The sequence below is a fragment of the Pseudophryne corroboree genome, chromosome 7 (genome assembly GCF_028390025.1).
Source record: "Pseudophryne corroboree isolate aPseCor3 chromosome 7, aPseCor3.hap2, whole genome shotgun sequence".
NCBI lineage: Eukaryota > Metazoa > Chordata > Amphibia > Anura > Myobatrachidae > Pseudophryne > Pseudophryne corroboree.
Window position 1 is genome coordinate 275,950,497 of NC_086450.1, and position 72,089 is coordinate 276,022,585.

Here is a 72,089-nt window from a genome sequence, read left to right on the forward strand (position 1 = left end):
TTACATATTAGTAGTTATAGGTGAGGTGTTATGGTTTAGCCCATAACGAGTGGTGTCATACATTTAAAGATAAACACAGGCTGACTTGTATTGTAGCCATAAAAATTCAAAGATGATCAAACTGCTGAAATTAATGCTATAACATAATAAACCGATCAATATGACAGAGAATAGATATAAGGGCCCAGAGCGGCTGCTAAAAGAACTTAACACTAAAATGTAAAAAAAAAATGTAAAAAAAGAGATATGAAAAATAGAAAAGGTCAAGTAAAAATAGGAGCGAGAGCAAGGGGCAGAGAATAAAGAAATCAAATTAATTTCATAATCTAGAGTCCCTTGCTAAAATAAAGTTAAATCTGACTTGGAGACCCAGTTGGCTGATAATCTATGTATGTATAAACAAGTTCCAGGGCATCATCTCATTTAAACCTCTGGGGTTGATGGTCCCCAATTTGTGGATCCACTTGGCTTCCTTCCTGATAAAAAATTAAAAGAAACAAACATCAGATTGTCAGGGATGACTATGACTTGAATCGAGTATACAGATGGCTTATGGGAGGTGAACCTGGGAATCATAGGCCCTATAACTCTCGAGCGAAAAACAGCTTGCAGAGGATACGAGAAGCTCAACATCATATGTCAGCCAATTCCAACAGTGACAATGATGTCTCCCAGCTGGAGAGTGAAGCAGCACCTAATACATCAAGTGTCCCTTTAGGGACCCCCCCCCAGACTACCCTGACAACAAGAGAAAACGGCAGGCGATGGTGACCACCCACAGGGGTGGACAATGCGCGAGGAGCCAAAGGACCCTCAGCAAGAAAGAATCGCTAATCTACAATTTGTCTGATAGGGTCTTTACTGAACATGAATTGTCTGTCTTGGAGAAAGGGTTGTCTTTCATGCCGACAACCATATTTGATGAATTCACATGGCAAGTGGATATACACCGTTTTGCACGGAAGCTTAGACTGCAGGAGTTTTTTCAATCACAACCCAAAGATGTGACACCCCGGGTCAAGAGTTCATGCATCAGAAATTTATTAACTCAAGACACCTATTCTCCTCTGATCCCCCCCATCCAACTCTTCTATTAAGTCATTTGTACGTCTAGTTGACAAGTCGGTATCAAAATATTCCCAAGCCAAATCCAAGATTAACTACAACCTCACTCGCAGGAACAAATAGCTCTTAAACAACTGGGGTCCTATAGGAATATTATAATCTGCCCCGCGGACAAGGGGGGTGGAATAGTCATAATGAATTTGACAGACTACACACAAGAAGCCTATCATCAGCTCACGGATGAATCTACACATGAGAAATTACATCAGGACCCTATGACAACCTATGAGAAAGAGGTGGATTCTCTCCTGAGAGAAGCATATTCTAATGGCTTGATTTCCTCTAAACTTCTTAAAGCCCTTACACAAGAACACCCAGAAGTCCCTATATTCTTCATGGTACCAAAAATCCATAAAAACCTGCAGAGTCCACCAGGACGCCTGATCATAGCAGCGAACAACTCCATCTACCAACCAATCTCAGTGTTCCTCGATAGTATTCTGCAGCCTCTGGTACTTAAACATAAGAACTTTATTAAAGACACCACCTGTTTCTTACAGCATCTTGCATCAATCAAGATAGTTCCGCCAATACCCTCCTGTGTGTGGTAGATGTGTGTAGTCTCTACACAAGCATACCCCACATGGAAGGATTAGCAGTTATGAGGGAGATGGATGCCTTAGATTGCAATCTGTTCCTTATACTACTCAAACTCACTCTCACAAGGAATTTTTTCCTATTCAACGGAAAGTTTTTCTGACAGAAGACTGGATGTGCGATGGGAAGCAACGTCTCCCCATCATTTGCTAATGCCTTCATGTTTAGGGAAGAGGAGACCATATTTTTCAAGGATCCTGAAATAGCAAAACACATACTACTATATACCCGTTTTATAGATGGCCTGTTCCTCTTGTGGTCGGGTCCTCAAGAACTTTTTGAACATCTTATGGCGACAGTCAATTCATAGAATTCTTCAATCAAATTCACCCATCAAACCAGCAAGACCACCATCAACTACCTGGATGTCCAAAGATTACTACTGGTTTGTACACTAAGCCCACTGACTAGAACACCTTTTTTGGGCAAACAGTCACCACCCAGGGGGCCTTAAAAAAGGTCTCCCCAGGTTACAAATGATCAGAGTCTCCCGAATAATTAGTGATCGTTCGACATTGGAGGCCGAGCTGGCTAAACTAGTCATTAAATTCCTCCAGAGAGGTTATGACCACAGAGTCCTGCTATTACAGAAACAAGAGGTCCTGATGATACCAAGAAGTAGCCTGATGTCCCCCAAAGTGCCAACTAAGAAGGATGTGATCCCATTCGTACTTCAACACAACACTGCGAGCACGGTTATCCCACAGGCCACAAGGTCCCTATGGCCATTAATATCTACAGATAGATCCCTTCCATCTTTTAGGAACAAACGGCCTATGTCTTGCTTTACCAGAGGATGCAACATCAAGGATATTGTGGTCCATATGGACATTACAGGCTTTAAAACCAAAGTGGATCATCCAATAGGGTTTTTTCCAGACCTCCAGGATGTTATAAATGTCCGAAATGCACAACATGCACACACATGTTGACAGGATCCAGCTTCAAGCACCCACAAGAAGAGAGACTGTTTAAGATCAATCATATCCTCACGTGTTACTCCACAAACATAGTGTACCTCATAGTGTGACCATGTAATCTAAACTATGTAGGGAAATCCATTAGAACAGTGAGGAAAAGGATGGCTCTTCACAGATCGGCCATCAAACAAGCCATCTCAGGTAAAGCCTTGGACCAACCGGTAGCCACTCGTTATGGGCTAAACCATAGCTCCTCACCTATAACTACTAATATGTAAGCACTTTGTTATGGCTACTTTTGAACCACAGTGGGCACCGCTTATTTGTTTTGCGGGTACCCATTTAGTTCTACTTAGGTCGATATTTTTTAGTATCCTATTATCACACACTTATTGAATATAAAACTTTTAATTTTTGGTTTTAATGGATCGTTTAGTCACTACGTAGGTTCGAGTTCACATATTGTTTCTAAAGATGCTCTATGCTTATGTATGATTATACTGCTGATGTCTATAACTTTTAACCTCCTCTTTTTGGGTTCAGGGATGCTGTAATGTTTCTTCACACTCTGTTTGTTTATCAGTACGTCAGCTCTGCATAGACGGGCGTCCGGTTGCTATGATACTGGACGGCTGCTCTCTGATGACGTAAGCAGAAGATGCTGGATCCCAGGACCGGAAGGCGACCGCCGCGTGCACTGATGGGACTTCTTCTCCAGATATAAAGGCAATATTTGTTTTGTTTCCACTGTTACTCACCTTGCCAAAGGGGCATATTAGCACTGAAACATTGGAAGTTTATGGGGTGATTTTTTAAATACACTTTTTCGACTTTTGAAGTCTCCGAGTGCTGCTGCATTTGTCCTGTTTACCTGTATGTATGTATGTATATATATATATATATATTGTAAATGCTAAATTGTTTCCTCACAAATATTTAAAATGCCCGCTCTAATATATATTGTAAATGCCTGCACATCTTATTACCATGTGCTATGAATGTGCACTATACATAGCAAAACACTGCATCCCATGAGAGAAAACAATACACCCACACATTATCTGAGTTCCAAAGCTCATTGATGTATATATTTGTTATTAAAAGGATATGGATTCAATATATTACAAAGTACAGTATACCTATAGTTACATGGTTACACTCACACAGTAAACAGTTAAAACATACAGTTACATACAGTTACATGCCAGCATACAATACCATTCCCTCAATGTATCTTATATCTCTCTCTCTCTGTAAAGTAATGCTGAGACTCCATCTTCATCTGAGACCAAAAAGGAACTGACTCCTGTGTGATCAGCAATTTTTAGTTTTGGGGGAGGGAACTCTCTCTCATTCATGATGAGTCACTAGTCTCTTTGTATGTGCTAATCAGGTTCAGCCTTGAAGACATCCAAAGGGGCTGGCCTGAGCTTCCTGTCCACTGTCCTAATAAGAGTGATTTTTAGCTTTCATACATGTAATCATAACTATTTGTTGCAATGTCCTATAATTCAATAACAAGTATCAAATTAATCTACACATTAATCTGGTTGCTTTAATAGTAAATATGACAGGTCTATATTGATTCGTTCAAATAATACACATACATGACATTACTTCATTATATATCATTTTAAATCATCATGATGTCTGGCGCTTGATATTATTATAATTATGTACTGTATGAAATAAGTGTCGAATCCATCTTTGTGGCATGTTTGTGTAAATTTGTGTTACCATATATTGCTGTGCTCGCTGCGCATATTTGCAAGTATAGCGACTCATATGTGTGTAGTTTGTATGTTCTTTTTATGTAATATTTTTTTTTACTTCAACAGTCCACCCTTTTGCAGCAAACAATAACTGCCATCAATTATTAACATAACAAAAAAAATATTTCATACCATAATCAGTGACCTAGACACAAGTATGTATGCATTTCACAAATCAGACACTTGACTATATTTGGGGAAGACAGGGAGGAGGACGAGACATCTTCTATATGCACTCTGCGGTCACGGGACCACTGGTTGGGTGTGGGACAACATTCAACCTATAGAGTATGCTGGGACAGTGCTTTGGCCTATAATGTCTGATTTGCGACGAACATTTCACACATACATGTACCTATGTCTTTGTACACTGATGTTTGGATTCGATTGAGGTTCTGCATGGTAGATGAAAAAGACACAAACAAATCATGACAGTGACATATAAAATTTTCATGATCTACATATTCCTATCATTTTCTGAACATTGTTTCAATTTCTGGAACGTATGCTAGGTCTGTTTAATCATTGAACAAGGGAACAAGTAGTGTCCTTCCTAAATAACATAAACCTTCGGAGTTCGGGGAGAGCCACTCATAAACCTATCTTCCACATATATTAATGAGCTCTTTATCTGCAATATGTGAATAGCCATTGTCTGATTGTTCCTGATTACCTCTGAACTCCAGAACTACTAGAACTTTGATTTTTCTCTGACTTTAACAAACTGATCGGCTAATCCTGGGATCCTATAAGGAAATCACTCCTTCCTCCAGAACCAGTTCCAGTCCCACACTCGACTCCTCATAAAAAAAAAACCTCGCAAAAATAGAATATCCTGAAAGAAAATGTTTGTCAGCGGGAAAGAGAGAAAAGAGAAATAGAACACAACTCTTGTTCATAACAAATCAATTACAATGGCTGGTCTTTCTGCAGTCCTTTAGTACGCTCAGGTAGTGTTCAACAGTGCCGCCTCTCAGTCTTCACGGAACAGAGTCTCTAGTGATACGAGGTTCTCTTTGCCTTGCTCTTTGAACACACAGTTCACTTGGAACACACAGTTCACTTGCTCTTCACCTTGCTCTTTGAACTTGGAACACACAGTTCACTTCGAACACACAGTTTCCAAACTACACAAACTCGATGAATGTGAGCAATAAACTACTTTGTCACGAGTTCTCTCCGGGTCAGCGACCTTCTTGCAGTGGGACGAGTGGACCCAAGTCTCTCTTTCGGCGACCTTTAGTGCGGTCAACAAAACTTGGTATGGTCCTTCCCACCTGTCTATTAGGCAACCTGAGCGTAAGAACAATCACACAGTCTCTTGGTTCACAATCAAGACAGTTAGTATTTGGCATACCAGCAATAAACAGTTTCAAGTTCTTTTGTCAAGTTCTCAAATGCTGGCTCATCTCAATAAGGTACTGTACTGTCACCTCATTGGTGTATTTCTGATCATTGTGCGGATCAATCATGACATGAGGTTGTCTTCCAAAAACAACCAAAAAAACACAAATACCAAAACCAAAAACAAAACAAAATTCGAAGAGGGTGATTCATTAAGTGAAGATCTGGGAGTGGTTCCGAAGCTACATAATACTAGTGGCAGTATCTATGATCACAATAGTACAATTTCAAGCTTTGCTCCTACTTCTAGGGGTACCATTATCTACACACAAATTTCTGCGCAATTTTCCTTTGCGGTAAACACAGCAGCATCCGTGGCGGCAGGAAATGCCTCTACCCAGTTTGAGAAAACATCAGTGCACACCAATACATAACAATAATTCCTAAAGGGTGTTAACTGTACGAAGTTGATTTATATTTCCTGAAAAGATCCGTCTGCAGGAGGGATATGGGATGGCTCTGTTGGTATTGCTTTACCAATATTCTTCCTCAAGCAAGCAAGACAGGTCACTGCTCTCTTACCTGCATGAGAATAGAATCCTGGCGCACACCAGTAGACTCTCATCAGCCTGCACCTACCCTCTTTGTCTAGATGAGTCAGACCGTGTGCCACCTTAGCTAGACTTGGAAGGTATGCTCTGGGGGCTACTGGCTTACCGTGTCCACCTACCCACAGTCCTGAGGACTCCTGGTCATACCCCTTTGTCCTCCAGACTGCCTTTTCCTGTAGGGAACACACATTTTTTTATCTTAATTTACTATCGTGTGTTTGCAATGTAGAGTACCATGAGCATAACTCAAAAAAATAAAAATAAAAAAGAAACATCTCTAGAGGAGAGAAGGAAGAAGAAAATGAAAAAGAAAATGTCAGGTTTGCCATTCACCAACAGGCATATCAGTGTCTATACAAAATTTCCCTTCACCAGTATTTCCATTCTCCACCCTTTGTGCATGACAAGGCACACTGCAGTAATACTGGTGTCATCGTGCTGTTGAGATATACTGGGTTTGGGCAGAACTCTGAAGGACCTAGGCATGTGGAGTTTGAACTGTAATTGGGTCCATGTATTGTACCACCCTGTGCGAACGCAAAAGATGAAGAGGAAACTGTAGAGAAACAGAATAGAGGTTGGTGACAGATGAGTTTGTAGAGGTGAAGAAAATTTTATAAACATTTGACAACCGGATTGGGCACTACGGGGAAGTGATTCTCTACCTGGTCTATACCCGTAAAAAAAAATTTCTGTGTGTCTTATCTCTACTGGGACTATCCCAGCCATCAATCCAGTGTCCTGTCCATTCTAAGTTCATAGGGAACCCGGTATCTGTGAGATAATTTCCTCTACCTGTGATGGACATGCATCTAGAAAAGCAGAATGCGACATTAGTCTTCAAGTTTTGTCAAAGGGTAATGTTGCATTTATTTTGTTCTGCCCATTAGCCGAATCTGTGTTTTCTATATGGCTTATGATTCCTTACTATATGTCCCTTGGTTCCGTCTATGTGTTTAATAATGTGGCTTGTGTTTTCTGTCTAGGGGATCTATATTGACTATGTGTCCTACTACTCCTACAATCTCTGGCAAAATGCCCTTCCTTCCTACAAGTGTAACATATTATTGACCATTAGGGATCTGGGGTTTGGACTGATGGGTCTTTCCTGTATATGCCAGTATACTTACCGTCCTCAACCTCTCCACCTGTTGTTCTCTGCGCCTAGCACTATTCTTGTGATGTTCAATAGCACACTATCTAAGATTAGCTACTGTGACCCCTTTCCAATTTTGCAAAGAAGTCTGCACCCTGACACTCAATGCCTTATTGAGCCCATCCATTTGCATAGAGACAGCCACCTCCCATTTGCCGAATTAGTGTTTACCATTGGTCTTATCCAGATGGAGAGTTTTCTATTACTGCAAGAGACAAAAAAAAAAAAGTTTAACAAGCTTCTAGGTCATGCAAAGTATTTCATTCAATCCTTCTCATCCCATATTAAGGGTCTGTACATGGTCCAACAAACATTTCCGAGCTAATCTTTACTAGGGGCATCACTAGGAATGAATACTTCTTATATGGTAACTGAAAGAAATACCCTGGGGTTACCTTGTCTCTGTCCGCTTTAGTACTGGCAAATACTATTGTGCGGACAGGTTTTTCTCCATTTCTGACGTTACTTTCTTGATTTTTTTGTTTTATGTTTGGGTTTTACTATATATGTACACGAATGATACCATACTTACCTGTTCCACTGGTCTCAGCCACTTCCCCCACAGGCTACTGCTCTTTTTTTACCGGTTGGATACTCCTCTGGGTGCATGAGAAATGGCTGAAAACAATCAGGTCACCTCCCCCTCCTAAATAAAACTTCAACATTCATTAGTACATATATAGGTTACAGTCATATTTTTCATATTTTTATTATTTTCTATAGTTTGTATGCTGGCCGTAACTGCTTCCACATCTACATAAGGCGGTGTACTTGCATTCTCTTTTTTATTCCCTACTTGTTTATTGTTGCTACAAGTTCAAACAGTTCTTATATTTCCATTCTTGTCTTATATGACTTTGGTTAGACATACCACCTGCAATACCTTAGGATCAAACTCACCAACCCCTCTTGCTGCCACAGGTTTAAACAATTTGTATGTCTGACCCTTTGTTTTCGGGATTTTATCAGACATATCCTTATCCTTAAGTTCTGTAATACCTCTGGTTCAAAGCTGCTCACCTTAGGGAATGGTACCCTATCTTTGTCAGTCATACATAACCATTCATTGCAAAAAGCCTCCGTGTGTGAACCATACTTTTCACACATAATAAACCTTGCTGACCTTCTCGGTCGCAATTCTGACCTTCTCGGTCCCGAGTCTGACCTTCTCGGTCCCAACTCTTCTTCAGCCTGAACCCTAGCTACCAAACGCCCACTGCTTGTGCAATTGGATCCCAATGCGGACTTTTTGCCAATAAACGCAATCCCCAATGCACACCATAGATAGACGGTGAAAGACACCTAGCGCTTTCACTCGCTCCTTCTCCGCTGAGTACCACGACTCACTCCAATAGTGAACACCACGTACCCAGTGAGGCCCTATCTAGTTTCTATTTACTGGAAGTGTTAGGAGTGACTTACCTTTTCCAGTAAATATCCGCCGCTGGAGATTTTCCTGAGAGAGACCAGCGAAAACTCCCTATACACTTTTTATACACAAATCACGCTTGCGTATGCTCTATACAGCGCTAATGATACCACGATTTTACGCAAAAGCTCATAAAAGGGGTATCAAGTTGCGCTATGTATCGCCCCCACAAACGCGCGGTCCAATCGCACAGCGTATTGGTACTTGTTACCTATCTGCCGTACAACCACGGATCAATGTACAAACTGTGACCCTCAGTTCGGAGCGTAACAAAAAACCTTTTTACTTCAATACTACACAATGCACAATTCCCTATTACGCTCCTCTGCAAATCTCCTCACGATTTGCGTATTTCAATCTATATTAACGTGAGTCAGCCACCTCACGCCACCAAGCCTCCACTTACTTGGTGTACCACGGGACCCGATTTCCGGGGTTCAAATCCACTCTCTCCTACGTTCGCACACTCAAATACACTTTGTTTTTTTTCTGTACTGAAAATTTCAATTCATTCAGATAGGCAGCTTTAGTAGACATTTAGATAGTAGACTATCTAAATGTCTACTAAAATCTGTGATTTTAGCAGTTTTTATGTTTTTTTTTTCCAAAAATCATCCAGATCCAAAACCAAAACCAGAAAGTGTGGTTTTGGCAAAAATAATCTAGATCCAAAACCAAAATCCAAAAAGTGTCTGCTGCATAGATATATATATATATATATATATATATTGTCGAAGTAAAAAAAAAATTTACATAAAAAGAACATACAAACTACACACATATGAGTCGCTATACTTGCAAATATACGCAGGGAGCACAGCAATATATGGTAACACACAAATTTACACAGACATGCCACAGAGATGGATTCGACACTTATTTCATACAGTACATAATTATAATAATATCAAGCGCCAGACATCATGATGATTTAAAATTATATATAATGAAGTAATGTCATGTATGTGTATTATTTGAACGAAACAAGATAGACCTGTCATATTTACTATTAAAGCAACCAGATTAATGTGTAGATTAATTTGATACTTGTTATTGAGTTATAGGACATTGCAACAAATAGCTATGATTAAATGTATGAAAGCTAAAAATCACTCTTATTAGGACAGTGGACAGGAAGCTCAGGCCAGCCCCTTTGGATGTCTTCAAGGCTGAACCTGATTAGCACATACAAAGAGACTAGTGACTCATCATGAATGAGAGAGAGTTCCCTCCCCCAAAACGAAAAATTGCTGATCACACAGGAGTCAGTTCCTTTTTGGTCTCAGATGAAGATGGAGTCTCAGCATTACTTTACAGAGAGAGATATAAGATACATTGAGGGAATGGTATTGTATGCTGGCATGTAACTGTATGTAACTGTATGTAACTGTATGTTTTAACTGCTTACTGTGTGAGTGTAACCATGTAACTATAGGTATACTGTACTTTGTAATATATTGAATCCATATCCTTTTAATAACAAATATATACATCAATGAGCTTTGGAACTCAGATAATGTGTGGGTGTGTTGTTTTCTCTTATGGGATGCAGTGTTTTGCTATGTATAGTGCACATTCATGGCACATGGTAATAAGATGTGCAGGCATTTACAATATATATTAGAGCGGGCATTTTAAATATTTGTGAGGAAACAATTTAGCATTTACAGATAAGGGCTCTTACGGGATATCAGGGTCTTAATGATGCACTGTACATTACAAACGCGGCTGTAATCGACTGGCTCCGATGGACGCATCGCGACGCTGATGAAAATAACATCCACATGTATTGTTGTGGTATCAGTAAGCCAATGACATGAAATTTCAAGGGACAATACGTTTCTCATAATATTTAAGATGCTAAAATGTATTTTTATTGTTGCAAAACAAAGTTCAAATAAGTCATATTGTGTTTGAGTCAGATTGGATTGTTTATCTGTTAAGTAGGGTTAAAAGTACATTTAAAAGTTGCTGCATAGCCTTGATATAGTTTTTTTTTAACTCAGGCCTAAAATATCTTCTGGTGCTTGTATAATGTGTTATTTATTTGTGACAAAGGAAGCCGCATGGTCTGTTCTCCATTTTGGACTAACCACATGGCCTGTCCACCATTTTGTGTAAATCTCATGGATGTGGAAGGGGGAGGAGCAGTGGCCATTTTGGGAAGGTCATTTTCTAAATAGCTGATTTTCACTCTGCTCAGAACAATCAGCTTTCCTTGGTCACATCAAACACCATTTATGAGTTACCAATGCATTTATTTAACCCATGCCATAGTCAATTACAAATAGTTTCAATTGGGCCTAGTGAGAGTAAATGGTAAGATAAATGCTTGGCTTGGGATAAGAAATTGCACAGATAGAAAAAGGAAAGAAAGGGTTTAGTTTTTTTTTTCTCTTTTTCCTTCCAAGACTTGTAGAATCTGCTTGCTATAGGATAGCCATTGAAATGCAAATGAATCTGTGTAACTGCTTTTTCTTAGCAGGGAAAAGCAAATAGCTTTGATATGCAAATAAGAGATGAGGTGTCTCATAGGAGACCAGTGAATGGTACATATATATAATATTATTATAATTATGTGTATATTTATATCAGTGTAGGTTCTGCAAGATAGCTATCCAATCTGAATCATATCATTTAAATTATTGATTATTACTAGAGTCATTATAGATCTGTGTGAAATAGGATACATTTGTTGCTATATAGGTAAATTTGAAATAACAGTATTTTAAGGAAGTAAGTGTAAAGACACAAACGCAGGTCTGCTTAAAAGTTTATACAGAACAAGTTGTGTCTAGTGGGCAATAGTAATTAGTATTGTTCACATTTATAGAGCTGTGTGAGTTGTTTTATTGCGGACGCAGGGTTTTTTACATGTGTCTCGGACAAAGTAAAGGACTGCGCACGCAGCGTAAGGGACACGCACGGTCGCATGTTTATGCAAAGTGCGTAAGAATGCGGGCGCTGAGTACAAATTATACAATAATGTCGTTTAGTTCAAAGGTGGGATAGTAGACATTTAATACAATAGCACATAACTATCAGATTTCAAAAGCAGGTTACTCTAAATTTAGTTTAAAAACTGTATTGCCTCTGGGGTAATTTTGATCCTACGATATTATTAACCTAAATAACATTCATTTCCAGTCTATTCTGAAAACCTCACACCTCACAATATTGTTTTTAGGCCAAAAGGTTGCACAGAGGTAGCTCGATGACTAAGCTAAGAGACACAAGTGGGCGGCACAAACATTTGGCCCATCTAGGAGTGGCACTGCAGTGGCAGACAGGATGGCAGTTTTAAAAACTAGACCCCAAAGAGCACATAATGCAAAGGGAAAATAAAGAGGTGCACAGAGGTTGCTGGATGACTATGCTAAGCGACACAAGTGGGCGGCACAAACACCTGGCCCATCTAGGAGTGGCACTGCAGTGTCAGACAGGATGGCACTTTTAAAAACTAGGCCCCAAAGAGCACATAATGTAAAGAAAAAAAGAGGTGCACGATGGAATTTCCTTGGGCACTCCCTCCAACCCTTATGCTGTATAAAAAGGACATGCACACTTTAACAAAACAATCATTTTAGCGACAGGGTTTGCCACACGACTGTGGCTGAAATGATTGGTTTGTTTGGGCCCCCACAAAAAATAGAAGCAATTAATCCCCCCCCACCAAAAAAGAAGCAATTAATCTCTCCTTGCACAAACTGGATCTACAGAGATGTCGTCCTCATCCTCATCCCTCTGATTCCTCATCCCTTTTAGTGTGTACATCCTCCTCCTCACAGAGTATTAATTCGTCCCCACTAGAATCCACCATCACAGGTCCCTGTGTACTTTCTTATAAATGTATTCCTGGAGGAATTTATAATTCATTTTGATGAACATCATCTTCTCTCACATTTTGTGGAAGTAACCTCCTATTCCGATCGCTGACAAGGTTACCAGCTGCACTAAACATTCTTTCGGAGTATACACTGGAGTGTGGGCAACTTATGTAAAATAAAGCCAGTTTGTGCAAGGTCCTCCAAAATTGCCTCTTTTTTCCTGCCTACTTGGATGCTGTCACCCATATAATCCTCCACCATTATTTCAATGATGACAGCATCATATACAGTGACAGTAGACATGTCAGTAATCGTTGGCATCTCCTTCAGTCTGGACCAGATGTCAACACTTGCTACTGACTGCCCTGCATCACCGCCAGTGGGTGGGCTTGGAAATGTTATCCTTTTCCTTGCAGCCCCAGTTGTGGGAGAAAATGAAGGAGGAGCTGTTAACGGGACACGTTCCGCTTGAGTTGACAATTTTCTCACCAACATGTCTTTTAACATCTGCAGACTTGTGTCTTCTGGAAAGAGAGATACAATGTAGGCTTTAAACCTAGGATTGAGCACGGTGGGCAAAATGTAGTGCTCTGATTTAAAAAGATTGAACACCCTTGAATCCTGGCAAAGCGAATGAAGGGCTCCATCCAAAAGTCCCACATACTGTACTTAGCGGAATTGCTCTCTCTTACCTCCTCCTTTAATTTCTCCAGCTGCTCTGTAAAAGCCTGATGAGGGGAATGACCTTACTCAAGCTGGCAGTGTCTGAACAGACTTCATGTGTGGCAAGTTTCAAGGGTTGGAGAACCTTGCACAATATGGAAATCATTCTCCACTGTGCTTGAGTCAGTTGCATTCCCCCTCCTTTGCCTATCTCATAGGTGGATGTATAGGCTTGAATGGCCTTTTGCTGCTCCTCCATCCTCTGAAGCATATAGAGTGTTGAATTCCACCTCGTTACCACCTCTTGCTTCAGGTGATGGCAGGGCAGGTTCAGGAGTGTTTGATGGTGCTCCAGGCTTCAGCACGCAGTGGCTGAATGTCGAAAGTGGCCTGCAATTTTCCGGGCCACTGGCACCATCTCCTGCATGCCCCTGTCATGTAAAAAAAAATCTGCACCACCAAATTAATTGTATGTGCAAAACATAGGACATGCTGGAATTTGCCCAGATGTAATACACGCACAATATTAGTGACATTGTCCGATATCACACATCCCAAGGAGAGTCTAAGGGTAAGCCATTCTGCGATGATGTCCCTGGTATGAGTAGTCGTTTGTGAGATTCTGCTACTGTTGTCGCTGCTGCTGTTGTTGCTGCAGGAGGCAATACATCTACCCACACAATCACAATCTGTCACAATCTGTAGTCCTTAGTTTGCCCTGCTCCACTTGTCCACATGCCAGTGGTTAAGTGGACAGTAGGTATAAGCGCATTTTTCAAGACACTGAGGACACTTTTCTTAATGTTCCTGTACAGTCCGGGAATCGCTTTTCTAGTGAAGTGGAATCTAGACAGGATTTGGTAACAGGGACACAGTATGTCTATCTACTGTCTAAATCCCACTGCACTAATAGCGGATCACGGATGCACGTCTAACACCAACATATTTGTTATGGCCTCAGTAATCCACTTTGCAACAGGGTGACTGCTGTCATATTTCATCTTCCTCGCAAAGGACTGTTGGACAGTCAATTGCTTAGTTGAAGTAGTACAAGTGGTCTTCCGACTTCCCCTCTGGGATGATGATTGACTCCCAGCAGCAGCAGCAGTAGTAGCAGTAGCAGTAGGCATACCACTCAAGGATCCTCTAGAGGAATCCCAGTTAGGAGAGGATTCGTCAGACTTGCCAGTGACATGGCCTGCAGGACTACTTCCGTTCCTGACTGAGGAGGAAATTGACGTTGAGGGAGTTGGTTGTGTGGGTTGCAGGAGCTTTGGTACAGGAAGAAGAAGGGATTTAGGTGTCAGTGGACTGCTTATGCTATTACGAAAAGTTTCTGGACCTGACAATGTCTTCTGATGAATGCGCTGCAGGTGAAGTATAAGGGAGGATATTCCCAGGTGGTTAACAGCCTTACCCCTACTTATTACAGATTGACAAAGGCAACACATGGCTTGACACCTGTTGTCCGGATTTGTGGAGAAATAATTCCAAACCAAAGAGGTGGATCTTTTGGTATTTTGCTCAGGGATGACAATGGGCTTTCACATCCCACGGACAACAACAACTGTCTCCACTGGTGTCTTATTCAAACAAACCACATCACCATCAGAATCCTCATCGTCAACTTCCTCCTCAGTGCCAGCTACACCAATAGCCTCCTCATTCTGGTGTATGTCTACAGTGACATCCTCAATCTCAATATCAGCAACTGGACTGGCGGTGCTCTTCCCAGCACTTGCAGAGTGCATGCAAATGGTGGTAGGAGCCTCCTCATTCTATACAGTCTTGGGAAGGTCAGGCCTAGACATCACAACCACGGACACACTTGGACTCTCCTTGGGGATTTGTGATATCTCTGAACACACAGTTGTTTTTTCCTGTGCTTTAACAAGCTTTTTTTTTCCGAGAGGGAGGATGGCTTCAATCCTCATGAGAAGCTGAGCCACCAGTCATGAACATAGGCCAAGGCCTTAGCCTTTCCTTGCCACTTCGTGTCGTGAATGGCATTTTGCCAATTTCACATTTCTCGTCAGATAATTTTTTTTATGATTGTTAATTTTTGCTTCTTGGATTTCACATGCTCTCTATGACCTTGGGCATTGGCCTTAGCAGACAACGTTGATGGAATTGCATCATCAATGTCATGACTGGTGGCAGAAGCAGCTTCAGCACTAGTACTAGGAACTGGAAGTGGTTCCTGATCTTCCACTATTTTTTCCTCCAAATTGTTCTCCATTTCACAGGACAGCACCCCTTATTATTACAGCACACAGAACAGTGCCCATTTATTTTCACAGCAACCCTATATTCTTACAGCATACAGTACCAGTGTACCTTTATTTTAACAACTGCACCCTTGAATTTTTACAGCAGATAGGGCCAGTGTAATGTTATTTTAACAGCTGCACCCCTATATTTTTACAGGATACAGGAGCAGTGTGCTATTAATTTTTAACAACAGCACCCCTGAATTTTTACAGCATACAGGGCCAGTGTAATATTATTTTAACAGCAACACCCCTATATTTTACAGCATTCAGGACAGCTACCCCCATGTACAGCTGCAGCACCCGTAACAGCACATGAAACACCAGTGACAGCCAGGACAGCCAGGACAGCACCCCTAACAGCACAGGTACACCACAGTGACTGCAGCAGAATTTATACCTAGGCAAGTGGGAAACAGAGGTTATCTACAATAATAACCCATTTGCAGAATCAATACATCTTTTTAGTAGATATATTGATATATTGGTAATATGTAAAGGGAGCAAAGCAGAATTTGACAGATTTATACAGTTTTTAAATGTGAATGAATATAATCTAAGATTTACCTGAAATTTTCCGGAAAATAAAATAGAGTTCCTGGATTTAGTACTTGATACGAGTGAATGGGCTCCAGATGATGGTATAAACACATATACTTATATCAAAAATGTTGACAGTAAAAACTATGTTCACTATAATAATTGCCATCATAGAAATTGGATGAATAATATATCATATTCACAATTTTTACGTCTGAGACGGAATTGTGTGAAGGAGGAGATGTATGAGAATCAAGTGGTGTTATACAAGAAAAGGTTTTTGGATAAAAATGACACTGCTAAACTAGTGGAGAAATGTAAAGAAAGAGCTGACAGATTGGACAGAAGTAGTTTACTGGTATATAAAGATAAACCTAATATAAGAGATAAGGTCTTTATTCCATTCACCATTAGTTTTAATTAGAGATGTGCACCGGAAATTTTTCGGGTTTTGTGTTTTGGTTTTGGATTCGGTTCCGCGGCCGTGTTTTGGATTCGGACGCGTTTTGGCAGAACCTCCCTGAAATTTTTTTGTCGGATTCGGGTGTTTTTTGGATTCGGGTGTTTTTTTTCAAAAACCCCTCAAAAACAGCTTAAATCATAGAATTTGGGGGTCATTTTGATCCTATAGTATTATTAACATCAATAACCACAATTTCCACTAATTTCCAGTCTATTCTGAACACCTCACACTACTATTTTTAGTCCTAAAATTTGCACCGAGGTCGCTGGATGACTAAGCAAAGCGACCCAAGAGGGCGGCACAAACACCTGTCCCATCTAGGAGTGGCAATGCAGTGTCAGACAGGATGGCACTTCAAAAAATTGGCCCCAAACAGCACATGATGCAAAGAAAAGAGAAAAAGAGGTGCACTGTGGTCACTGGATGGCTAAACTAAGCAACACAAACACCTTAATATCACAGGAATTATTCGTTCTAATTAATAGTATTATTGGTCCAAATCACTGGAAGAAAATGACAAAATCACTGGAATTATTCGTTCTAATCAATGGTATTATTGGTCCAAATCTCTGTAAGAAAATGGCAAAATCACTGGAATTATTCTTAAACATTTGTAGAAAGTCGCTGCTTTCTGATTACAGAAATGCTCAGATATTCCTGCGAATCCACAATCCCTTCCCAGAGGAAAAAGAAATTGAGAAACCGTTGTTTGAGCACGTTTGTTCTCTTTCCTTTACAAAGGAACAACCCACTTTCCAAGAAGACTGATGTTTTGGGGATTATGGAGACATAATGTTTTTGAATATAAATCCTAAAGCAGGTGGTGTATTAGAGCAAAAGAGTGCAGGAGACCAGCCATGCAGTTTTTGAAATATTATGACAAAATGTTACTGTATTTCATAAGCACTCATTCCTAACTCTACTAAGTACAGTTTGGTATACTGTATCTGGCTTCCATGAGGTAGTTGTCCATTATTTCTGCTTCCACTGACCTTTTTGAAAGCGGTAGAAGTTATCGATTCTTCCCCCCCCCCCCCTATTTTTAATTTTCTTCTGCATAGCCCAGTAAAATGTTGCAATGTTAACTACTGACTTATGCATTCTGGGGATCCACTTCTTTACCAAACCCAGCCAAATCTCATCCTAACCCTCTGTTCCACGTTCTCTATGTACCCCATCTGTGTCACCAAAGTCTGTCTACCCCTCCCCTTTAGATTGTAAGCTCTCACGAGCAGGGCCCTCTTTCCTCATGTGCTTATCCTTTGTCTTACTTTAATAATCTTCAACTGTACCACACCCAGCAGTCTTTTGCCACCTGATACTTATTCCAGTGTCATCTGCTGATGTAACTATGTGTATTTACCCTGTACTTGTCCTATACTGTCATCAACTGTAAGTTGCTGTTTTCCTGTTTGATTATTTATATACTCTGTAATTGGGCGCTGCAGAACCCTTGTGGCGCCATATAAATAAAGGATAATAATAATAATAATAATATAAGGTGTATAATCCCCAGGTGTATCTCACACATCACACAGTACAGTATATAGGGTGTATAATCCCCAGTTGTATCTCACACATCGCTCAGTACAGATTACAGGATGTATAATCACCAGGTGTATAACACAAGTCGCACAGTACAGTATACATACTGGTCACAACAATGCAGTAGATATTGAGCACTGATCAGGATACTAGAAGTGACACAGAGCTGCAAGATAGAGCAATGGCCTACTGTACTGTACTATATATGTATACTGCTGGTCACCAAATGCTGCACTGTCCTATTATATACTGCTCACAAAAATGCAGCACAGATATGGAATGGATACTTGCAGTGACACAGAGCTGCAAGATACAGCAATGGCCTACTGTACACAACTATATACTGTTGGGTCACCAAAATGCTGCACTGTAATACTATATATACTGCTCACAAAAATGCTGCAAAGATATGGAATGGATACTTGTAGTGACACAGAGCTGCAAGATACAGCAATGGCCTACTGTACACAACTATATACTGTTGGGTCACCAAAATGCTGCACTGTAATACTATATATACTGCTCACAAAAATGCTGCACAGATATGGAATGGATACTTGCAGTGACACAGAGCAGCAAGATACAGCAATGGCCTACTGTACACAACTATATACTTTTGGGTCACCAAAATGCTGCACTGTAATACTATATATACTGCTCACTAAAATGCTGCACAGATATGGAATGGATACTTGCAGTGACACAGAGATGCAAGATACAGCAATGGCCTACTGTACACAACTATATACTGTTGGGTCACCAAAATGCTGCACTGTAATACTATATATACTGCTCACAAAAATGCTGCACAGATATGGAATGGATACTTGCAGTGACACAGAGCTACAAGATACAGCAATGGCCTACTGTACTGTACTACTATAAGTATAATTATATACTGGTGGTCCCCAGTCCCCACAATAAAGCACACTGAGCACAGATATTTGCAGCACACTGAGCACAGATATGGAGCATTTTCAGGCAGAGAACGTAGATATTTGCAGCACACTGAGCACAGATATTTGCAGCACACTGAGCACAGATATTTGCAGCACACTGAGCACAGATTACGGAGCTTTTCAGGGAGAGAACGCAGCCACGTCCTCTCCTTTTAATCTCCAATGCACGAGGGAAAATGGCGGCGATGCGCGGCTCTTTATATAGAATACGAATCTTGCAAGAATCCGACAGCGGGATGATGACGTTCGGGCGCATTCGGCTTAACCGAGCAAGGCGGGAAGATCCGAGGCTGCCTCTGAACCGTGTAAAATGGGTGAAGTTCGGGGGGGTTCGGATCTCGGAGAACCGAACCCGCTCATCTCTAGTTTTAATACGAAGAATAAAGAAATTAAATCAATACTGTGTAAACATTGGGATGTATTATCCCTTGATCCAGTTCTGGATGGTTTCCTCCCTTCGGCACCACAAGTGGTGTTTAAGAGAGTGGAATCACTTAAAAGTACTATAGCCCCTAGTAATTTGAGTAATAAGAAAGTGGAATTCTGGTTATCAAGAACCAAGGGATGTTTTCTCTGCAATCATTGTAAAATGTGTCCCTTTTTAAGGAAAGAAAGAAAGAAAGAAAGAAAGAAAGAAAGAAAGAAAGAAAGAAAGAAAGAAAGAAAGAAAGAAAGTGTGGAATAAAAATAGATCAAAATCATGGGAAACTGAGAGTATGATCAATTGCCAAACTACATGCATGATTTATATATCAGAATGTGGATCCCGATATGTAGGGAAAACAAAGCGAACGCTACAGTAAAAATAAGGATTTTGGAGCATACAAGAAATATATTGAAAAAAATCAAATGAACTGTCTCTAGACATTTTACAAAATGTAATGGGGGTCATTTGAAACACTTTAGTTTTAAGGCGATTGAGCATGTGAGAAGTGATGACAGGGGTGGGAATATCCTGTAGAGGCTAAGCAAAAGAGAGACATTCTGGATACATGCACTAAAAACAATTAATCCAGAAGGCATGAATGAAACCTACTGTATGACATCACGCCATTTTTGCATTGTGGCACAATGATGCGAGGCATTGTTGTTGGGTCATTGACCCCTTTGCAGTGGATCTCGTGCTTACCTGGGGTACTGTAACTGTAAAAATAAAAATATTTTATTTTGTTGCGAAAAAATAAATATATATATATATATATATATATATATATATATATATATATATATATATATATAAAGAGAAGAAATGGAGGGTGCACAGGTGAGTATGATTATTTAAAAATATTTACTATTACATAGCCACTCACATACATTTCAGTATAAGGTAACCAGCTTATTGTAGAACTGTGTCAGGCATCCGGAACGCCAGACACTGCAACCACCGTTGCTACAGGATACCCGATGCCGTGGGAATGTCTCACAGCAGCATGGACTGGGAACAAGCCAAGAACGCCCCCCGAAATCTGGTCAGCACGTCACAGATCTTGTTGGCAACGTCCAACGCGTTTCATCATTGGACTTCATCAGGGGGTGTGGCTAACCTCCGTGTACATTGAATTTATACTAATGCGGCATCATCACACCAGTTATGCATTAACATAATTTACACAGGTAACAACACAATATATTGTAAACTTAAACAGCAATTCAGAAATCACAGTTAAAATATAGTCTAAAAACGCACGAAGATCGTGGTATGACAAAATCTTAAAAACATTCATACAAACAACTATAGAAGTAATCCATATGGTATCACTAGTTTATATCACAGGTAATAAACACATGAACAGTATATTAAATTAATCATAAGTAAATTCAGATTAACCCCTTATGAGGGTATTACAAGACTTTTTGAGTGAATGAGCAGCTTCATTCATTTATTTATTTATAAACCATTGTGCGTGCTGCACTCAACTGTGGCTGTTGTTATAATTGTTCCTGTTGGCCACAAGTGTTTAGCTTGTTTATTATATTATTATTTTGAATACTGTGATTTTTTAATATTGTGATTTTTCTGTTTTTAATTTTAATTGTGTGTGGGTTAATAGGCATAGGAGATTTGAGGCAAGTCACAAAATATTTAGTGAACAATTGGGTAATCACTCAGTTCAAACAAAGAAATCCGAAATAGACTGTGACTTAGATGGTATCTGTACACAGATGGAAAAACTATTATTAAGAGAGGTTAACATGAATTGGGAAATTATAACACTTGAGCAGTATTTAGAAGCTGATCGCAAACCGAGAGGGTTACATATCATTAAAGCACCAACCTTCGGTAATGAGAAAAAGTTTTTTGTAGACGCATGGTATCAAATTTTGGATGATTGTTCAAAAGATCTCATCAGATTAATTATACGAGAAAACGAATTAAAAGAAGTAGATGCTGAATTATTAGAAATCAATAAGAAAACGGAACCTATTAAAGATATGAGGGAATTTATAGAATTGAAAGCGGAGAAGGACACTCTTATTAAGAAAACAGAGAAAGCGGTAATTGACATTAAGATAAAGTTTCAACGGGACCTCAATGATTACAGAGATGGTAATGTCAGAAAGTGGAACGGTAAATATAATAATGAACCTAGGCAGAAAGTATATAACAGTAGAAATATGGGATGGCAGAGAAATAATTATAGAGATAACAGTTGGCAACAGGTCCCATATAGGAGACAAAAATATCAACAATACACTGAGAGATTTGAGGTTCCCAGGTCCAACAGGTATGCTGTCTTGGATACCCCAAACAGAAAAGACAGGTTTCAGAATGATTTTTGTAAGGAAGGGCCCAAATTGGAGGGACCGTTTGGATCCCATCTCAAAAGTAGAATCATACAGCCCGAGATCAGGATTAAAAAGAAAGATTCAAGAAGAAACAAGAGAGGAAAAAGAGGAAGAAAGAATAAACAAACAGAGGAGACAGAGTCAGCAACGGGTATTTTTAACTTATCTGATTATGCCCTTAAACTAGAGATGAGCGGGTTCGGTTTCTCTGAATCCGAACCCGCACGAACTTCATGTTTTTTTTCACGGGTCCGAGCGACTCGGATCTTCCCGCCTTGCTCGGTTAACCCGAGCGCGCCCGAACGTCATCATTACGCTGTCGGATTCTCGCGAGACTCGGATTCTATATAAGGAGCCGCGCGTCGCCGCCATTTTCACACGTGCATTGAGATTGATAGGGAGAGGACGTGGCTGGCGTCCTCTCCATTTAGATTAGGAGAGAGAGAGAGAGAGAGATTGACCTGAGGCTGATACTGTAGAAGAGAGTGCAGAGTTTAGTGACTGACCACAGTGACCACCAGCAGTGCAGTTGTTTTATTTAATATATCCGTTCTCTGCCTGAAAAAAACGGTACACACAGTGACTCAGTCACATACCATATCTGTGTGCACTGCTCAGCCCAGTGTGCTGCATGCCTGCATCATCTATGTATATATTATATATCTGACTGTGCTCAGCTCACACAGCTTATAATTGTGGGGGAGACTGGGGAGCACTGCAGTGCCAGTTATAGGTTATAGCAGGAGCCAGGAGTACAAGACAGTCACATACCATATCTGTGTGCACTGCTCAGCCCAGTGTGCTGCATCATCTATGTATATATATTATATATCTGACTGTGCTCAGCTCACACAGCTTATAATTGTGGGGGAGACTGGGGAGCACTGCAGTGCCAGTTATAGGTTATAGCAGGAGCCAGGAGTACATATTATATTAAAATTAAACAGTGCACACTTTTGCTGCAGGAGTGCCACTGCCAGTGTGACTGACCAGTGACCTGACCACACTGACCACCAGTATAGTTAGTAGTATACTATATTGTGATTGCCTGAAAAAGTTAAACACTCGTCGTGTGACTTCACTTGTGTGGTGTTTTTTTTTTTATTCTATAAAAAACTCATTCTGCTGACAGACAGTGTCCAGCAGGTCCGTCATTATATAATATATATACCTGTCCGGCTGCAGTAGTGATATATATATATTTTTTATATCATTATTTATCATCCAGTCGCAGCAGACACAGTACGGTAGTTCACGGCTGTAGCTACCTCTGTGTCGGCACTCGGCAGTCCATCCATAATTGTATACCACCTACCCGTGGTTTTTTTTTCTTTCTTCTTTATACATACATACTACTACATCTCTTTATCAACCAGTCTATATTAGCAGCAGACACAGTACAGTACGGTAGTTCACGGCTGTGGCTACCTCTGTGTCGGCACTCGGCAGTCCGTCCATAATTGTATACCACCTAACCGTGGTTTTTTTTTCTTTCTTCTTCATACATACATACTACGACATCTCTTTATCGACCAGTCTATATTAGCAGCAGACACAGTACAGTACGGTAGTTCACGGCTGTGGCTACTTCTGTGTCGGCACTCGGCAGTCCGTCCATAATTGTATACCACCTACCCGTGGTTTTTTTTTCTTTCTTCTTTATACATACATACTACTACATCTCTTTATCAACCAGTCTATATTAGCAGCAGACACAGTACAGTACGGTAGTTCACGGCTGTGGCTACCTCTGTGTCGGCACTCGGCAGTCCGTCCATAATTGTATACCACCTACCCGTGGTTTTTTTTTCTTTCTTCTTCATACATACATACTACGACATCTCTTTATCAACCAGTCTATATTAGCAGCAGACACAGTACAGTACGGTAGTTCACGGCTGTGGCTACCTCTGTGTCGGCACTCGGCAGTCCGTCCATAATTGTATACCACCTAACCGTGGTTTTTTTTTCTTTCTTCTTCATACATACATACTACGACATCTCTTTATCAACCAGTCTATATTAGCAGCAGACACAGTACGGTAGTTCACGGCTGTAGCTACCTCTGTGTCGGCACTCGGCAGTCCGTCCATAATTGTATACTAGTATCCATCCATCTCCATTGTTTACCTGAGGTGCCTTTTAGTTGTGCCTATTAAAATATGGAGAACAAAAATGTTGAGGTTCCAAAATTAGGGAAAGATCAAGATCCACTTCCACCTCGTGCTGAAGCTGCTGCCACTAGTCATGGCCGAGACGATGAAATGCCAGCAACGTCGTCTGCCAAGGCCGATGCCCAATGTCATAGTACAGAGCATGTCAAATCCAAAACACCAAATATCAGTAAAAAAAGGACTCCAAAACCTAAAATAAAATTGTCGGAGGAGAAGCGTAAACTTGCCAATATGCCATTTACCACACGGAGTGGCAAGGAACGGCTGAGGCCCTGGCCTATGTTCATGGCTAGTGGTTCAGCTTCACATGAGGATGGAGGCACTCAGCCTCTCGCTAGAAAAATGAAAAGACTCAAGCTGGCAAAAGCAGTAGCACCGCAAAGAACTGTGCGTTCTTCGAAATCCCAAATCCACAAGGAGAGTCCAATTGTGTCGGTTGCGATGCCTGACCTTCCCAACACTGGACGTGAAGAGCATGCGCCTTCCACCATTTGCACGCCCCCTGCAAGTGCTGGAAGGAGCACCCGCAGTCCAGTTCCTGATAGTCAGATTGAAGATGTCAGTGTTGAAGTACACCAGGATGAGGAGGATATGGGTGTTGCTGGCGCTGGGGAGGAAATTGACCAGGAGGATTCTGATGGTGAGGTGGTTTGTTTAAGTCAGGCACCCGGGGAGACACCTGTTGTCCGTGGGAGGAATATGGCCGTTGACATGCCTGGTGAAAATACCCAAAAAATCAGCTCTTCGGTGTGGAACTATTTCACCAGAAATGCGGACAACAGGTGTCAAGCCGTGTGTTCCCTTTGTCAAGCTGTAATAAGTAGGGGTAAGGACGTTATCCACCTCGGAACATCCTCCCTTATACGTCACCTGCAGCGCATTCATAATAAGTCAGTGACAAGTTCAAAAACTTTGGGTGACAGCGGAAGCAGTCCACTGACCAGTAAATCCCTTCCTCTTGTAACCAAGCTCACGCAAACCACCCCACCAACTCCCTCAGTGTCAATTTCCTCCTTCCCCAGGAATGCCAATAGTCCTGCAGGCAATGTCACTGGCAATTCTGACGAGTCCTCTCCTGCCTGGGATTCCTCCGATGCATCCTTGCGTGTAACGCCTACTGCTGCTGGCGCTGCTGTTGTTGCTGCTGGGAGTCGATGGTCATCCCAGAGGGGAAGTCGTAAGCCCACTTGTACTACTTCCAGTAAGCAATTGACTGTTCAACAGTCCTTTGCGAGGAAGATGAAATATCACAGCAGTCATCCTGCTGCAAAGCGGATAACTGAGGCCTTGACAACTATGTTGGTGTTAGACGTGCGTCCGGTATCCGCCGTTAGTTCACAGGGAACTAGACAATTTATTGAGGCAGTGTGCCCCCGTTACCAAATACCATCTAGGTTCCACTTCTCTAGGCAGGCGATACCGAGAATGTACACGGACGTCAGAAAAAGAGTCACTCACCAGTGTCCTAAAAAATGCAGTTGTACCCAATGTCCACTTAACCACGGACATGTGGACAAGTGGAGCAGGGCAGGGTCAGGACTATATGACTGTGACAGCCCACTGGGTAGATGTATGGACTCCCGCCGCAAGAACAGCAGCGGCGGCACCAGTAGCAGCATCTCGCAAACGCCAACTCTTTCCTAGGCAGGCTACGCTTTGTATCACCGGTTTCCAGAATACGCACACAGCTGAAAACCTCTTACGGCAACTGAGGAAGATCATCGCGGAATGGCTTACCCCAATTGGACTCTCCTGTGGATTTGTGGCATCGGACAACGCCAGCAATATTGTGTGTGCATTAAATATGGGCAAATTCCAGCACGTCCCATGTTTTGCACATACCTTGAATTTGGTGGTGCAGAATTATTTAAAAAACGACAGGGGCGTGCAAGAGATGCTGTCGGTGACCAGAAAAATTGCGGGACACTTTCGGCGTACAGGCACCACGTACAGAAGACTGGAGCACCACCAAAAACTACTGAACCTGCCCTGCCATCATCTGAAGCAAGAAGTGGTAACGAGGTGGAATTCAACCCTCTATATGCTTCAGAGGTTGGAGGAGCAGCAAAAGGCCATTCAAGCCTATACAATTGAGCACGATATAGGAGGTGGAATGCACCTGTCTCAAGCGCAGTGGAGAATGATTTCAACGTTGTGCAAGGTTCTGATGCCCTTTGAACTTGCCACACGTGAAGTCAGTTCAGACACTGCCAGCCTGAGTCAGGTCATTCCCCTCATCAGGCTTTTGCAGAAGAAGCTGGAGACATTGAAGGAGGAGCTAACACGGAGCGATTCCGCTAGGCATGTGGGACCTGTGGATGGAGCCCTTAATTCGCTTAACAAGGATTCACGGGTGGTCAATCTGTTGAAATCAGAGCACTACATTTTGGCCACCGTGCTCGATCCTAGATTTAAAGCCTACCTTGGATCTCTCTTTCCGGCAGACACAAGTCTGCTGGGGTTGAAAGACCTGCTGGTGAGAAAATTGTCAAGTCAAGCGGAACGCGACCTGTCAACATCTCCTCCTTCGCATTCTCCCGCAACTGGGGGTGCGAGGAAAAGGCTCAGAATTCCGAGCCCACCCGCTGGCGGTGATGCAGGGCAGTCTGGAGCGACTGCTGATGCTGACATCTGGTCCGGACTGAAGGACCTGACAACGATTACGGACATGTCGTCTACTGTCACTGCATATGATTCTCTCACCATTGAAAGAATGGTGGAGGATTATATGAGTGACCGCATCCAAGTAGGCACGTCACACAGTCCATACTTATACTGGCAGGAAAAAGAGGCAATTTGGATGCCATTGCACAAACTGGCTTTATTCTACCTAAGTTGCCCTCCCACAAGTGTGTACTCCGAAAGAGTGTTTAGTGCCGCCGCTCACCTTGTCAGCAATCGGCGTACGAGGTTACATCCAGAAAATGTGGAGAAGATGATGTTCATTAAAATGAATTATAATCAATTCCTCCGCGGAGACATTGACCAGCAGCAATTGCCTCCACAAAGTACACAGGGAGCTGAGATGGTGGATTCCAGTGGGGACGAATTGATAATCTGTGAGGAGGGGGATGTACACGGTGATATATCGGAGGGTGATGATGAGGTGGACATCTTGCCTCTGTAGAGCCAGTTTGTGCAAGGAGAGATTAATTGCTTCTTTTTTGGGGGGGGTCCAAACCAACCCGTCATATCAGTCACAGTCGTGTGGCAGACCCTGTCACTGAAATGATGGGTTGGTTAAAGTGTGCATGTCCTGTTTTGTTTATACAACATAAGGGTGGGTGGGAGGGCCCAAGGACAATTCCATCTTGCACCTCTTTTTTCTTTTATTTTTCTTTGCGTCATGTGCTGTTTGGGGAGGGTTTTTTGGAAGGGACATCCTGCGTGACACTGCAGTGCCACTCCTAAATGGGCCCGGTGTTTGTGTCGGCCACTAGGGTCGCTAATCTTACTCACACAGTCAGCTACCTCATTGCGCCTCTTTTTTTCTTTGCGTCATGTGCTGATTGGGGAGGGTTTTTTGGAAGGGACATCCTGCGTGACACTGCAGTGCCACTCCTAAATGGGCCCGGTGTTTGTGTCGGCCACTAGGGTCGCTAATCTTACTCACACAGTCAGCTACCTCATTGCGCCTCTTTTTTTCTTTGCGTCATGTGCTGATTGGGGAGGGTTTTTTGGAAGGGACATCCTGCGTGACACTGCAGTGCCACTCCTAAATGGGCCCGGTGTTTGTGTCGGCCACTAGGGTCGCTAATCTTACTCACACAGTCAGCTACCTCATTGCGCCTCTTTTTTTCTTTGCGTCATGTGCTGATTGGGGAGGGTTTTTTGGAAGGGACATCCTGCGTGACACTGCAGTGCCACTCCTAAATGGGCCCGGTGTTTGTGTCGGCCACTAGGGTCGCTAATCTTACTCACACAGTCAGCTACCTCATTGTGCCTCTTTTTTTCTTTGCGTCATGTGCTGATTGGGGAGGGTTTTTTGGAAGGGACATCCTGCGTGACACTGCAGTGCCACTCCTAAATGGGCCCGGTGTTTGTGTCGGCCACTTGGGTCGCTAATCTTACTCACACAGTCAGCTACCTCATTGCGCCTCTTTTTTTCTTTGCGTCATGTGCTGATTGGGGAGGGTTTTTTGGAAGGGACATCCTGCGTGACACTGCAGTGCCACTCCTAAATGGGCCCGGTGTTTGTGTCGGCCACTAGGGTCGCTAATCTTACTCACACAGTCAGCTACCTCATTGCGCCTCTTTTTTTCTTTGCGTCATGTGCTGATTGGGGAGGGTTTTTTGGAAGGGACATCCTGCGTGACACTGCAGTGCCACTCCTAAATGGGCCCGGTGTTTGTGTCGGCCACTAGGGTCACTTATCTTACTCACACAGTCAGCTACCTCATTGCGCCTCTTTTTTTCTTTGCGTCATGTGCTGATTGGGGAGGGTTTTTTGGAAGGGACATCCTGCGTGACACTGCAGTGCCACTCCTAGATGGGCCAGGTGTTTGTGTCGGCCACTAGTGTCGCTTAGCTTAGTCATCCAGTGACCTTGGTGCAAATTTTAGGACTAAAAATAATATTGTGAGGTGTGAGGTATTCAGAATAGACTGAAAATGAGTGGAAATTATGGTTTTTGAGGTTAATAATAATATGGGATCAAAATGACCCCCAAATTCTATGATTTAAGCTGTTTTTTAGTGTTTTTTTAAAAAAACACCCGAATCCAAAACACACCCGAATCCGACAAAAAAAATTCGGTGAGGTTTTGCCAAAACGCGGTCGAACCCAAAACACGGCCGCGGAACCGAACCCAAAACCAAAACACAAAACCCGAAAAATTTCAGGCGCTCATCTCTACCTTAAACCTGGTGAAATAAAATTATTAAGGAAGGGTTTATCTTTTGCCCCAAATAAAAAACCTAATAATTTTGAGTTGTTTGTGGATGCGAACAAATTTGTAAGAACATTAACTCTAAAAATACACTTTATAAAAAATGATAAAGGAGATAAGAAAAAGGTATATGATGATGATATTCAAAATTATAATGGTCTGAAAAAAGGATCTAATTTTTATCCTCTGGAATCACGAGGGAGCTATATAGAGACTTTCTCGAAACTCATTATAAAGGATTTAGATACACTGTGCCACAATGATAAAAAGTGTAAAGACAATTTAGGTATAGATGAGAGAAAAGCCATTACTGAACTAGAAAGTAATCATGATATCATAATAAAAATGGCAGATAAAGGAGGTGGTGTGGTGATTTTAAACAGGACTGATTACTTAGAGGAAGCATTTAGGCTACTCAATGATGACAAAAACTACACTAAACTGACCACTGATCCCAGTGGGAGAATAGTGGAGGAAATTCTATTGCTTCTTGAGGAAGGTTTTAAAAAGGTTGTTTAAGTAGGGAAGAAATTAGTTATATATATAATCCTCATCTCAGGTTGGCAATCTTTTACTACTTGCCTAAAGTTCACAAGCGGTTGGTCAAACCACTGGGATGGACGATAATTGCCGGTATAGATTCTGCCACATCTAAATGTCAGAATTTGTGGACATGTATATTAAGAACTATGTAATAGGTCTGAAATCATATATTAAAGATTTGACCCATGTATTGAGGAATCTTGATAAAATTGTCTGGAATCCAGAATTTAGTTGGTGTGCTATAGATATCGAGTTCTCATATACATGTATTCCTCATAAGGAAGGACTCAAAGCCATATATTTTTATTTAAGGAAAGATGAAACCCTAAGTGAAGACCTTAGATTGTTCTTACTGAAATGCATCCAATATGTTTTAAATAATAATTATTTGAAGTTTCAAGATGAGTTTTACAATCAGCTGTGTGGTTGTGCTATGGGGACTCCATATGCTCCGAGTTTTGCTAATTTATATCTCAGCAAATGGGAATAAGAAGTTATATTTGATAATAATCCCTTTTCAGACTCCATTTACACTTTCTATAGATATATAGATGACATATTGATGATTTGGAAGGGTAGCGAAGTAGAATTCAATAGCTTTCTGGAATATCTGAATTCCAATTCTTATCATTTAAAATTCACCTTGAGTTTCCAGAAGCAAAAAATTGAGTTCTTAGATTTGGTTATTGATACCATCGATTGGAGTCCGGGTAAAGGTATTAATACTTATACATATGTGGCTAAAGTCATCCTATTTACAGGAAGTACATATAAAAACCATACACAGGGCATATATATCTCCGGCGCAAAGACATCATTTTTCACCAGATACTTCCAGTTCATGTTTAAAATGTCATCATTCTCATGCAACTTTCTTTCACTGTTTCTGGGAATGTGGAAAAATCAAACAAATTTGGAATAAAACAATAAACTATATCAATCAATTACTACACATCACACTTTCTATAGATCCGTCAGCTTGTTTATTTGCTAACTTTTCAAATTGGTAGAATACACATCTACTTTCACCCTATTACCCACTTCTGACTACTATTGTCACAATTGCTAAGAAAATAATACTAATTCACTGGACATCCTCCTCATCTCCCTCTGTTACTGAACTCAAATCCAAACTACTTCAACTTCTATATTTTGACAGAAAAGACACCATTACCGACATTACTAAACACATAACAAAATTCATCCCTTTCATTGATTCATTAGACACTCAAACCCAAAGACCTGTACTGAATGTATTTGAAAACATTGAATGGCAACTACAACACACTAATGCCAAATATTAATTCCTCCTCCATGTGCCTGGTTTATACTCACTCATCTAACTCATATCAGTTATATTTCTAATAAGTCCAATAGCTGTTTGTTTAAATATCTTAGGATCAGCCTTCCCCCTCCCCCCTCCCACATCCTCCCCCTCTCAGTTGTATTAATATTGTATTGTCTGAATTACTGTTTCAACTTTGATTGGAAATATCAATGATAATTAGAATATATAGACTTATATAAATCTTTACTAATTACTTTGGGTAAACTAGGATATATACTACCCTATTATATTACTTCTATTACTGTTTATATATTTCTGATACATATTAGACTCTGACCAAGATTAGCGTGAACGTATCTTTTATTCTCTAACTTTTGATATGTTTTGTTAATCTATATACAACTAAACTGTTCTGAATCATTTGGAACCTTCTTCCAATGATAATGTGTTATGATGCTACTTAGCTTCATTCGTAGTAAGTCATTTCGCGATCTATTCACTATATGTTACATTTATATAGTCTATGCCCCATTCTCTGCTATCTTTATGCTTCAAATTTAACCTCAATTTTATATGTAACAGTCATTTTGTTGCTGAATATTGTATTGTTATAATATATGAAATAACAATTGTGTTTGAAAAAAATACACATTTGTGAAACGAGTAGATAGTAATAATTATGTTCATTTTAACAGCTGCCATCTCAAAAATGGGGTCACTAATATACCTTATTCTCAATTTTTGAGATTAAAACGTAATTGTGCAGACAACGATATGTATTAAAAACAGGTGGTATTATACAAGGATAGATTTTTAGAAAAAAAAGTATCCGGTAGAATTGGTTGATAGCTGTAAGAAAAAAGCAGATTGCCTTGATAGGAATGATCTACTGGTTTATAAAGAGAGGAACAAAACGCGAAAAGGGTCTTTCATTCCGTTTATTACAGGTTATAATACAAGAAGTAGCGAGATTAGGAATATCTTGAAAAAACATTGGGATATATTATCTTTAGACCCGATCCTTAAAGGTCATTTACCAAATAGTCCTCAAGTTGTTTTTAAAAAAAATATATCCCTTAAAAACTCTTTAGCTCCTAGTAACCTTAGTAAAGTAACAGATGATAAATGGTTAAGTAGAACCAAAGTTAATGGATGCTACCCATGCAATCCCTACAAAGTATCACTATATGGATAAGGACAAGAAAAAAATATGGAAGACAGATAAGTCCCAATCATGGGATATTAAAGGTATGATCAACTGTCAGATGTCCTCAGTTATTTATATGCTAGAATGTACATGCGTTGTACGTTATACAGGTAAAACCAAAAGACAACTCAAGATTCATATACTTGAGCATACCAGAAGTATTACAAATAAGTTAAAAGATCATAGCGTCCCAAGGCATTTCCTTAAATATAATGGTGGTTCTTTAAGTAAGTTTAGCTTTAAAGTATGAATGTGTGAAGTTGGATGAAAGAGGAGGAGACATTTCAAAACAGCTTAGCAAAAGGGAGATGTATTGGATACACACGTTAAACACCATTAGTCCTGATGGGCTAAATGAAAATTATAATATTACACCTTTTTTACATTAAGTTCATCTCGTCTAGCATAGGTTGTTTGATGCACTGTAGTTGGGCCATTGGCCATTGGCTCCTTTGTGTTAACCTGTACCTGTGTCAAGATGGGGAATTTGTGGAGTTTTATACAGTATTTCTTTTTGTTTTTAATTAATTACATTTTTTATGGTGCTGTGAATTAGAGACGCACGGATATGGGCCCTCATTCGGAGTTGATCTCTAGCTGCCGTTGTTCGCAGTGCAGCGTTCAGGCTAAAAATCAGCATTTCTGCGCATGTGTACGGGCCGCAGTGCGCACGCGCGACGTACTTTCACACAAAACTATGCAGTTTCACACAAGGTCTAGCGACACTTTTCAGTCGCACTGGTGATCGTTGAATGAGGAAGTCGGTGTTTCTGGGTGGTTACTGTCCATTTTCTGGAAGTGTGCTATAAAAAGTAGGCGTGTCAGGTAAAAACGCAGGCGTGCCTGGGGAAACGGGGGAGTGGTTGGCCGAATGCAGGGGGTGTTTGTGACGTCAAACCAGGAACCAAACAGTTTGAAGTGATCGCAAGGAAGGAGTAGGTCTGCAGCTACTCTGAAACTACTTGAAAAAATTTCAGCACTATTCTGCTAACCTTTCGTTCGCACTTCTGCTAAGCTAAGATACACTCCCAGGCGGCGGCGGCTTAGCGTTTGCACTGCTGCTAAAAGCAGCTAGCGAGCGATCAACTCGGAATGAGGGCCATAGTGTCTAGATGTTAATACCTTTTATGATAAGGCCAACTAAATATACTTTTTAATCATCTATTTTTATGATGACTAGAGATTCCGGTTGGTTTATAAATAAGATCTCTGTATGTGCTAATTGAAGATATTAGTGTGTAGCTGACTTTTAAGTGTCTCTTTTAATTATGATCAATTTAATATACTGCTCACGTGTTTATTACCTGTGATATAAACTAGTGATACCATATGGATTACTTCTATAGTTATTTGTATGAATGTTTTTAAGATTTTGTCATACCACGATCTCCGTGCTTTTTGAAACTATATTTTAACTGTGATTTATGAATTGCAGCATCGGGTGGTGGTTGCGGTGTCTGGTGTTCTGGAGCCCCTACACAGCTCTACAATAAGCTGGTTACCTTATACTGAAATGTATATATATATGATACAGAAAAAAAACCTTTATCACGCGCTTAAATGTTGAAGCAGCACCTTACAGTAGAACCCCTGTCAGCGGGAACAGTAGATGTGTGAAGAAAAAGAATGGAACCAGAGGGCGCTAAATGCAGATAATTATCCGAATACAGTCCACAAGAGAAAATTCTCCATGGTATATTCTTTGACGGACTCAATTCAATGCTTGACTTGAAATGTAGACAAGATTTTATTCTCAATTCAACCAAATGATACTACTTCTGTAAATATACCCTCTCACCAAGATTATGAACACCCAAAATAGACAAATGGCCAAAGGCCTAAGATTAGTAAAAAATCTTTTTTCATTTCTGTAAAAGCATTCAGTTTAAAAATACAATGCCAATACAATGCAAATGTCAGAACAATTTAGCATTAGCATACAGGTGCTTTTAGGAACCATACATACATTTGGATAGATGTAGTTTGTGCCACCAACCACCCCAGGAAGTGAGCTCAGTGGTGGGGACTCCCAATAGTAACAATGGTAACCTAGTCACCTTAAACCCTACGCGTTTCGTGCATAAATCGGACTTCCTCAGGGGGAAACACCCAATAAGTTATGATGGATGTATGTAAATATCTCTCTAAAGATAATTTGAATAAAGGTATGTTGAGAATATCTAAATCCTAAAGTTTCAGTTGCTTTCAATGGTCTGGGAGGTTTCAAAAAAATGATCCAATGATCCTACTAGTCTGAGCTTCTAAGCGCTCAGGATGAGTGTTTATAAAAGAAACTTTGACCAAAGCACTTCACCAGAGATCCAAATGGACACAAAATCCTCAGTGTCTGTAATGATCCTGTCTCTCCAGTGTCACAAGTGAGAAACTTACTCATTCTCACTTGTGACACTGTGACAACGCGTAGGGTTTAAGGTGACTAGGTTACCATTGTTACAATTGGGAGTCCCCACCACTGAGCTCACTTCCTGGGGTGGTTGGTGGCACAAACTACATCTATCCAAATGTATGTATGGTTCCTAAAAGCACATGTATGCTAATGCTAAATTGCTCTGACATTTGCATTGTATTCGCATTGTACTGTATTTTTAAACTGGATGCTTTTACAGAAATTAAAAAAGATTTTTTTACTAATCTTAGGCGTTTGGCTATTTGTCTATTTTGGGTGTTCATATTCTTGGTGAGAGGGTATATTTACAGAGTATCATTTGGCTGAATTGAGAATAAAATCTTGTCTACATTTCAAGTCAAACATTGAATTGAGTCCGTCAAAGAATATACCGTGGATAATTTTCTCTTTATGGACTGTATTTGGATAATGATCTGCATTTAGCGCCCTCTGGCTCCATTCTTTTTCTTCATATATATATATATATATATATATATATATACAGTATATATATATATATATATATATAAAGTTTTTATTGAATTTTGAATCAGGGTAAATTTGATTGAATATATGAAATATTGTTGTATTTTTAATAAAAAATGTACTTGTGAAATGTTAGACGCATGTGCATACACACGGTGTCTGCTTTTTATAGATAACTTTGGATTAAATAAAGAATAAAGCCTGAAGTCAGAGAGACTATTTCAATATGTAGATTTGAACTACACGAAAATGGTGCTGGTAGATGCAGACTTTGTGTCTGTACACTAGTGATGTCTGTGGTTTATGTATGTATGTATGTTTATATATTTTTTGTATATTATGTATCTGTTTACAATTTGTATGTTTGTGGAGACTATAATGTTTTAAAAATAATATATATGTGCTGTTCTAATATGTTGAGATTTCCTGAATGCGGGACCTGAGGAAATCTGTTTTACTATCCAGTGGAGGCAGTACCGCCTCTAGCATAAATCTGTGCTTACTGGGGTTAAGACCACACCCCCTGATGAAGTCTATGATGAATGCATTGGGCATGGCTCATGGACGGCTGACACGGTGACATCCATCTGCCAAAACCAAACAGTGAACTAAAAAAGTTTTCAGTTCACAGTCTGGTTTTTGTCTCACCTCTGTCCCTACATCCTATATTTCTACAAAAGTTGAGGATTTTACTATATTGTAACCTACTTCGTTACAAGAAGGTTATTGTGACTCCCAAAGAAACACTCATATAGAGCTGAACTCCTTTATATATGCAATTATAGATACCTAAAAAGTCTTGGACTCCCAACCTGTGCACAGGTAAGTAAAAAAGGGAACTTATTCTGGGACATTGTTAACTAAATGGGTACCTGACTGAACATCTGCGCAGTAGAAGTTAACTGTATTGTATGTTTTGTATTGAAATTGCTTATTGAAAGGATTATACGGGCTTGTTAAAGTTACTTGAACCTCAGGGAAGTAAAAAGAACCCTTGAGAGTTATAGTAATTGTGTAGAGGGAAATAATATACTGTACATATACTATAATATCGGTGGTGACACATTGACAACTGTTTTTATATTATTTTGGTGTGTGATAAATATATATAACTTGACAAATGTGATACATTGTTCTGATGTAAATATTGTTTTACTACATTGTTGCATTGAACTGTGTTAATAAATATCCTGAAGCTAAGATACTGGAACTGCATCCTGGTGTGAGTTGAAGCCCTTCTCCTTCCTCTGAAGAGTACGACCGAACTTGTTCCAAAGAATTTTCCCAACATCGGTACTTTAAATGTGTTATTTATATTATTTAATTACCCTTATCTTTGAATAACCATCCTTTAAAACTGTAAAATTATGTTGTACTGTGTAAATCTTGATGCATGTTAGGCTTCTTGCTGGTTGACAGATCCACTTTCCCTTTGGCACATAGCTGACTATGATGATTTCAAACTGTTTGATGTTATTACAATGGGGGTAATTCAGAGTTGTTCGCAGCAGCAAATTTGTTAGCAGTTGGGCAAAACCATGGGGGTAATTCTGAGTTGATCGCAGCAGCAAGTTTGTTAGCAATTGGGCAAAACTATGTGCACTGCAGAGGGGCAGATATAACATTTGCAGAGAGAGTTAGATTTGGGTGGGTTATTTTGTTTCTGTGCAGGGTAAATACTGGTTGCTTTATTTTTACACTGCAATTTAGATTTCAGTTTGAACACGCCACACCCAAATCTAACTCTCTCTGCACATATTATATCTGTCCCTCCTGCAGTGCACATGGTTTTGCCCAACTGCTGGGCGGGTTTGGGACGTCAAATCCGGAACTGAATAGTCTGAAGTGATCGCAAACGCTGAGTAGGTTTTGAGCTACTCTGAAACTACACAAACATTTTTTGTAGACGCTCCGCGATACAACCGTTCGCACTTCTGCTAAGCTAAAATACACTCCCTGTGGGTGGCAGCATAGCGTTTGCAAGGCTGCTAAAACTAGCTAGCGAGCAATCAACTCGAAATGGACCCCATGGTTTGCCCAACTACTAACAAATTTGCTGCTGCGATCAACTATGAATTACTCCCAATGTGTGTGTGTGTGAGTGTATATATATATAAATAAATATATATATATATATATATAAAAAAAAAAAAAATATATATATATATATATATAGCTTCTTGACACAGGGCCTGGTTTGGGAATAGAGTGAAAAAGAGCAAGTAACAGTGTTACTGAACAAACCATGTTGCACTGGAAGGGGTGCAATTTGGATTTCACTTTGGACACACCCGTCCCAAATCTAAATCTCACTGCACATTTTTAATCCAAACCTCCAGACTTTTGGAGTTTTATATGAATATTCACCTAAAAAAATATACATTTTTTGTGTACACAAACATACTATACGTATTTAGATATTTTTAAACTAACGTACTGTATGTATAATCAAAGTGTACACAACAATAGACAGGACTATGCATTAACATAATGGTTTACTGACATCCATATCTGCATTAAACCAGTAAATTCATTTTAGAAACACATTGAACAATTCTTGTAGTGCATCCTATCACGTGATATGTTAGCATTTCTTGTGCTGGATCCCATGATGTAATTTTTGCAGTAGATCCTGGGTAATGCAAGCGTTCCTTACTGAAGGCCGGATACAGGGCCTAATTCAGACCTGATCACTAGCAGGCAAATTTTTGCACTGCTGCGATCTGGTAGTCGCCGCCTACAGGGGGAGGGGGATACTCCTGCGTTTTTCCATACACTACTCTAAAATGAGAAAGGGGAAAGAGGAGAGTGACCATAAGACGGTCGTCCTCCAAAGAAGGCTTACTTTGTGGCGCACTCTTTTTTATCATGAAATTCGTAATTATTATAGAATTAAAACTTAACATTTATTGAAGATATTAAAATAATGTGGTCAAAATAAGATATAAACAGCACAAGTTGGTCAAAATAGACCTGTAGTGATTCAAAATCACTATATGCCTACACGTATGGCATATACGTGGTTAATGTTCACTATATAATACAAATAGATTCTGTAATAGAAATTTCTGAAACATAACCACGTGTCTACACATACGACAAATATACAGTCAATAATAATTTCATAATGCAAATAACCCATCCATAGGTTATTTCTAACACACCATAATGAAAAAATATAGAACAAAAGTGAAAATATTGGTTATATAATTATTCAGGTAACTATAAGCTCAGGGAGATCTCTCTCAATAAATAATTGGATCTCACACCAAAGACGTATACCCGGTTAGCGGTGACTGCCTACTCTGCTAATGCACATTCCCTTTCATTAATGGGAATTGTTGTCCCCTAAAAGGACAGGAATAGTATAACTTCAATCACTGAGTGCATGAGGGTCGCCAATTTCTTTCCTAATACATTGAAAGGATTAAACCACATATGGACATATGACGCCCATGTGCTCAAGAGACACACCTATATTCCTCTTGGTTTGTTCGTCAGCAGATTTAGTGTAACTAGATAAAGTGGTACCTCATATGTGTCAGCTCCCTGTTTAATGATAACCCATAGTTGTAATATATGGGGAAATTTTACCAACTGACCAGAGGGGTGAGGCAGCTTTAATGATATCTAGTTCTTAAAAAAGCATATGTACATCATGGTGCTACTTCTCACATAGCCTGTTGATGTAACATACAAAAGGGGGGAGCATGTGCTCACTGTTTCTTCAAATAAATCAAAACCTACGACAGTTACCAACACATCTGAAACATCAAAATCAGTGGATGTACATGAATTCATCACAATCCGTATCTAAATTTTTTAACACATATATCCCCATAATCGTATGCAATGGCAATCCATCAATAAGCACATATATCCTTTGGTAATTAACAATTAACAAGGTGAAATAAAAAAGGATAACATAGTTCATAAAATTCAATAATGTGACATGATAATATGCGCATACTATTCAAATTCATAAATGCATACACATGATAATAATCGTCCCATTAATTAAATACCTGTCAATGTGGCATGTTGTAATGAAAAGGAAAAAGCTTCCATTTTCAAAGCCTGTTTTCCTATATATCCCTCAATTGATCAGGCCAATAGATACAATAAATTCGGGACCCCACCACAGCAGATTCTTGAGACAGTGTGATATTGTATCTTATGTTAGACACAGTTGGAGAACTAACAACAATGTATCCTTATGTTGTATACCTAGTTTAGAGGCAACAGGCTGCTGATATACATAAATGTAATTAGGAGAAAGTAAGCACGTCCCGACATTAATGGGCTAGTTCTCCTTTCTGCTGTCATCCCATGTGCAGTTCTGCAGTGAATGAGATCGATGAGAGTTCGGGTCACGCCGATGCCGGGACAGAAGAAAGGAGCGCGAGTTGCTTCTGCTGTCCCCAAAAAGTACTCCCCCTCCTCTGTTGTGCCACCACAGTGCAGAGGCAGCAGGAGAACTATTGTGGATGAGAGAGCCACTCTGAAATATAAGAGGAGCGTGTGTGTGTCGCCATTCCTGTGTGCATAGCTTGATGTAGAGAACCGCTCACGTGACCAGACGCCGGGTCGGGTTGGAGATTCCACACCCCCGGAAACAATGTACGTCTGGTGTGCCGATGACATACGTTTCACATAGGCTTGTTCACATCGGTATCTAACAGATCTGTGAGTCAGAGCTGTATAATTAGCAATCCCAATACAGGTGTGGCTTCCAATTAAATACAATTATTAGACTCCTTAGAGCAATTAGAAGACCAAGGGTAATGAATGGATGCATAAAACATATTTAGTACATATACTAGGAAGCTTAGTCCCCATTTCATTAATACAATTTATTTTTATTTTTTATTAACATGTCCTTATTCAATTGGTGACCATAACCCAAAATAATTGTATTATTAATTAAACATTGTAGTTGGTCTGATATCGTACAATATTCCTACAAGGTATTAGATCCAAATTATGAATGATGCCTAAACGATACTATGTCCTCATAATAGGTAAGGAACACCTTAATAACTATAACGTAACATATATTATTAAAAACATTTTTTATATATAATTTATTAATTTCTTATAGAAGATACGGAAAAAGGGATTCAATTATCATATGATTCAGGAGGCCCGATTTAACAATCACAGCGCATGCGTTCTGCCCATAATTATTGCCTAAATTACATTAGTGTATTGCATGCGCTAAAAAAGTTTTTGTAGTATCAGGAAAAAATAATAATAGTAGAAATAATAATAAGATAGCGAGGGGAAAGATGATCCAGTTTATTCCCTTCGTAGCACTAATGCCAATAGAGGAAGCTTATTTCCATTGTATCCAATATAAATTACACATTCATAATCATTTGATGACCATGGCCCAAAAAGATATAATCATTTTTCATAGTTTCATTAATCAAACATTGTAGATGATCTGATATCACAAAATATCTCTGCAAACTGCTAAATCCAAATTATGAATTATTCCCTAATAATACTGTGTCCGCATAGCGAGGCCAGCAAGGAGCACAGAAATGGTTTATAACATGAAATGTATTTCATTATAAAAGATATATAGGGAGAGAGTCCGTTATCATATGATTCAAAAGGCCTGATTAGCCAATCACAGTGCTTGTATCCTGACCGTGATTATAATACATATTAAATTGTTATTCTCAATCATTGGTGCATTAGTCACATAATTAAAATCAAAACATATAAACCACATTAGTCTGTTAGTATTAAATAGATGGTGAGGGGAAGAATAATCTATTCCCTTCATAGCAGTGCTAGTGACAGTGATTGGTCAGAATCATTATCTGTCCTATTAATTACTAAATTATTAACCCTATAACTCAATTTTACAGGTCTGTTCAAGTTGTTGATATTGGGACAGAGTCATCTTGTCCTGACTCTGAAAAACCTATACAGACAGACGGGACGTAGTGACTGGCGTTCAGAAAGTTCTTTAAAGTGCTCTGGTAGTTGAACAGAAGACTGTCCAACTAAATAGATGCCAAATTTGTGAACACCAGTAATCATATGATATCTCTATTGTCAAATAAGTATCACTGTTAGTAGGTGAATGTCACATTTATTACATTTATATGCGTACACTCTTATTCGAGTGTGCAAAACATAGGTCTCTAGCTTACATGAATCCTATTTTTAGAGGAGCATGTTGGATCCCCCCAAAAGAGAACCGGGGTGCAGGATATGAATTTCTATACGTTGTGATAAACTATGTATGGAGGTGCAGTTATTCTATAAGGAGCATAGTAGGACCCTCCATTTGGGGTGCGGTATATGAATTTCTATACAATTTGATCGTCTACATATGAAGGTGCAGATACAAGTACACTGTGGTTAATATAGGTGGATATGCATTCCGCAAGGACTAATCTAAATACAGAGTTCCTGCGGGTACACCCATTCTTACAACCAAAGGTGCATCATGTTGGTAAAAAGACACTATAATTGATGTTCTCATTTAGGCCGCCCGGGGCCACCGTTTTCAATTTGAAGATCCATTCGCTTTCCAATTTTTGCAATTCTCTTTCTGAATCACCACCTCTAATGCCCATTTTTAGTTTATCAAGGCAAAAGAATTTCAGTTCACAGGGAGATTTGGAATGTCGGTAGTAAAAATGCCTGGCAACCGATGTGATTTGCCTGAATCTCGCCAAGTCAGATTCCACATTTTTTATATTTCCCATGTGCTCCATAATCCTCACCTTCACCATTCTTGTGGTCATATGCACATATAGCATCTTACAGGGGCATTGGATGCAATAAATAACATTTGATGACTGACAATTTGTGAATTCCTTCATCTCCACCTTATTGCCGTACCTGTCCTTAATCATAGGACTTGTATCCACATGATCACACACCTTACACTTCCTACAAGGATAGGTTCCCTTCATTGTTGGTCTCCGCCTCGGTATTCGACAGAAATGGCTTCTCACCAATTTGTCCCTGAGACTGGGTGATCTCTTCCAGCTCATTGACACAGAGGAGTCTAGATTGGAAGCAAGGTCTGGGTCGTTGAGAAGTATTGGCCAGTGTTTGTTAATAGCATTCTTGATTTCCCGCCATTCCTGGCAGAAGCTACCAACAAATCTTGGTTTTGGTTTGTCTCCTTCCTTCAGTTTTTTGGCTCTTCTGCTTTCTCGGAAGATTAAAGCTTGCCTGTCTGTGTGGAGGAGCCCCATGCTTGCTTTCTTAATGCAGCGCATGCTGTATCCCCTTTCCTTCAACCTAACAGTTAGTTCCTTGCTCTGGATCCTATAGGTCTCATCCTCTGTACAGTTTCTCCTAAGTCTCAGGAACTCTCCTCTCGGTATGTTTTGTATCGTGGCCGGAAAGCGAGAGCTGGTATTCAGGAGTAAACTATTGCTAGCTGTCTTTTTTCCTATAAAGCTCCGTTGCTAGCATGCCATTGGTATCTCTATAAATCCGTAAATCCAAGAAAGGGATCTCATTTTTGCTAATCTCGTGTGTCAATCTTAAATTCAGGGTGTTATTATTTAATTTCTTGATGAAGTTCTCCAGTTGTTTCTCTTCTCCTTCCCAGATAATAAATATGTAGTCTATATAACGCATCCACGAGATTATCTTCTTAGTGAACTCCTCATTTTCTTCACAAAAAACCACTTCCCGTTCCCACCATCCCAAATATAAATTAGAGTATGTTGGTGCGCAAGCCGCGCCCATCGCTGTTCCTCGTACTTGTGTGTAAAATATGTCAGCGAACGTGAAAATGTTCTTGTGGAGAACGAAGTGTAGTAGTTTTAATAGAAATTCATTGAAGTCACTAGGACCTTCCATCTCAAGGAAGTATTTAACTGCAAAGATACACTTCAGATGGTCAATGCTACTGTATTCAACATCGAGACTTGCTAGGAGATGGTTTTGTTCCAGCTTTACGTCATGTAGCTTCATAATGACATCTCCAGTGTCTCGTACATAGGATGGCAGACTTGTAACATGTTTGCGTACATGAGTATCAATAAATATACTCGCTCTTTCAGATACTCCTTCAATCCCAGAGACAATAGGTCTACCTGGGGGATTCTTAAGATTTTTGTGCACTTTGGGCAACAAATAGAAGGTCGGAGTCCTAGGATGTTCCACTCGAAGATATTCACCTTCCTGTTTAGTTATCACCCCCTCAGCCAATGCTCTTTCAATAATACGATTCAAGGCCAATCTACAGTTGTCCGTAGGATTGAAGAGAGTTTTGGTGTAGCATAGAGGGTCATTAAGCTGTCTCCTGGCTTCTTTCACATACATTTCCTTAGGCCAAATTACAACATTGCCCCCCTTATCGGATGGCTTAATAACTACATCCTCCCATTTACTGATCTCATTCAGGGCTTTTCTCTCCTCACGTGTAAGATTATCCTTATACCTAATTTTGCATTTGCAAATCTTGTCCAGGTCACGGCTTACCATATCATAAATATCCTTACCTCAGGACATATCTGGTCCTGAGGAAAGAATACTGATTTATTTTTACAGATGACCCTTCCTACTGTCTCAGGGTTAGGGTAATTAGTTTTTGATAGCTCCTCCAAAACTGATATCATTTCAAGATCTTGTTCATCAAAATCAATTAAACCTTCTAAGGATGACATAGCATTAGTGTCTCCTTCTTCTATTATCAATTGTGAATATGAAGGCAGATGCTCCCTTTGATTTGAATCCCTTCGTGCATGATATTTCATCAGCAAAAGTTTGCGGCCAAATAATTTAATGTCCTTCTCCCATTGAAAGCGATTACAGCTTTTCTGGGGGGCAAAGGAAAGACCCTTCTTTAGGACCGCATCTTGTCCAGTTGTAAGCATGTGGTCTGATAAGTTAATTATTTTCAGTTGCCACCCACAAACGGCCTCTTACTGTCAGTCACCTTGCGATCACCCGAGCAATCACATTTTTTATACCATCCCGTCGCTAACTGGCGCTCCCTGACGCTGCGGTCCGTCGCACCTGCGCATTGTGGTGCATATACATGTGCAGTACAGAGCTGATCGCCCGCTGTACGAAAACACACAACAGCGATAAGGTCTGAATTAGGCCCACAGCCCTGTGCCTGACAGCCAGGATGCAGGCAGAGGAACCTTCCTGGCTGTCAAGTATATGTAAGCAGAGTATACCAATGGTCCTCACACTGCAAAACTGTACCGTCTGGGGGGAAAGGGCAAATACCACCAATGCCTCCCCCCATCCTCCGTCCTCCGTCCTCCCCACCTGGCCTGCAGTACACACCACACAGAATTCACAGTACACAGCAAGCTCACTATTAACCGTTTAATTAATTCACACATAATACTATATTATTTCTTCTGTTTGTATTACATGAAAATGGCATTACAAAAAAGTACAGGATTTCTAAGGGCGTTCATTCACAAATACTGAGAACACTCCTGCCTATGGATGCGCAAGTCACCATATTACTCCAATAAACAAATAAGTGAACAGGTCATCCAGCAATTGGTTAAAGTCTGTAAGCCCAATTATGATATAGCTATGACAGATTGTGTTTATAAAAAAAACCAAAATGTGTGCACCATTTTCTCAAAAATTTGGAGCAGGGATAGATGATGTATATATACCAAGTCTGTTTTACTACAACCTGCTCAGCTTTACTGCTGATCAGGAGGAGCAGAGGCCATCACTAAGCTTGCCTTGAATGTATATATAGATAATACATCATTGATGAAAGTATAAATGAGACAGTTTTATGTAATTTAGGATTTTTTTCTCTAAGTGAAACAGTGCATTGGCAAAGTACTGTAACTTTTGTTATGTTAAACTACCATGTAATTTTTAATAACACAGCAATATCTCCTTTAAAATACTGCAAGTATTTTTCCCTATTTATGTGCCTTGTTCATTAAGACCTCTAGATAGTAACATAGTAACATAGTATCTAAGGTTGAAAAAAGACAATTTGTCCATTGAGTTCAACCTATTTGTGGTCTCCTATGCAGGATTATTTGGTATAAAATTTTGACTGATGCTGATGTCTGCCGTTACGCTTTATCCGTCTTTTTTATAATAACTATAGTGCGTGACTAAGCACCATAACCCTGGATATCCTTATCCATTAGGAATTTATCTAATCCATTCTTAAAGGTGTTCACTGAGTCCGCCATTACAACTCCCTCAGGCAGGGACTTCCAAACACGCATCGTCCTTACCGTGAAAAAGCCTTTACGCCGTATTGTGCGGAATCTCCTCTAACCTGAGCGAGTGTCCACGAGTTCTCTGTGTTGATCTAACCAAAAACAGGTTCTGCACAAGATCTGTGTATTGTCCCCTTATATATTTGTAGATGTTGATCATGTCCCCTCTTAGTCTCCTCTTTTCCAATGTAAACATGCCTAGCCTTGCATGCCTTTCCTCGTATTCCAGCGTCTCCATGCCCTTAATTAGTTTGGTCGCCCGCCTGTGAACCTTTTCTAGCTCCAGGATACCCTTTTTGTAGTATGGTGCCCAGAATTGTACACAGTATTCAAGGTGTGGCCTCACTAGTGATTTATACAACGGGAGCATAACACTCTCATCCCTAGCATCAATTCCCTATTTTATGCATGCTAATATCTTATTAGCCTTCTTTGCTGCAATCCTACTTTGGGTACTACTGCTTAGTTTGCTATCTATGACGACACCTAAGTCCTTTTCCAGTACAGAATCCCCTAATTTTACCCCATTTAGTATGTAGGTGTTATTTTTGTTCTTGTTACCACAGTGCATTACCTTACACTTGTCTGTATTGAAGCGCATTCTCCATTTCGCTGCCCATGCTTCTAATTTAACTAAGTCATTCTGAAGCGACTCAGCATCCCCCTCTGTATTTATAACTTTACACAATTTGGTATCATCTCCAAAAATGGACACCATGCTCTCTAGACCTTCTGTTAGGTCATTAATTAAAATATTGAACAACAGCGGTCCTAATACTGAGCCTTGTGGCACACCACTTAACACTTCAGTCCAATTTGAAAAAGATCCATTAACCACAATGCGCTGCTCCCTATTATCTAACCAATTTTTGATCCAAGTGCATATTGTGCTTCCTAGACCTATTTCTTGTAGCTTGTAGATAAGTCTCATGTGTGGCACAGTGTCGAAAGCTTTTGCAAAGTCTAAAACGATTACTTCCACCTCTTTACCCTGATCTAAGTTTGCACTTACTGTGTCATAAAAGCCAAGTAAGTTGGTTTGACAGGATCTGTCCTTCACAAATCCATGTTGATTTCTTTTTATGACCTTATTGACTTCAAGGAACTTCTGAATACTATCTCTTAGAATACCTTCCAATACTTTCCCCACTACAGATGTAAGACTAACTGGTCTATAATTACCTGGTTCAGCTTTACTTCCCTTTTTGAATATAGGCACTTCTTCCGCTATACGCCAGTCTTTGATAAAGCAGCAGTAGCTGTGAAACCTTCTCATCATCCCACCATAACCCATCACCTTTGCTTGGACCACCGTGGACCCCATAAAACTGCCAACACCGAACCATATCTGTAACCAAGGACTGGATTTTTGTTCGCAAAACGCACAACTTGTGAGGACTTTTCCTAAATCCATGATTTAATATTGGAACTGCTAAATCCTCCAGCGTTGGGACATATTTTTCCAGCCCAGGGACTATGCTATAGCCCCAGGATTCAATTGGTTCTAAGCATACAGGGTCCTATGGTAAATTTGGAACAAGCTTATGTGTTGTTTAAATGATGATCAGAGGCTATTTATCACAGTGTACAATCAATTTTAATTGTCTATTTGACAGATTTTAAGTATAATAAATTTTATTTGATATTCAGACAATTCATCTCTCTAAGCGCAGCCTTATTGTTGTTGTTTTTTAGTCTTTGGGAACCATACCTGATATTACTGAATCCTTAAAGATCAAAAATAGCGGTTTTGCAAGTTCAGAGTGAAGCTCCATTAGAACCCTTGGGTGAATTCCATCGGGACCCGGTGACTTATTAATCTTTAAATGTTTTAATCGGTCACAGACTACCTCCTCGCTTAAATAAGTACCTATCAGTGGGATATTCTCATTATTGAGATTATGTGTTAGTCCCTGAATTGGGTCCTCTCTAGTAAATACTGTTGAAAAAAACTCATTTAGTGTGTCCGCTATGTCATTATAATTTTTGCTTAAGACTCCCAACTTGTCTTTTATAGGGCCTATACTCTCCTTCTTTAATCTCTTGCTATTAATCTATTGAAATAATTTTTTGGGATTCGCTTTGCTTTCCTTTGCTACTAGTTTTTCAGTTTCTACTTTAGCCGCTCTTATTTCCTTTTTGAATATTTTGTTACAGTCCTCATAGTGCTGAAATGACTCTGCTTCCCCGTCAGATTTGTATTTTTTAAATGCTCGCCTTTTCTTGCCCATAAGTTCCTTTATCTTTTTGTTAAGCCACATACAGATGTGTCCACATACATCTTTGCTATATCCCACCATGTATGGCACAGTTTTGCATACCATAGACTCAGACATTTAGCCATGCCTTGTGATTATTCTTAATTTGATTCTTTAATATGTTACTTTATACATATTCTATTATGGCAAGCAAAAATGTTAAAATCCATCCATTCACTACTCATGAAAAACAGATTAGCCGTGTTTTGCATGTTGTGCCATATTTAACAAAATAGCAAAGATGTAAGTGGACACATCTGTAGGTTTATGATTTTTATACATTTTTTTGCTGCTTGTAGGAATACATTTTAGAGTATTTATAGCTAGCAGGAATTTTAGTACATCCCATTTCTCCGTAGTATTTTTTCCTAGAAACAAACCTTCCCATTCAATATCCCTGAAAAATACCCTCATCTTTTCAAAGATAACCTGGTCTTTATTGTTGTCCATACCTCAGCTTCCTCAGGACACTCAATGAAACCGGGTGTCACCCTCGGAAGGGGTGCAGGGGTTTTTTTAACAGAGGAGGGGGCCAGTGTGCAGATTCCAAGTATGCCCCCGTCTCTTCACGGTTTAGTAGACTCTGGCTTATGCAGGTCTCCTGAAACTTGGCACCTGCCATGTTCCAGAGATTAAATACCTACTGCGCATGTACGGTGACCATTTTGCCAGAGATTTTTTACCATGGCTGCAGCATCACTGCTGGACTCCCCAAAAAGTAAGTAATAAACATGGATAAAGTTTGTGCAGTTTGGGCCCCCCTGGATGTAGGGACCAACATGCACTGCACACATTGCACCCATTTATAGAAATGCCAATGGCAGGGTGCCTTTCTTGAGACTATGGGGTATATTCAATTGAAGTCGAAAGCTGCCATCTGTCGAAAAGATGTCAGGTTTTTGACTTTTTTAGGTTGGAAGGGGTTCCGACCTATTCAATATAACCCAAAATTATCCAACAAGTCGAGGAATTTGACTTGTCAGAAAGCACGTGGATTGGCGGAATAGTTGCCGTTCCGCGTGCTTCTGTCGGAAACGGGGCCAAATCCAACAGGTTTTGGCCCCCTCTCCGACCATCCCAATCCAACTTTAAAAAAGGTGCACTGAGAAGAGGATCATGAGGGAGCTGAGAGGAGGAGATGGGGGAGACAGGGGAGACCTGCGGGGAGACGGGGGAGAGCAGTGGGGAGACGGGAGAGCAGTGGGGAGATGGGGGAGAGCAGCGCTACTGCAGCAGCTCCAGCAAGCATAGCAGGAGGTAGTGTCAGAGCCGCCGCTCACAGCAATGTCCACCCGGCTCCAGCAAGGATCTGGGTGGATGCTGCCATGAGCGCTGCTCTAACCCATCTCCCTACGGCTCTCCCCTATCTCAGCTCCCTCATCTCAATTCTACTTTTATTAAAGTCGGATTGAGATGGCATTGAATAGCCCTTGTCGGATCCATTCCGATAAATGCATGTCGGAATGGATCCAACTACAATTGAATATACCCTTAACATGGAAGTCCATCTGCTCCAAAGCCCATCATCAGACTTCCATATTTGCCCGCATCCACAAATATGAATATGTAGTTTGCATTGACAGTAGCCTTTAGGATCATGCTTAAAAATAAAATTATAGTTATAGGAATAAGAACCACTTGTGGTTTTGTCATTATCTGAACATGCTTCCCATTAATGACTCCTCCAAAGATGGGAATGTTTCAGTAGACTCTTAGATCTTGGGCCAGCCATATACCAGCTGTGGAAGGCATCTGCAAATAGAAAATATTGATATGATTAAAAATGTGAATATCTTTATACATATTTACATGATATCTTTATTATTTATATTTAAGCCCTCTACATTTAACATGACATCTTTACTTTTATATTTTTGGCACCCTGCATTGTGAGGGGATCTTCAGGTTTTGGAGGAAATTACAGCTTCCACAACTGTATCTACACAACCTTCCACACCTACTCCAACACAATCTTCACACAAATCATCAAATCCTCTGCTACTGTCCAGCCCATTAGAAGGAGTAAGAAGCAACCCAAATGGTAGCAGATGCTACAGACACCCTCACCACCATGCGCTGCAGTCTGCCAGTGCAGTTCTCATTAGGGGGACTGATTCAGTGGATGCCATTGTGACATATGTGACCTCCAAAGTGAGGGAAATAGAGGAGTGGAAGCGGAAGGCTACTGAGAAGAGCATACTGGGGGCCTTGATGTTGGCTAGTACAGTCAAAAGCTGTCTATGAACAGCTGCATTTGTACCCTTATGGCCCACAGTCAGGAAACTTTCAGGCTTGAGTATTCCCCCGCCCCATTTTTAGTGACCCAGTCCCCAACTTAGGGTTTAATTTAGAGTTGATCGCAGCAGCAAATTTGTTAGCAGATGGGCAAAACCATGGGGGTCATTCCGAGTTGTTCGCTCGCAAGCTGCTTTTAGCAGCTTTGCACACGCTAAGCCGCCGCCTACTGGGAGCGAATCTTAGCTTATCAAAATTGCGAACGAAAGATTAGCAGAATTGCGAATAGACACTTCTTAGCAGTTTCTGAGTAGCTCCACACTTACTCGGCAACTGCGATCAGTTCAGTGCTTGTAGTTCCTGGTTTGACGTCACAAACACACCCAGCGTTCGCCCAGACACTCCTCCGTTTCTCCAGCCACTCCCGCGTTTTTCCCAGAAACTGTAGCGTTTTTTCACACACTCCCATAAAACGGCCTGTTTCCGCCCAGAAACACCCACTTCCTGTCAATCACACTCCGATCACCAGAACGAAGAAAAAACCTCGTAATGCCGTGAGTAAAATTCCTAACTGCATAGCAAATTTACTTGGCGCAGTCGCACTGCGGACATTGCGCATGCGCATTAGCGACTAATCGCTCCGTTGCGAGAAAAAAATACAGAGCGAACAACTCGGAATGACCCCCCAAGTGCACTGCAGGGGGGCAGATATAACATGTGCAGAAAAAGTAAGATTTGGTTGGAGTGTGTTCAAACTGAAATCTAAATTGCTTACCCCCATGCTTTGCCCAACTGCTAACAAATTTGCTGCTCTGATCAACTCTGAATTACCCCTTAAGTATGTTCGCCTCCCCCCCCTCCCATATCCATAAATCATTTCCCAGAACCTCCACTCCAGCAAACAGGAGCATGCTGGGTTTCAGTTGTACACCAGTGAGGAGAGTTTGTAGCACTTTGATCCTCCCTATTAGTACATGGGCTTTGTTAATTGTTATAGTTTAGGTTTTATGTTATATTTAATGTCATGCTTCTATTATTAATGTGCTTACATATTTATTTATTTATTCCCAGTTTAGTTTTAAAGGTTTTTTTTGAGATTTTGAGAATGTGATATGTTTGATATGCTTATTTGGAAAGTTTAGTACTAACCAATGCACAAACATAATCCCCATATCCATCCATCGTGTAAAGGATGGCACTACCATCCTGAAATTCCCGATACATTTATATACAGCAATTTATATGCAAGTTAAATACTGGCTGCTTTTGCATGTAGCTTACAAATGTTAGACTTTTTTTTTTTACAATGCAATTTAGATTTCAGTTTGGACACACCCCACCCAAGTTTAAATCTCTCTGCATTTTTTACATCTATCCCACCTACAGTGCTATATGGTTTTGTCCAGGTGCACTTGCTTTTGATTTTGCTTTAACTCCAAATAAGAATCAAGCTAAAAGGCTCTGATCTTCCTCCTTTCCTAATCTACAGGAAGCTCACTGTAGGGGTCTCATATGCAGCAACAGTTTGTTCATACACCATTCTCACATTTTAATAACCAAGAAGCAGCAGCAGCTGAGCATATAACTAACATTTACACAATACAATAGCAATACCATAATGGTGAATATTCTCATTCCTCTTCCTGTATTGTGCATTCAGTCCAACTCATTCTAATTAATTATATTTCTCTAACATCCTAGTCCTAGTGGATACTGGGGAACAGCAGTACACATGGGTTATAGATCGGGTCCACCGGAGCCTGGCACTTTAAGAAACCTTTAGTGTGTGCTTTCTCCTACCCTCTATGCCCCTCCTACCAGACTCAGTTTAGAAAAATGTGCCCAAGGAGCCGGGTGCATTCCTCTGGAGCTCCAAAGAGTTTTCTTCAAATCTTTATTTTAGTCTGTTATTTTCAGGTAGTACTGGTTGGTAACCAGTCTACCTGCATCATGAGACTTAGGGGGGGGACCGAACCAGCCTCCTGAGGGTTAATGGTTCGTAATACCAGCTGACAGGACACTGAGCTTCTGAGGCGATGTTTCACATACCACACTGTGTATGCACACGCCGGCAGAATACCATGACCCCCTAACAGGTCCCAGTTAGTTGGTCCCCGTGACATATGGCGGCATGAGAGAGCTGCAGTCACGGGCTGTGAGCTGCGGTGCCCGCCGCAAACCCCAGACTAGCACACTTAAGGCATACTTGACGACTTTTTGGCTGCTCTCTCCAGGAGAGAGCAGCCAGGTCGGCTCAGCAGGGGGGCGGGCTGCGACGTGCCGTGCAGAGGGGGCATGGTGGAGGCGGAACAGGGGCGTGGCTGCGGGGATCGCACCATGTAAGCCACGCCCCCACTGTGTAATGCCGCTATTACTGGCATTATACGGCAGGGGGCATGGCTATGATGACGTGATTCGACAAGAATCGCGTCATCGCCTGCCCGGACCGCCCACTTTACTCGCTAAGTGGACGGCCGGGCAGGGGGGGACCCCTGAAATTGGGAGACTTGCCTGCTCTTCCGGGGGGGCCGGGATGGTCACCAAATTTTTGGGAGCCTCCCGGCCATTCCGGGAGAGTAGGCAAGTATGACTTAAGGGAGTTATTAAACTTCCTTTACACAGGTAAGAGGGGTTATTAAACTCCTTTTTTATATAAATAATGCTAGTATAATCTTGTGAGGGACGTCGGCCATTACCGGAGAGCGGGACTAGACACTGAATGGTGCCATTTCCAGCTGCTGCTGATCTCTAGGCTGCATGCAGGCGCTGCTCCTCCACAGGCCCTGTTAAACACGGTTGTACTGATACAAGGGGTTTTTACTGTAAGGGGGAAGCATATAGTTTTATATACATTATGCAGTATGCCTTATAAGCTTGAAATTATATCCAGTAGAGCATGGCTTTGACTTGGTTTACGTGTTAGTCTCTTTCCTCTCTGTGTCACTCCAGTCACTGGGGTTGCCTGTGTTAATTAACTGCTCTGTGTGTAATTTTTCTGAAACAGAATGTCTGGCAATAAAGTACCTCACAATGACCCTCATTCCGAGTTGATCGCTAGCTGACATTGTTCGCAGCGCAGCGATCAGGCTAAAAATCGGCACTTCTGCGCATGCGTATGCGACTCAATGCGCACGCGCGAGGTACTTTCACAAAAGCCTATGCAGTTTTACACAAGGTCTAGCGACGCATTTCAATCGCACTGCTGGCAGCAGAGTGGTTGACAGAAAGTGGCTGTTTCTGGGAGGTAACTGACCATTTTCGGGGAGTGTGTGTAAAAATGCAGGCGTGTCAGATAAAAACGCAGTAGTGGCTGGGGAAACATAGGCATGGCTGGCTGAACGCAGGGCGTATTTGTGACGTCAAAACAGGAACTAAATAGTCTGCAGTGATCGCGAGCTAGGAGTAGGTCTCGAGCTACTCAGAAACTGCACAATCTTTTTAGTAGCAGTGCTAAGCTAAGATACACTCCCAGAGGGCGGCGTCTTAGCGTTTGCACGGCTGCTAAAAGCAGCTAGCGAGTGAACAACTCGGAATGAGGGCCAATGTTTTACTCTTTCACAAAGAGGATCGCTCCTTTATATTTACCTACCTTTGCAATGTAGTAGGGTACAAGTGCCAGAAGGGATTTGAATCATTTCAAGGAATGATTTCAAATAAATAGAGCTGGTTAATATCAGAAAGTAAGCAGACTCTTACATATTCTGTGTATGTTGTTTTCTGTCAGAGATACTGACTGCAGGCAGGCTCCCCTGTCCCACCTGGTGATCTCTCATAAAAACACACTCAACATGTACTCCAATCTGACTCTAACAATGACATGCCAGATTGTGTTTAAGGTGTGGTGGACATGGAGGGGGATAATACTCTATCTCGTGGTGTGGAGGCCCTAGTTTATTCTTTTAGGAAGGCCCTCCTCATACCGATGACAGGATGTGAGAATGAATTGTTATCATGAAAATCAAAAATAATAGTAATAAAAATCAAGATGTCTATTCTATCCTAGTGGGCTAATAACAGGTCTCACTAACCATGGGGACTTGAGGTCAAGTCACAGTCTGGACAGTTATCTCTTTTAAGAGTGTGTGTAGAACTAAAATATAAAAATCCCTAACCGGTGGATACACTCTTCCCTTTCCCACCTGAGAATGGGATGCTTGGGAGAACCCCCGTGGATGGATACCTCATTGTTCAGGCTGTCACGTAAAATTGTACTACCTGTACCTGGGGCTCTTTCTCCCAAAGATCAGCTGGTAACAAAATTGAGACCACTCAAATCATTTTTATTAGAGATGAGCGGGTTCGGTTCGTCGAGATCCGACCCCCCCCCCCGAACTTCACCTATTTTACACTGGTCCGAGGCAGCCTCGGATCTTCCCGCCTTGCTCGGTTAACCCGAACGCGCCCGAACATCATCATCCCACTGTCATATTCTCGCGAGATTCGTATTCTATATAAAGAGCCACGCATCGCCACCATTTTCACTCGTGCATTGGAGATTGAACGGAGAGGACGTGGCTGCGTTCTCTCCCTGAAAAGCTCCGTATCTGTGCTCAGTGTTCTGCAAATATCTGTGCTCAGTGTGCTGCAAATATCTACGTTCTCTGCCTGAAAACGCTCCATATCTGTGCTCAGTGTGCTGCAAATATCTGTGCTCAGCGTGCTGCATTGTGGGGACCACCAGTATATAATTATAGTAGTACAGTACAGTAGGCCATTGCTGTATCTTGCAGCTCTGTGTCAAGTATACTATCCTTATCTGTGCTGCATTATTGTGAGCAGTATATAGTAGGACAGTGCAGCATTTTGGTGACAAGCGGTATACATATAGTACAGTACAGTAGACCATTGCTGTATCTTGCAGCTCTGTGTCACTTCTAGTATCCTGATCAGTGCTCAATATCTGCTGCATTGTTGTGACCAGTATGTATACTGTACTGTGCGACGTGTGTTATACACCTGGTGATTTTATACATCCTGTAATCTGTACTGAGTGATGTGTGAGATACACCTGGGGATTATACACCCTGTATACTGTACTGTGCGACGTGTGTTATACACCTTGTGATTATACATCCTGTAATCTGTACTGAGCAATGTGTGAGATACACCTGGGGATTATACACCCTATATTATTATTATTATTATTATTATTATTATTATCCTTTATTTATATGGCGCCAGAAGGGTTCCGCAGTGCCCAACTACAGAGTACATAAATAATCAAACAGGAAAACAGCAACTTACAGTTGATGACAGTATAGGACAAGTACAGGGTAAATAAACATAGTTACATCAGCAGATGACACTGGAATAAGTATCAGGTGGCAGAAGACTGCTGGATGTGGTACAGTTGAAGATTATTAAAGTAAGACAAAGGATAAGTATATGAGGGAAGAGGGCCCTGCTCGTGAGAGCTTACAATCTACAGGGGAGGGGTAGATAGACAGGGGTGACACAGATGGGGTACATAGAGAACGTGGAACAGATGGTTAGGATGAGATTTGGCTGGGTTTGGTGAAGAAGTGGACCCCCAGAATGCAAAAGTCAATAGTTAACATTGCAACATTTTACTGGGCTATGCAGGAGAAAATTGAAAATAGGGGAAAATTAAAAAAAAAGAATCAATAACTTCTACCGCTTTCAAAAAGGTCAATGGAAGCTGAAATAATGGACAACTACCTCATGGAAGCCAGATACAGTATATCAAACAGTACTTAGCAGAGTTAGGAATGAGTGCTTATGAAATACAGTAACATTTTGTCATAATATTTCAGAAACTGCATGGCTGGTCTCTTGCACTCTTTTGCTCTAATACACCACCTGCTTTAGGATTTATATTCAAAAACATTATGTCTCCATAATCCCCAAAACATCAGTCTTCTTGGAAAGTGGTTTGTTCCTTTGTAAGGAAAAGAGAACAAACGTTCTCAAACGACGGTTTCTCAATTTCTTTTTCCTCTGGGAAGGGATTGTGGATTCGCAGGAATATCAGAGCATTTCTGTAATCAGAAAGCAGCGACTTTCTACAAATGTTTACATTAGATTACGTTTGGCAAAAAAAAAAGTAGTACAGAATCCCATTTAGGATGTCTTCACCAAATCGTAGACATAAATATGGAAATCTTCATCAAACTTAATGAAGTACACAGATGGTATTGCATCAACTTGATGAATAACCATGCCAGTCCTTTTTGAGCCATCTTCTTTGGCATATACCACTTGCTTGCCCACCCGGCTGTCCACAACCTCCCCAGTGCAGCATTTTGGTGACCAGCAGTATACATATAGTACAGTACAGTAGGCCATTGCTGTATCTTGCAGCTCCGTGTCAGACTCAGTTCTAGTATCCTGATCAGTGCTCAATATCTGCTGCATTGTTGTGACCAGTATATAGTAGTACAGTGCAGCATTGTGGTGATCACCAGTATATAGTAGTACAGTACCATTGCTGTATCTTGCAGCTCTGTGTCACTTCTAGTATCCTGATCAGTGCTTAATATCTGTGCTCAGTGTCAGTGCTGAATTGTGGTGACCGGTATACTACAGTACAATAGTCCAGTGCTGTTCTCGCTGCTCAGTGTGAGTTCTCCGTAGTATCATCAGTGATCAGTATAATCAGTTCTCAGTATAATCAGTGCGCTGTTAGACGTGTGCCCATTTTCCGCCATTAGTGCAGTGGGATTTAGAAAATTGATGAAGTTATTGTGTCCCCAGTACAAAATCCCATCTAGATTCCACTTCACTAGGCAGGCGATAGCGAGATTTTACCAATTAATATCAGTGATTTATAATTATTAATTACAGTGATCTTGCCAAATAATTCCAGTGCTTTTGTCAGTTTCTTCCAGTGATTTGGACCAATAATACCATTGATTATAACGAATAATTCCAGTGATTTTGTCATTTTCTTCCAGTGATTTGGACCAATAATACCATTGATTGAACAAATAATTCCAGTGATTTTGTCATTTTCTTCCAGGGATTTGGACCAATAATACCATTGATTAGAACAAATAATTCCTGTGATATTGAGGTGTTTGTGTCGCTTAGCTTAGCCGTCCAGCGACCACAGTGCACCTCTTTTTCTCTTTTCTTTGCATCATGTGCTGTTTGGGGCCAATTTTTTTAAGTGCCATCCTGTCTTACACTGCAGTGCCACTCCTAGATGGGCCAGGTGTTTGTGCCGGCCACTTGGGTCGCTTAGCTTAGTCATCCAGCGACCTCTGTGCAAATTTTAGGACTAAAAATAATATTGTGAGGTGTGAGGTGTTCAGAATAGACTGGAAATGAGTGGACATTGTGGTTATTGAGGTTAATAATACTATAGGATCAAAATGACCCCCAAATTCTATGATTTAAGCTGTTTTTGAGGGGTTTTTGAAAAAAAAACACCCAAATCCAAAACACACCCGAATCCGACAAAAAATTTTCAGGGAGGTTTTGCCAAAACGTGTCCGAATCCAAAACATGGCCGCGGAACCGAATCCAAAACCAAAACACAAAACCCGAAAAATTTCCGGTGCACATCTCTAATTTTTATACTGCAGCAGGAGTAGCCCAACACTCTACCATAGTATACGGCAGGATTTCTAATATGGTCTGATGATATTTTGGAAGGGTTGCTTACACTTCCTCAGGATGCAATAGTTACATTACAACAACTTATTCAAGATGCTGCAAACTTTATGAGTGAGGCTTTTAAGGACTTCGTATCATTAACGGCCATACCACTGCTATGGCAGTATCGGCTCATAGAGCCCTGTGGCTGCGACAATGGTTAGCAGAGGCTGATTGTAAAAAAGGGGTTGAGAATCTTCCTTTTACATGTGATGCTTTGTTTGGGGAAAAACTGAACAAGTGGATATCTCAGGCGACTGCTGGTAAATCTACATATCTGCCATCTGCTGCAACTCCTGCTAGATGTCCCTACCCTGGGCCATCTACGCAGTTTTTTGTGTAACCAGTTGTAGAGGCAGAACCAGAGGAGCCTCAGATGTGGCCAGAGGAAATCGAGGTGAGTCCCGTAAACCAGCGGCTGCTGAATCTCTGGACCAGACCCCGGATCCTAACCCACGAAGTCCTCCGCGAGACAGTTGTCCCCAGCTGCAAGGAGACTTTCAGGTAAGTGCTTGACTTCAGCACTTCATCCAGGTATGGGCACTGTCCTGCCGGGATCCTTGGGTGAGGGACCTCGTATCCCAAGGATGCCGTTTGGAATTTCAAACACTGCCTCTTCAAGTCAGGCTTACCAGCTTCACCCAGAGCAAGAGTTACCTTGCAAGACGTCATTCATAAACTACTAATAACAGGGTTGTAGTCCCATCCTCCATGGCACAACAGGGATTTACTCCCGTCTATTTGTTGCATGAAACCTGAGGGTTCGGGGCGATATATATATATATATATATATATATATATAGATATATATATATCCACTGCACAAAAAAATAAAGGGAACACTTAAACAACACAATGTAACTCCAAGTCAATCACACTTCTGTGAAATCAAACTGTCCACTTAGGAAGCAACACTGATTGACAATCAATTTCACATGCTGTTGTGCAAATGGAATAGACAACAGGTGGAAATTATAGGCAATTAGCAAGATACCCCCAATAAAGGAGTTGTTGTGCAGGTGGTGACCACAGACCACTTCTCAGCTCCTATGCTTTCATGGCTGATGTTTTGGTCACTTTTGAAAGCTGGCGGTGCTTTCACTCTAGTGGTAGCATGAGACGGAGTCTACAACCCACACAAGTGGCTCAGGTAGTACAGCTCATCCAGGATGGCACATCAAAGCGAGCTGTGGCAAGAAGGTTTGCTGTGTCTGTCAGCGTAGTGTCCAGAGCATGAATGCGCTACCAGGAGCCAGGCCAGTACATCAGGAGATGTGGAGGAGGCCATAGGAGGGCAACAACCCACCTTGCCTTTGTGCAAGGAGGAACAGGAGGAGCACTGCCAGAGCCCTGCAAAATGACCTCCAGCAAGTCACAAATGTGCATGTGTCTACTAAAATGATCAGAAACAGACTCCATGAGGGTAGTATGAGGGCCTGACATCCACAGGTGGGGGTTGTGCTTACAGCCCAACACCGTGCAGGATGTTTGGCATTTGCCAGAGAACACCAAGATTGGCAAATTCGCCACTGATGCCCTGTGCTCTTCACAGATGAAAGCAGGTTCTCACTGAGCACATGTGACAGACGTGACAGAGTCTGGAGACGCCAAGGAGAACGTTCTGCTGCCTGCAACATCCTCCAGCATGACCGGTTTGGCAGTGGGTCAGTAATGGTGTGGGGTGGCATTTCTTTGGGGGGCCACACAGCCCTCCATGTGCTCGCCAGAGGTAGCCTGACTGCCATTAGGTACCGAGATGAGATCCTCAGACCCCTTGTGAGACCATATGCTGGTGCGGTTGGCCCTGGGTTCCTCCTAATGCAAGACAATGCTAGACCTCATGTGGCTGGAGTGTGTCAGCAGTTCCTGCAAGACGAAGGCATTGATGCTATGGACTGGCCTGCCCGTTCCCCAGACCTGAATCCAATTGAGCACATCTGGGACATCATGTCTCGCTCCATCCACCAACGCCACGTTGCACCACAGACTGTCCAGGATTTGGCAGATGCTTTAGTCCAGGTCTAGGAGGAGATCCCTCAGGAGACCATCTGCCACCTCATCAGGAACATGCCCAGGCATTGTAGGGAGGTCATACAGGCACGTGGAGGCCACACACACTACTGGGCCTCATTTTGACTTGTTTTAAGGACATTACATCAAAGTTGGATCAGCCTGTAGTGTGGTTTTCCACTTTAATTTTGAGTGTGACTCCAAATCCAGACCTCCATGGGTTAATAAATTTGATTTCCATTGATAATTTTTGTGTGATTTTGTTGTCAGCACATTCAACTATGTAAAGAACAAAGTATTTAATAAGAATACTTCATTCATTCAGATCTAGGATGTGTTGTTTAAGTGTTCCCTTTATTTTTTTGAGCAGTGTATATATATATATATATATATATATATAAATTCTGAACCCTTATCTGAGGCTGTTCAATTTCAAGAAGGAACACCTGTGGATGGTGCTAGTATCCCTGGATGCCAAGGATGCTTACCTACATTCCCATTTGGCATCCCCATCAGGCTTACCTCCGGTTCCCTCTGCGGGACTACTGCTTCTAGTTTCAGGCATACCCTTGAGTCTCTCCACAGCTCCAAGGGGATTCACAAAGTCATGGCGGGAGATAATGCTGCAATTTTTCAGAATGGGAGTCGCCTTTGTCCCCTACTTGGACGATCTCCTGGTAAGGCTATGTCCAGGGACAGTATGCTACACAGTTTCGACCTGACAACTCACTTATGGATCAGGTGTGAATCCTGAAGTTCGGGAAGTCTCACATGAAACCGTCACATCGAATTCAGTTCCTTGGAATGATACTGTACACTGGCTCTCATTCTGAGTTGATCGCACATAGCAACTTTTTGCTGCTCGTGCAATCAACTTGATGCTGCCTATGGGGGTGTCTATTTTAGCATAGCAGGGCTGCGATCGCTTGTGCAGCCGCGCTATGCTAAAAATGTTTCCTGCAAAACAAGACCAGGTTCAGACTTACTTACACTGTGCGACGGATCCAGCGACGAAGGTCCCGGGATTGATGTCAGACATATGCCCTCCAAACACCTAGACATGCCTGTGTTCGGATCTCCACACCCGGAAAATGGTGAGTAGACACCCCGGAATGCCTCCCCACTGTCAATCTTCTTGCGATCGCGCTAGCGATCACTTTCTCCTTTCTCCTGGCCACTGCCTGGTCACGGGCAACGACGCGCGTGCGCATTGTGGCCACGGTACATGCGCAGTTCCGACCTATTAGCACCACAGCGAAGAACCACTGCGTGCGAACGGGTCAGAATGACCCCCATAGTGTCTCAGGAGGTGTTCTTCTCAATGGACTAGGCCTTGACTGTCCAGGCTAGGGTCCGCTCTCTGCTCTGACACCGAAAGATCTCTGTTTATCTACCCATTCAATTATTGGGCAAAATGGTGACCTCATACATGGCAATCCAGCATGACTGGCTCATGCCCGTCCGTTCCAGCTGGATCTGCTGGACAAATGGCCGGGGTTTTCTTCTGCACATACACCAGAGTGTACCTCTATCGCCAAAAACATGGATTTCACTGTTATAGTGGCTACAAGTCACTCACCTTGTTGGAGGGTCAGATTTTAAGTACACAGACATGGATACTACTGACAATGGATGCCAGCCTCCGGGGTTGTGGGGCTGTGACCAGGGGGGACCGATTCTGGGGGAAATGGTTGAGTCAAGAATCTGCGCTCCCTATAAATATACTGGAAATTACAATGCTATTCTGCAGGCCTACTTTATTCTTCAGAATCAAATCTTCCTGGTGCAGTCTGACAACGCCACGGTGGTGGCATGCGTGGACTGACAGGGAGGAATGAGAAGCAGAGCTGCACTGAGAGAGGCATCAAAGATTTGCCTCTGGGCGGAGACCAATGCAATGGCCATCTCAGTCATATTAATTCCAGGAGTGTACAATTGGGAAGTAGACTTCCTCTGCAGGCTCAACCTCATTACAGGGGACTAATGCCTTCACCCTCAGGTTTTTCAGCAAATAGTTCACAGATGGGCTATCTGTAGATAGACCTGATGACTTCTCGTTTCAACAAGATGCTACATCATTACTTTTTCAGAACAAGGGATCCGCAGACTGCAGCAGTGAATGCTCTGGCAGCACCAAAGCCTGACCAGTTTGTATAGTCTAAGAAGGGAAAGCGTTCAGGTGATTCTGCTTGCACCGGATTGGCCTCGGGGGGCCTGGTATACAGACCTCCTGACATGTCTCTGGAGGAAACCTGGCCTCTGCCATTTCTCAAGGACCTTCTTCAACAACAACCTTTCTTTTATTCATGCTTACTGTGGTTTCGTTTATCGGTTTGGAAGTTGATAGAGAGGTTCTAGCCAGAAAAGGTCTCCCATCCAAGGTTGTTTCCACTATGGTCCAGGCATTGAGGGTGGTTACGTCAAGGAATTACCACCGTATCTGGAAGAATTCTGTTCTTGGTGTGAGGATAGAAAATATTCTCCTGTGGAGTTTTTGACTTGGTAATTTTCTTCTTTTCATGCAAGCAGGTGTGGATATGGGCCTAAGCTTCGGATCCATCAAGGTCCAGAGTTTGGCTCTCTCATTCTTCTTCCAGAAACATCTGGCAGCACTGCTGGAAGTGCATACATTCTGGAAGGGTATTCTTCAAATTCATCCACCTTTTGTGCCTCCCGCGGTTCAGTGGGATCTCAATGTGATCTTGACTTTTCTGCAGTCTGCTGATGTGAACCCTTGCACAGGGTGGACTTGCAATATCTAACTGGAAGACTGTCATGTTGCTGGTGTTAGCCTTTGCAGGACATGTATAAGGTTTGGGGGTCTTATTATTAATTATTTAATATTTCACGAGGATAGGGTGGAGCTCAGGAATCGCCCACAATTTCGACAAAGGTAATGTCGGCCTTTCATGTATATCAATTTATTGCAGTTGCTGGGTTGTTCAACACTTCAGTTACTCCAAAGTCCTTGGATGTGGTGAGGGCCTTGAAAATTTTACATCAACAGTACTGCTTGTCACAGGAAGTCTGACTCGCTTTTTGTCCTTTATGGTGCTAACAATATTGGTTGTCCTGCTTCCGAGCAGTCCATTGCTCATTGGCTCAGGTTGTCCATTCAACAAGCCTATACTTCGGCAACCCTACTGCTGCTGAGTTCTATACAGGCCCACTCCACTAGGCCGGTGGGTTCTTCCTGGGCAGCTGCCCGGGTTGGCTCGGCTTTACAGTTGTGCCGAGTAGCTACTTGGTCTGGTATGAACACAGGTGTAAAGTTCTATGGGTTCGATACTTGGCCAGTGATAAGCTTCAGTTTGGTCAGGCGGTTTTGCAGGGGTCTCAGCACTCTCCTACTTGTTCTGGGAGCTTTGGAACATCTCTATGTGTAACTACTGTTCCCCAGTATTGTCGAAGTCAGAAAATATTACAACACACACATTACGTACAAACACCACATAGATGGCCTCCGTGTGCGTACGTATTCGGCTGTGCATGCACATATTAGCAATTTGTGTATGGTCGCTCCCACGGTCCAGCGCATTAGAGCGTGGTATGAGTAATTACAGTAATTACAGTGGAATTTGTACTCGCGTGGAAAAGCCACAAAGACATATATATTTAATCCATATATTGCATAAATCCCCCACTGTCTGCTTCCTCTTCTAAATAGCATGAAGATCGGTCACACATAAATTAAACTCCCATAGACTCAAATACAATGGCCTTATTTACACAAAGCTTTGAAATTCTATGATGAAGGCAAACACCTTTGTTCACTCCTATTATCCTAGGATAGCCTAGTTTCTATCGAAAGCAATAAGTACTGGATTGTCATTGTCTTACCTGAAGACAAGACAAACAAAAAGACAATACCCAGGAACCTAGGTTGAGGAGAAACTCAATTAGCAATAGCTAACAAAAATACAAACCAGACATTTAGAAATCTGAGGTAATAACATTCATAGTCTAAACTCTTGGAGATGTATATATTTGTATATATATATATATATATATATATATATATATCATTCCTAACAAATTGTAATAGCAGGAGTATGTGTGTGTGTGTGTGTGTGTGTGTGTGTATATATCTATATATCTATATATATATATATATATATATATATATATATAGTTTGTGGATGGCGGCACTCCAAGGACTTCAAAGTTGCAGTAAGTATAGGTGACACACACCATGAGTAGCTGTTAACGTTTCAGTTTATTAACTAAACTTTCGTCAGAACAATAAGCAAAAGAAACAGATCCTACCTTTATAGAAGAACACCCTGTGTGTCTAGCGATGTGCGTCTCGTGCAGAGCGCCCAGCCGGTGACGTCACAATCCTGCGACGTGCGCCTTACAGCGCTGTGTCCGGTTAGGTTGTAACCATAACAACATAATAAACAAGTGAGAAATCCATCACCAAGAGAAAGAGTCCTGGAGTATGCACAAATCTTACACTATGGAATAATGGATGAGCCTGGACAGCGCCACGGGGTTAGTGCAGGTGGTGAAAAAACCAGACTGTATGTCACTAAAAATAAAACATACAGACCACCAGCACTTTAACAGAGGCACTGTGTCGGCTACACACAATTAACATGAGCAGAGGTGCAGTATGTAACATTCAATCATAAAACGACTATACTACCACGCATAGTTACTGGTTCCCCACTACGGGTGAATTCTCAATGAAATGATATAGGTCACAATTAAAGAAAACAATTCAAATTAAGATGCTCATTTAAGCCCATGGGGGCAATAGTGTTCAGTTTATGAATCCAAGTGGATTCCAATTGAATTAACTTGCGTCCCCTGTCACTGCCCCTGATGTTAATGGAACCTGATCAATAATTTTGTATCGCAAAGTCGCTAAACTGTGGTTTTGTTGTTTGAAGTGTCTAGCCACCGGCTGCTCTGAGTCCGTGCCCTCTAGTGCTTGACGTATAGATAGTCTGTGATTCGCCATACGTTCTTTGAAGGTGCAGAAAGTCTTATCTATGTAAAATAGGCCACAAGGACAGCGTATGTAGTAAACCACATACTGACTAGAACAAGTCAACACATATCTGATGGGAATCTGCTTGCCAGACTGAGGGTGTGTAAAGAAAGAGCCAGTTTCAAGATAGCTGCATGTAATGCAGCCAGTGCATCGGTAACAGCCGGGTTTTTTTCTTAGGAAATGAGTCTTAGTAGTAGTGGTTCATCCAGTGATGTCGTTTTTCACCAGAAGGTTTTTCAGGCTTCTCCCCCTGGTGTAACTGGGCATAATTTTCAGATTTTTGAACCCTTTAAGATCAGGGTCCAGGGTGACTATTGGCCATAGTTGTTTGGCCATGCGCATGTTGTGCTGACTGTGGGGATGATATTTCTGCACAAAGGGTACTTTGTCTTTAATGTCGTTTCTGTTGGTCGCTGAATTGAGCAATTCATCTCTGGGGATGGCCAGTGCCTTGCGTTTGGAATTCAAAAGATCTGTAAGCCTATACCCTCTTTCTAAAAAGAGTGAAATCATGTCATCAATGGCCTCAACAGCTTTGGAATGAGTATCAGAAATACGACAGGCATGGAGGAATTGTGAATATATGAGTATATGGATATATTTAACGATATATGTATATCTTGAGGATGGAAATAGATAATCATATCATGTGTGGGATCATATTGTTCAGAGTCACGTAAACATTAATCTGGTGGGAATAAGAATATTATCATATATTACCACATAAAGTTATTAATAATACCAGATTTATGTATGATTAATGTGATGGGTTTAACTGGTCATGGGGCGGGAACTCAGATGCAAACAACAGAAATCACATCTCAAGTCTTAGCCATTGCCCACTTCTTGAGCTGACCATTGATCCCCGATGCACAGGATATGTCTCACCCCCGAATCAATGGAAGAAGAGCACACAGTGTCTATTGTATTATGTTTTGATCTACTGTATAAAGAGCCAGCTGCATGCCAGGTCACTATCACAGACTCTAAAGGTTATCTACCCAGATGACTGAGGACCAGACTGGAAAGTGCAGGTGACAAAACCAAACACGCATGTACCATTGACTGTAGCCATCATTCTATTGTATTGTATTGCTTTGTTGTTGTAACCCCTTTTCAGTAATAAGATGTTGTGGTGTCGGAGCCCTGCATTTTAAATACAAACTGGTGTTGTGTTTCCTTTCCCTGCTAAGGTATTAAAGTGTATTTACAGCCCTTGGGCTGCTGCATTGTGCTAACAGCGTATAGGCCTGTGCACGCAAACTGTGTAGTCACTACGCCCTTTAGGCGTACGTACACAGAGTGCGTACACTGTGCGACTTTGTGTATGTAAGGTTTGTGAATAACATAAAGGTGATAGGTTAATTACCGCGGGCGTAGCGGCTCAATATTAAAGTGTATCAAGTGTGTTTAAGGTATATGCTTTTTAGTCCTGTAAGTAAACCAGCATTTACAATTGGAGGCATCGTCCGGTTTCCACATGCTCACAGCCTAACAGGTCATAGCAGACTTAATCTATCAGCAAAGGGCGGAAAATTATCCTACGTAACCTTTTCTTGGTCGATGGATTCACTGAAAACCCTACTTGTGTGCTCATTAGATGGCGTCTGCTCTGTCTGGTCTGCAGAGGTGCTGGTAGAACCCGTAAAACACAGGAAAAAAGCTATTTAAAAATCTGTGAATTTTTTTTTGGCACCAAAAAGCGTACAAAAAAGGCACCCATACTTTGCATATCCTCTCACATTGTTGCCACAAGACTCAGATTGCTAGATTCATTTAGATCTGTTTGAAATCGGATACATTTGTTGCTATATAGTTAAATTTGAAATAACAGTATTTTAAGGAAGTAAGTCTAAAAACACAAACGCAGGTCTGCATAAAGCTTTATACAGAACAAGTTGTGTCTGGTGGGCAATAGTAATTAGTATTGTTCACATTTATAGAGTTGTGGGATCTCAGACAAAGTACTGGACCGCGCACGCAGTGTTAAAGACACGCACGGTCGCGTGTTTACGCAAAGTGTGTAAGAGTGTGGGCGCTAAGTACAAATTACACAATAGTGTAATCTAGTTAAAAGGTGGGACAGTAGCCATGCTACAATAGCACAAAACTACCCGGTTTCTAAAGCAGATTAGTATAAAACTTTTGTTTAAACTGTATTGCCTCTGGGGGTAAAGCTGCCAATCAGAACGAATGAAAATTTTCTGTACAGAAAAACAAAGTATATCTGAGTGAGTGAAAGCAGGAGTGAGTGGATTTGAACCCCGGAAATCGGGTCCCGTGGTACACCAAGTAAGTGGAGGCTTGGTGGCGTGAGGCGGCTGACTCACGTTAATATAGATTGAAATACGCAAATCGTGAGGAGATTTGCAGAGGAGCATAATAGGGAATTGTGCATTGTGTAGTATTGAAGTAAAAAGGTTTTCTGTTACGCTCCGGCTGAAGGGTCGCAGTTTGTTCATCGACCCGTGGTTGTATGGCAGATAGGTAACAAGTACCTATACACTGTGTTATTGGACCGCGCATTTGTGGGTGCGATATATTGCGCAACTTGATACTCCTTTTACGAGCTTTTGCATAAAATCGCAATATCATTAGCGCTATGTAGAGCATACGCAAGCGTGATTTGTGTATAAAAAGTGCATAGGGAGTTTTCGCTGGTCTCTTTCAGGAAAATCTCCAGCGGTGAATATTTACTGGAAAAGGTAAGTCACTCCTAACACTTCCAGTAAATAGAAACCAATAGGGCCTCACTGGGCACGCGGTGTTCACTATTGGAGTGAGTCATGGTACTCAGTGGAGAAGGAGCGAGTGAAAGCGCTAGGTGTCTTTCACCGTCTATTTGCGGTGTGCATTGGGGATTGCATTTATTGGCAAAAAGTCCGCAATGGGATCCAAGTCCGCAATGGGATCCAATTGCACAAGCAGTGGGCGTTTGGTAGCTAGGGTTCAGGCTGAAGAAGTGGGACCAAGAAGGTCAGAATTGCGACCGAGAGGGTCAGCAAGGTTTATTATGTGTGAAAAATATGGTTCACACACAGAGGCTTTTTGCAATGAATGGTTACATATAACTGACAAAGATAGGGTACCATTCCCTAGGGTGGGCAGCTTTGAACCATAGGTACTGCAGAATGTAAGCAGTAAAATATGTCTTCTTTAATCCAGAAAACAAAGGATTAGACATAACGATTGTTTAAAATTATGGCAACAAGAGGGGGAAATGCAAAGGGAACAAACCCGCGCAGAGGTTCCAAACCTAGCAGGAATGAGGACACAAACACACCATTATCGACACAGGTCGAGAGGGAAAAGATGGCTACAGTCAATGGTATATCTATGAATGATAATATAATGCAAGAGAAATGTATTAACCCTAATTTTTGCAAGATGTATTCTATTTTGAAGTCTTTTCAAGGTTATAGGTCACAGGAAGATGAAGGACCTGGCCAAATCGCAGCTCTCATTCAGAAAGTTGCCTTGCAGGAAACTCAGGTGGGGCCTGTCCATCCAGTTAGAGCAGTAACAGTATTCCCCACTGAAAGAACTGGTGAGGTCACAGCTACCGGTAAGTGTGAGACGGGTCATTGCACAGAGACAGCAACACCTTACAGCAAACAGATTAGGAACGGAATGGTAGGAATACATCCTGTCTTGGAAATAGTAACTCCTAATGGGGGAACCGATAGTCAGGGAGTAATCCTCACCAGGAATAATGCAATGTATTGCCCGTGGTCTAGAGCTGAGCTGCGGTCAATCATTTCAGAATTCCCCGATCCCCAGAAGTATTTAGCCAGATGTCAGAAGTTTATCAGAGATCTGGGTAATGCTCTTGAACCAGCTAACAAAGATACTTTTAAAAGCGTGCCTACCCCCTAATATTGACACCCAAAAATTTAGCACTGATTGTAGATTAGAGTCGGATGGTCCTATGACTAACGAACACAATCAGGAGAATGTGGAACAAATTAACAGGCAACTAGAGTTGTATTTCCCCATTACTGTTAAGTGGAGAAGAATTTTCTCCATAAAACAGAGGGAAAATGAAATGGCATCTGAATATTTTCATCGGGCCCCGCCAATAATGAATAGATACATTGGGATATCAGATACAGGGAATGATGCGAATTACAGGGAGGTGGCTGTCTCTGTGCAAATGGACGGGCTCAATAAGACAGTAAGGGACAGGGTACAAACATTTTTGCCTAATTGGAGAGGGGCCACAGTAGCTTGTCTTAGAGAGTGCTCAATGGAACACCACAAGAATGTTGCTAGGCACAGGAAACAACAGGAGGATAAACTGATGAAAATAAGTGTACAGGCTCTTGCAGCAAAGCCTCATCAGCATAAACCCCAAAACCCGGGTAGTAAGAAAAGACCGATAATATGTTACATTTGTAGAAATAAAGGGCATTTTGCCAGAGACTGTAGGAGTATTAGAACATCATGTCAATATAGACCCCTAGACAGAAAACACAAGCCACATTATTAAACACATAGGCCAGTATTTACTAAAAATCCGAGTTTGGCCGATTTGTGTTTTTTTTACTAAGTCCCAACACGGGAATTCACTAAGCACAAATCTCGGCAGTGTTTGGGACATTCGTAATCGTTTGAACGGCAAAGTACACAAATACGAATGAATAGACCATCGGTCAAACGCGCCTGTTATTTCATACAATACGGGAATTCACTATTCATTCATATTTGGGTGTTAGTCTCTGAGTGCTCAATTGCGGTCGGATTTGTTTGCGATTCGTAAAAAAACGCAGCAACAAAATAGACCTGCTTTTTTCAGCCATGTTTACATGTGTTGACACTTACAAATCATTCTAACCTGAATTAGGATGCCTATAAAAGGGACACAAACTTCTCTCATGCAAAATAATTTATTTCCTTATGTTTGCTGGCCAAAACTTGTAGATTTGTAAGGCAATACACATTTAACAACATATATCCATTATTACACACATTTGTGTTCAACTTTCAAATATGTCAAATGTTGTTGTTTCTGCATCATGTTTTTAAATCTGATTACTTATTTTTAACACACACAAACATGGCACAACAATAATGTCAGTCATTTTCGGACTGAATTATCTAAATATTACCCCCAACATATTAGGACACTTTTAGCCAACTCAATTGTGCTTTTCTTGTCAATTCGTCTAGAGAAGAAATGTAAAACAGTTACAATTCACATTGTAAATTGTATTGGTCATGGATGAATCTGCCTGGCTGCCAATTAGTCTGTCTTCTGGCTCAAAGAATGATTAGAATCTAGAAAGAGTAATGATTAGAAAAAAATCAAGTGGCCTGCTTCTGCCTGCTTAAGACAATCTGCCTGGCTGCCAATTAGTCTGTCTGCTGGCTCAAAGAATGATTAGAATCTAGAAAGAGTAATGATTAGAAAAAAATCAAGTGGTCTGCTTTCTGCCTGCTTAAGACAATCGGCCTGGCTGCCAATTAGTCTGTCTGCTGGCTCAAAGAATGATTAGAATCTAGAAAGAGAAATGATTAGAAAAAAATCAAGTGGTCTGCTTTCTGCCTGCTTAAGACAATCTGCCTGGCTGCCAATTAGTCTGTCTCCTGGCTCAAAGAATGATTAGAATCTAGAAAGAGTAATGATTAGAAAAAAAATCAAGTGGTCTGCTTTCTGCCTGCTTAAGACAATCTGCCTGGCTGCCAATTAGTCTGTCTGCTGGCTCAAAGAATGATTAGAATCTAGAAAGAGTAATGATTAGAAAAAAATCAAGTGGTCTGCTTTCTGCCTGCTTAAGACAATCTGCCTGGCTGCCAATTAGTCTGTCTTCTGGCTCAAAGAATGATTAGAATCTAGAAAGAGTAATGATTAGAAAAAAATCAAGTGGTCTGCTTTCTGCATGCTAACATCTATGTGCAGCTCAAACAACAGTTTCCTGCTAACAAAAAATACAAAGATGATAAAGAAGAAATGTGTGTACAAAATTCCTTTTGTTGTTTGTACCAGTTATAATTAATGATGTTGTACAAATTGTCAAGGAGCTAAGTATTATATATATTCTGTTAATCATACACTTGGTAAGTGTTTTTTCTCTTCTCTTTAAAGAAATGGGTGTGGGTTTTTTATGTTTATTTGGGTGGTTGCTTGTCCTGGCCTTTGCCTTTACCACTGTCGTGTTGGCGTGCTCTGGTGGAGTACCTTGGTGGTGATGACACTGGCGTTACATTTGGAGTAGTCGTACCAGAACTGCTGCTTTTTTGCTGTTGCTGCAGGGATCTGAGTGTTTCATTGAGGTTACTGAGGGTGGCATTGAGTTCACATGTTGCAGCATTTTGATTGTCTACAATTCTGGACATGGATTCATTGATCATTTGATTGCTTTCTAAAATGTTTATATAGCTTTGCTATTGTCTGTGCTGTTCTTCCATTATGCGCTGTAAGTTGTCCATGACATGTGTAATGTCTGCACGTATGATTTCCATGGTATTTGCAATTCTTGTGTTTGTTTCATTTTGTCTGCTCAGATTTCTGCTGATTCGTCTGAGTTGAGATGGTAGGCTTGCAAACATTTGGGTCTGCCTACGCAGGCAATCTTCATTAGTGGCCTGCTGTCTAGCCCAAATGGTCCAGAACACTTGATCAGGGCCTTGTGTTACTTGTGTTGTCGGGCTGTGTTGGGTTGGTGGTGTGCTTTGCTGTTGGGGAGTACTCACAGGTGCTGGGGGGCTGATTCCTTCGCTTACTGGATGCATTTCTAACATGATTGTGTCATCCATGTCACTGTGTTGCTGTTGTTGCGGAGGGATGCTGGTACCAGGACTAGAATCTGAAATTAAAAACATTTATCCGTTACTTATCCATATGTTTAATACATTGGTACAAAGCACTAAACATGGAACACATGTAATGGACTGGTGCTTTCAGATATCCGGCCTAGCAACATCATCACTCATTACTTAAATACATATATATGCCTGTTTGTGGCAAATGTGTCTGGTTACTTCATTCTGAAAGCAAACACATGAGTTGTATGGTACATCAGACATACTCCTGCTTAAAAACACATTGTAATCCATAATGTGTTGCCTTATAGTGTCTCCAACCAAAACATAGTAATGTTTTTGTATGCAGTTGGCAATGTTAGGACAATCACACATGTGTAAATTATTCTAACAACCTTACTATTTGCAAAGCTTACACATGAGTTTCTGTTGCAGCATCTTCCACACAATGTGCTACTGTATGGCTGAAGTGGACATACATATCTTTACTGGATGTTGTGTAGGCCATTTTGTTTGGTTTCCATTTCATGTTTTACTGACTTGGGTAAGTATAGCAGATTTTGATGGGTATTGACTTAATGAGTTTAAGTAAATGGTTTTTTAAAGATCTGACATTTTTAATTGTTATCACAGTTTGTTACTCACAATAAAGATGAGGGGAGTGTGGTTGTCGTCTTGGAGGTGTGTCCAAAATTTGGAGTGGGGGCACCGAACAAACAGTAGATAATCTTCGTGGCGGGGTAGCCTGCTGTGGTTGGGCCTGGACATCAGACCTTGCTTTCTTTGCTGGCAGATGTTTTTTGTGGTGTGTTCCAGAAGTGCACCTTCTGCTGCTTAAGACTTCTTTGGATGGACCTAGTATTGAAAGTGACATTTTGTTATGGCCATTCATTTACAAACCTAACCTATACTACAATGGACACTTTACCTGCTTCCGCAGCGGCATCATCATCAGATGTGATGGGAGTGACTGTAGGACGACCAGTACTGCTTTTTTTCAACACT